At 34.6% G+C, this 71,745-nt stretch overlaps 5 protein-coding genes and 1 non-coding gene across 7 annotated transcripts; 3 read left to right on the plus strand and 3 right to left on the minus strand.

Moving 5' to 3' along the window:
* Positions 1-2,661: 2,661 nt before the first annotated feature.
* LOC131630507 (transcription factor ICE1-like) lies at positions 2,662-5,370 on the plus strand. Its single transcript, XM_058901287.1, has 4 exons — positions 2,662-3,904; positions 4,074-4,298; positions 4,820-4,990; positions 5,129-5,370. The coding sequence occupies exons 1-4, from the start codon at positions 2,891-2,893 to the stop codon at positions 5,210-5,212; spliced, it is 1,494 nt and encodes a 497-aa protein (XP_058757270.1). The 5' UTR covers positions 2,662-2,890; the 3' UTR covers positions 5,213-5,370.
* Positions 5,371-8,665: 3,295 nt separating this feature from the next.
* Positions 8,666-10,900, minus strand: LOC131630499 (uncharacterized). The gene is made up of 3 exons (XM_058901276.1): positions 10,763-10,900; positions 9,440-10,073; positions 8,666-9,147 (listed from the first exon to the last, which is right to left on the minus strand). Exons 1-3 carry the CDS (start codon positions 10,898-10,900, stop codon positions 8,666-8,668), a joined length of 1,254 nt encoding a protein of 417 aa, XP_058757259.1.
* Positions 10,901-16,530: 5,630 nt separating this feature from the next.
* Positions 16,531-22,732, minus strand: LOC131630487 (ADP-ribosylation factor GTPase-activating protein AGD3-like). Its single transcript, XM_058901259.1, has 20 exons — positions 22,574-22,732; positions 22,234-22,310; positions 22,027-22,127; positions 21,305-21,375; positions 20,979-21,041; positions 20,624-20,668; positions 20,415-20,480; positions 20,261-20,308; positions 20,060-20,155; positions 19,835-19,876; positions 19,364-19,585; positions 19,141-19,269; positions 18,830-19,054; positions 18,647-18,736; positions 18,221-18,547; positions 17,924-18,072; positions 17,759-17,852; positions 17,441-17,606; positions 17,097-17,346; positions 16,531-16,988 (listed from the first exon to the last, which is right to left on the minus strand). The coding sequence occupies exons 1-20, from the start codon at positions 22,616-22,618 to the stop codon at positions 16,877-16,879; spliced, it is 2,418 nt and encodes an 805-aa protein (XP_058757242.1). The 5' UTR covers positions 22,619-22,732; the 3' UTR covers positions 16,531-16,876.
* Positions 22,388-22,460, plus strand: TRNAK-UUU (transfer RNA lysine (anticodon UUU)). The gene has a single exon. It is a non-coding gene; the product is annotated as a tRNA-Lys (tRNA).
* Positions 22,733-23,232: 500 nt separating the features above from the next.
* Positions 23,233-30,066, minus strand: LOC131630486 (probable alpha-mannosidase At5g13980). Of its 2 annotated transcripts, none has more exons than XM_058901257.1 (28): positions 29,603-30,066; positions 28,985-29,068; positions 28,798-28,886; positions 28,383-28,677; positions 28,158-28,244; positions 27,996-28,067; positions 27,719-27,832; positions 27,512-27,612; positions 27,316-27,409; positions 27,010-27,177; positions 26,831-26,920; positions 26,537-26,602; positions 26,392-26,448; positions 26,089-26,308; positions 25,872-26,008; positions 25,700-25,771; positions 25,547-25,609; positions 25,387-25,458; positions 25,244-25,291; positions 25,017-25,136; positions 24,854-24,919; positions 24,646-24,758; positions 24,475-24,559; positions 24,275-24,382; positions 24,090-24,185; positions 23,856-23,903; positions 23,660-23,728; positions 23,233-23,574 (listed from the first exon to the last, which is right to left on the minus strand). In XM_058901257.1, the coding sequence occupies exons 1-28, from the start codon at positions 29,810-29,812 to the stop codon at positions 23,377-23,379; spliced, it is 3,042 nt and encodes a 1,013-aa protein (XP_058757240.1). In that variant the 5' UTR covers positions 29,813-30,066; the 3' UTR covers positions 23,233-23,376. The 2 variants fall into 2 exon arrangements, with proteins under 2 accessions (XP_058757240.1, XP_058757241.1); XM_058901258.1 differs by lacking the exon at positions 29,603-30,066 and adding an exon at positions 29,378-29,596.
* Positions 30,067-50,215: 20,149 nt separating this feature from the next.
* Positions 50,216-51,173, plus strand: LOC131630508 (protein MHF1 homolog). Its single transcript, XM_058901288.1, has 4 exons — positions 50,216-50,338; positions 50,407-50,478; positions 50,671-50,751; positions 50,872-51,173. The coding sequence occupies exons 1-4, from the start codon at positions 50,221-50,223 to the stop codon at positions 50,982-50,984; spliced, it is 384 nt and encodes a 127-aa protein (XP_058757271.1). The 5' UTR covers positions 50,216-50,220; the 3' UTR covers positions 50,985-51,173.
* Positions 51,174-71,745: the final 20,572 nt, after the last annotated feature.

Genomic DNA, 71,745 nt, shown 5'->3' on the forward strand with positions numbered 1-71,745 from the left:
GACTTTAAATCAAATTTTATTTTTGATAATTATTTATTGTAATCCTTGCAATTTTATTTTAACTTAGGGTCTATTTTTTTTATTTGTTCAAGGCCTCTAAAAAGTTGGGACCGGCCATAAATATCAAAAAATTATCGATATTTATAAATTACTAAGGGTCTGTTCGGTAAAAATAGCGGTTGACTGATAAGCTAGCTGATATCTTATAGCTTATGACTGATGACTTATAGCTTATAGCGGATGGTTGAGACTGATAGCTTATAAGCTAATAGAAGTGTTTGGTAAAATTAGCGGTTCAATTAACTTATAAATATAAAATGACATAAAAGATAATTAATATATAATTATTTTATTTTAAATTAAAATAAATTATAAGGGTTAAAAATGGATATTAATTAAAATAATAAAGATAAAAAAGGAAGAAAAAATAATAAGCTATAAGACATAAGCTAAAACGCTATTTGAAATAGTGTCTGGAAAATAAGCTATAAGCTCGTGATGAAAAGACTGTTACCAAACGGGTCTAAATTATCATATGAGCATAAGACATAAGCTAAAAGCTCGAAAACATGTTTTACCAAGCTCATATGATAATTTAGACCCGTTTGGTAACGGTTTTTTCATCACGAGCTTATAGCTTATTTTACTAACTTATAGCTTATTTTTCAGACGCTATTTTAAATAGTGTTTTAACTTATGTCTTATAGCTTATTACTTTTTCTTCCTTTTTTATCCTTATTATTTCGATTAAAATCCATTTTTTACCTTTATAATTAATTTTAATTTAAAATATAATAATTATATATTAAATATCTTTTATGTCATTTTACATTTATAAGTTAATTGAACCGCTAATTTTACCAAACACTTCAATGAGCTTATAAGCTATCAGTCTCAACCATCCGCTATAAGTTATAAGTCATCAGTCATCAATAATAAACTATAAACTATCAACTAACTTATCAGTCAACCGCTATTTTTACTAAACAGTCCAAAACTTAAAAAAAAATAGTTATGTAAATATAACGAGCTAACAAGTGAGTGATTGTACATAAAAATACTCATTAAGCAGTTAAGCTTAATTCACATAACTGATCTATAATCATACATAATTGAATTCTATTTTTGTAAACGGTTATAAATTAGTTATTAAATGATTATATTCATAACCATTTTTATAATGAATTTAAATTTTTTAAAATACAATTTATTTACAATTTTTTCATTTCAATTTTTTATTTTTAGAAAAAATATATTTTTTTCAAAAATTTTAAAAAAAAATCTTGTTTTTTGAATAAAATAAATTTTCTAAAAGTCAAAAAAAACTTTTTTTTTTCATTTTTTTATTTAAAGAAACTAATTTAAGATTTTTTTAATTTATAAAAATATATTAATTTAATTTTTATTTTAGATATAGATGTTAAAAATATAAGTTTCTTGGTCATGTATTGTTCGTCCAATAAAAAATCACTAATTTATCAAATCATCTAAATTATTTTAAAATATAATACGTTCATTGGATGAGGGTGTTGGATTTAGGGGTATGCATGATTGGTTATTTTCAAAAACCAAACCATAACCATTTTAAAACCATTTAAATGGTTTGAATTTATAACCATAACCACATTTTAATCAAAACTAGTTATAAAACCGGTTATAAATTTGATTATGATTATATAACCGGTTTTTTAAAAAAAATCCAATTTTGAAAATTATTTTTTCAGAAAATATTTTTTTTCGAAAAAAAAATTAATATTTTGAGAATTAAAATATTTGGATTTGAATAATAACCGGATTATAACCGAATCCAAAATAATTTAACCGGTTAATAATCATTTAATTATATCCGAATTATATGAATGGTTAACCAAATCATTAATAATAAAACCGGTTAATAAGCATTCAATTATATCCAAATATTTAAAAGTGATTTATGTTTGGTTATGGATTTAGACATCCCTAATTGAATTATTGGATGACGGTGTTGGATGACGTGTCATCCAATAAGAAACCACTAATTTATCAAATCATCTAAACTATTTTAAAATATAAGTACAACTATATTAATAGAGTTAAAAGGTAGTGCACTGACAATGTAAAACTATTTTACACTGTCATCCAATAGGGAATCATGAATGTGCCATGTCATTAAAGTTTTTTTTAAATAAAATAATGTTTTAATTGGATGCATGGTGGTGATTGGTTGACGAGAAATACTTGCATGGATACGAACCTAAATCCATATTTTTAGGCACAACCAATGAAAAGTGGGAGAATATAATTTTTTTAAATTTTAATTTCGTTTTTAATTGACATCATGGGGGTGGTTGAGATAAAAGAGGAGAGAGACAATTTTATTTTTAATTTTTAATTAATAAAAAAAATGTGATTGGTTGTGTGTAAGTACAAGTGTTATGGTTGTGTCCATGTAAGTATTTTCCTTGGTTGACAGTGTAAAAATAGTTTATACTGTCAGTGCATAACCCTTTTTTTCATATTAATAACATGTTTAACACATGAATTTGATTAAACCTACATTAATAATTATTGTGTTTGTTTTAATTTGAGCACCCCTTATTTAATGGTTAAGTAAACTTTAACTGTTTTGATTAGTTAGCCTGATTAAGTTAGTAGCGTATAACGTTCCAAAGTTGTGCTTGTCTCCAAAACCACATTCTCAAAATCCCCAAAACCAGCACTAGAAAACAATGGACAAATCAAAAGAAGAAAAACTGAGTAATCTAGAAAAACAGTTGTAAAGAAATGATTACGTTCGTTACTTATAAGAAGCGTTGCTTGGAATTCTTACTCTAACTTTCCAACCTCATTTTATGTTATGTTATGAGTTGTTGATTAGCATAAAGTTTCAAATTTTCATGTACAAATATTAATGCCCTTTTCCTTCTGCAACATCTTGTTACTTTTTCACCTTTTCTACTTTCTTCTTCTTCTTCCTTTTAACAACCTTTCTCTCTCTAGAATGAACAACAACAACATCATCAACACTGGTTGGATGGAAGAGAGAGAAAGTGGAAACACCACTCCTTCTTCATCTGCTTCTACTTTTCTCCAAAACAAACAACAGTTTGCTGCTTTCAAAACCATGCTTGAAATCGATGATGATGAATGGTACATGAAAGACATGGCTTTTCCACCTAACTTGGATACTGTTTTACTCAACAACACTGTTGATTCTGTTTCTTCTTCTTCGTGTTCACCTTCTTCATCTGTTTTCAATGCACTTGATCCTTCACTGTCGAATCTTCAGTGTTTTCTTCCTCAGAATCAGAAACCTGTTGATACTCTTTCTTCTCTTCTCAACAACCCTTTTGAGATTCCTTCTGAATTTGGTTATCTTGAACCTCAAGGTTCAGCATTACCTGCTTCTTCAAATATGGGTAGTTTGGTTGATTTCAATGCTACAGAGATGATGAGCTTGCCCCATTTGCCTCAAACTAGCAATGGCTTCATGGGGTTTCAGAACTCCGAAGAGGGTTCTGGAAAGTCGCTGTTTTTGAACAGGTCCAAGGTTTTGAAACCGCTTGATTCTTTGCCTCCTTCTGGAACACAACCTACTTTGTTTCAGAAGAGAGCGGCATTGAGAAAGAACATGGGGAAGGGTGAAGTTGGGGAAGAGAGTGATAAAAAAAGGAAGGTGAATGGTGGAGATGAAATTGAAGATTTGAGTTTTGATGGGTCTGGTTTGAACTATGATTCTGATGATTTGGCTGAGGGTAATGGCAAAAATGGTGGAAATGCTTCCAATGGGAACAGTACTGTCACTGATCAGAAAGGGAAGAAGAAAGGAATGCCTGCTAAGAATTTGATGGCCGAGCGTCGCCGCAGGAAGAAGCTCAATGATAGACTCTATATGCTGAGGTCTGTTGTTCCCAAGATTAGCAAAGTAAGTGTTTTTATCTTTTGCAGCTTCTTTAATTTCAAGTTTTCTAGTTCCTTGAGTGTTCATGATTTATGATTCTTAAAGAGTGTTAGGTAATTGAAAGCTTTAATTTTTGTTGCTGTGATTTGTGGTGGATCTATGGATTCTGTGAACATGATTTTTGCTTTGGTAGATGGATAGGGCTTCAATTCTTGGGGATGCAATTGAGTATCTGAAGGAACTTCTGCAAAGGATCAATGACCTTCATAATGAGTTGGAATCAACACCTGCTGGATCTTCACTGACACCTGCTTCAAGCTACCATCCGCTGACACCGACTGCATCTTCGTTGCCGAGCCATATCAAAGAAGAACTGTGTCCCAGCTCACTGCCAAGCCCCAATGGCCAACCTGCCAGGGTAATGTTGTTTGTTTGTTTGTCCAGTGCTGGAACTTGTCCTTTTGCTTTCTGACTTTTTATTCCTAAAACTAGAAATAGTGATGTGTATATTGACAGATAGCATATTTGTATGTGGATCTTGTGATTGCACCCAATTACTCACATCTTGATTGTACGATCAAGATCAAACGATCTAGATGCGACTGGTTGCCTGCAATCACAATGCGCGCAATTATTCACATCTTGATCGTACGATCAAGATCAAACGATCTAAATGTGTCTGGTTGCGTGCAATCACAATGCTCACTATCTAAATCCTTTGTTTGTGCTTTAAAGTGAAACTAGCTTCTGATTGTTTTTGAGTAGAAATGCAATCAGTAAAGTATCTTATTATTCTTATTTACCTTGTTTAGAGTTATCAATCTTGGTTTGATACTAGGTTCATATACACATTTGAACATTTTTGGTTGTCATTAGAATGATTTAATAAAAAGTGTTCTTGATACCATGTTGCAATTGTCATTTTCACTTTTTGTATAGGTTGAGGTTCGGTTGCGTGAAGGAAGAGCTGTAAATATCCACATGTTTTGTGCTCGCAAACCTGGTCTGTTACTCTCAACCATGAGGGCTTTGGATAGCCTTGGATTAGACATTCAGCAAGCTGTTATAAGCTGTTTCAATGGATTTGCTATGGACATCTTCAAAGCCGAGGTAAAAAAATTGTTCTATTTACTAATGGAAAGTATATATGCAATAATCAAAGTTATCAAAATCGCGGCCATTGTTTGAAGTTGTTTATTTTTTGTGATTGTGGCGTGAAAATGAAAGCTAACCTCTTTTCTCTTACAGCAATGCAAAGAAGATCAAGATGTTCATCCGGAGCAAATCAAAGCAGTACTGTTGGATTCAGCTGGTTTTAATGGCATGATCTAATTAGTTTAGGCAGCAAACAAACTAGTAATTTCTATTTCAGTTTATGAGTTTTTACATTTTAATATGATCACAGTTCAAGTGTGTGATACTGGCTCTGATGGATTCAGTTTAAGTTGAATAACTTGGATTACAAGGAATTTTCATATGAATGGATTTTATTTGGTACCTTCTAGAAGTTTTTATTGTGAAGATTGTTTTTTTCTTCAAGCAAACAATGAATGAATGAAAATCAAGGTTACTAATGCAGTGACCGTTGGTAATGGGTCCTTAATGATAGTACATCTGGTCCTATCCTTACAACAATGTTTTTGCGGATATTTGTGGTCCCAATAATAAATTGGAAATTTGAACTTGTATACGTAATATTTTATGTTTACTAAAAATGGTGGATGTAAAATATTTAATATCAAGATTATTTAAAGAATAAACTTTAAAAATTACCATATTAAATGAATCTAGTTGTAGTTGGGTTTAGACGTTTATTCTCCCCTAGAGGTGGCTTGTCACGAAAGCCATAAATATCCAAGGAAACTAGGACCACATTACCTTTAGAAATTTAGAATGTTTTGGATCGAGGGATTTTCTACAAGAGGAAATAATATTAAATTCTTTTTTTGCTATAATACTCTTAACCTTGTAGTAATTTATTTTACCCTTTTCTATCTCTATAATAAATAATTAGGGGTATTTTTGACAAAACTACTACTCCCTCTGGTCCCATTTATAAGAAAAGATTCTCTTTTTATATACATTGAATAAATAATGTATCTAGATAACATATTGTCCAGATACATTATTTATTCGATGTACCTAAAAAGTGAATCCTTTCTTATAAATGGGACCGGAGGTAGTATTATTACTACCTTGAACTTTGAAATAACATTTAAAAAGGAATATTTTTTTTATAAAATAATGACACTTATAAAGGAGCAGAGGGAGTAAGAATCAGGATTTTCGAGCGTGGTAGGTTATGCAGCTGGATTTGCAGTCAAATAGATTGCATACACTTTAATAAGATCGTTTAATGATTATTTTTTGTGAATAAGACTCTTATTTTGCAAAAAAAAAAAAAAAGCATTACAAATGGGAGGTGGAAAAACCCCGTCAAAAGAAATAAGAGAACCTAAAGAAAGGTATACCTAATTTATTCTTGACAAAATCTTTCCTAATCCAAGGGGATGGAATCAAAAAAACTAATGGGATGAGAAGACAGACCAATATTTACGAAAAAAGTCTGTACAACTAGTACCCTCCCGTAAATGTGAGTGATAAAAAAAATTAGAAATGTTAGATGGATCCATGTACAAAGTCCAACGGGCTCTAAACCTCCAAGACACCAAAGAATGGTTGGAGAAAGCTTTGACCACCAAAAGTGAATTCGACTCGATTCAAAGCTTGCTCCAACCATTGCTTTTTGCAACCTCAAGCGCCCTTAAGACCGCAAAGAACCCAGCATAAGAAGAGGAGCCAAAATTGACGCGCTCGACAAAAGCCAAGAGAAAATCACCCTTGTGATCACAAAAAATACCACCATAGCCCGAGGTAGAAGAAGAAGACAAGAAAACGCCACCACAATTACACTTAATCCAACCTTGAGAAAGAGGACTCCAAATCACCTCTTTAATAGAGGGATCTTTAGGGGGCGGACGGAAGGGCCGAAAGCTTTCAATAAAATAAAGTCATGCATCGAGCCCGAGGATGTGGACAAAGAGTTATTCGACAAAAGCTTCACTTGGAATAAAATGTTGATGGCCAAACGCAAACACGACTTAATGTTGTGATGTCTGAAATTGTTCCGCATGAACCAAATATGATTAAGCAAGTAGATAACTGCGACGGAAAGTACCAAGCAAGACTGCTTAGAACTCCCAGAATTACACTGCTACCACCAAGCAACAAGCGAATCTGGGCAGTAATTTAAATTCAAAATACGCACCAACCAAAGCCAAAGCTTTTTCATAAAACTGCACGTAAAAAACAAGTGAGCAGTGGACTCTAACTCACAAAAACAAAGGATGCATTTGAAAACCAAGTGAATACCTCTACGATGAACCTTCTCATTTGTTGGAACTTTATCTTGCATAAGCTTCCAAACAAAAAGAGATCTTGCAGGGGGAATGTTGGGGTGCGAAAAATTCTTTGCTCATTCCAGGTTTGGGGTCCGAGAGACTTTGAAAAGATAAGCCTCCTTGGAGCTGAGACTGCCCGATTTCGTATCAGAACAGTACCGAAAATCTAAACCAGAATGCAAAGGGAGAAATGGTAACTTGTGCAAGAGATTAGGAAACCACAAAGACCACATACTGGGCAGCACCCACTGCCCCTGTTAAATGAAATTAGAAACAGAGGCGAAAGGATCAATATTATGGGACAACAAAAAATCCTAACTAGTATCTTCAACAACAATACTATCACACCATAAATCCAACCAAAAAAGAATGAAAACCCTAGTACTAAGTGACAAAGTCGTGTGAGTCCCTAGAAGACTCCATTCCGATTTTATGCCAATCTAAAGAGAGGAAAAAAATATGATGCTTGATAATTTCGTGAGGCCGTAAAACCCACTTCTTCAACATTAACGCTCATTCCATAGTGCTATTAAAGAGATTCCAACCAAGCTTTAAATTGGTAGCTTCATTATACTTAATTAAGGACCGAATACCAAGACCGCCATGAGCAATGGGTTGACACAAATACTTCCACGACATAGTGACCAACTTCTTGTTATTAATATTTCAAGAAATAAAATTCTTTGAAGCCTTTTCAATCTTCCGCAACAAAGAAATAGGCCAAGAATAAAGGGAATAGGAATAAGTAAGCATACTTTAGATAGAAGCTTTGACCAAAGTAATTCTCCCTTCTATAGAGAACAAGGTCCCTTTCTAGGCAGCAAGCTTGGAAACAATCTTGTCAGCAATATCACGAAGATAAATAGCCTTTACCCTACCTTTGAAAATGGGGACACCTAGATAAATTAAAGGAAGAAAACCTTTGTTGAAACCAGTGATTCTGATGATTTTTTCCAGCCTTTTGTTCGAAATAGCCCCAGAGTATATGAAAGACTTCGAGATATTAAAAACCTGGCCAGAATCATAGGAATACTTTGTAAAAATATTTTTCAAATCATGAATGTTTGACATCCTACTACTACAGAAAACTAAAATGTCGTTAGTGTAGAGCACATGCGAGGGAGCGAAAGAGTCCTTAGAAGATCTTATTAAATCCAAAGCACCCTCAATAGCCAACCTATAAATTATCCTACTAAGAAACTCCTCAGTTAAACAGAAAAGCAAAGGCGACAAATGATCACCTTGCCTAACTCCCCTAGCGTACTTAAAATAACCATGACTAGATCCGTTGAAGGAAATTGAAAGGAAAGCAGAATCCATAATAGTGTGAATCCAGGAGCAGAAAGTGTTAAGGAAACCAAATTCCACCATGATTCTTATTCTCCTAAACATTCACTACCTTTGAAGTAAGACAAGTGCAATCTCTGATGCTACGCCCATGAGTAAAACCATGTTGCTCCTTAGAAATAAGAGAAGGCATGAGAGAGGAAAGTCTATCAGCTAGAATCTTGGAAATAATCTTAAACTTGAAATTCGCAAGAGCAATAGGCCAAAATTTATCTATGGAGTCTGCATCCTTGACTTTGGGAATGATAATAACCAAATTAGCATTGAAATTTGGCAGCAACCACCCATTTCTAAAAAATTGTAACACATCATTACAAACATTGACCTTAATAATACTCCAGTATGAATGAAAGAAGATTCCCCCAAAATCGTTAGGGCCCGACACGCTATATTTGTTGAGAGAGAAAACAACATTGATAATCTCCTCATAGGAAGGAAGAATGGTGAGGAGATTGTTCATACTCGAGTCAATTAAGGTGGGGATGACCTTGTCAACCATGATAAGCTTAAGAAATTGATCTGCAAAACAAAAAAGGTTAGAAAAATGATTTACCACATGATTAGCCACCACATCTGGATCTTGAATAAAAAAATTGTCATCTCTAAAAAATGGAAGAGAGTTCCTAGATCTTTTAATCTTTACCATCCTGTGAAAGAATGCAGTATTTATGTCCCTATTGAGATGCTAATTAAGCTTAGATTTTTCGAACCAAAAAAGCTATTCTTTAGCAAGAACACCTTCCAAAAGGATTTTGGGCAGCTTTCTCTCGATCTTTAAGGATGATAGAAGCGCCCTCTAAGTTTATTCGACCTTGGACGGAGGAAAGATCATCTGTAGCCTCAAGGACCAAAGAGTGAATGTTCCTAAAAACGTCTTTGTTCCATGCTTTAGAAGTCTTCAAGAGCTTAAGCTTTTTAGCAAGAATAAACATGGGACAACCAAAGATCGAAGAGGCCCAAACGGTGGAGATTAGAGTTTTACAACTATCATCAAGAGTCCACATTGCAAGAAACTTGAATTGAGAGGCCCTTCTTTGAGAAGAGAAAGAAGAATAAAGAAGAATATGGTGATGATTAGACCTGAGTTTAGGCAGATAAGATACCGACATAGTAATAGAAGAATTTATCCAATTGTTATTACAAAAAGCTCTATCAAGCTTCCTTTCCACCGAGTTAATCCCAAGACCATTGGACCAAGTGAAGAAAGCACCCTCAGTGAGAATCTCCAGTAAGTTGTTATGATCAACCCACAACTTAAAATCAATCATATGAGACTTGTTAGGACTATGTCTATCCCTATGCTCATGCGCTCCAAAAATGGAGTTGAAATCCCCGATAAATCTCCAAGGAACATCTAGATGATTCTTATGAATAAGAAAGAGATCACACCACAAAGAACGTCTAGCAATGTTGCAATTAGAAGCGTAAAAAGCAGAAAAACCAAGCTTCAAAGCATCAAAAGTAATGACAAAAGAAACATGGTATTAAACATCGACCAGAACAAGATCTAGCGAATTCCTACAGATGCACCATAAATTAGGTTCCAAACCTACTCTAGAATTAACTACAAAAACCTTGAGATCTAGACAGTTCCAAAATCTCTAGGGTAAATTTAACTGATACATCCACGGCTCTGCAATAATACAGTCTAGATTATAATTTTTAAGTAAATTTTCCAATGCCAACCTAGTGGGGGAGTTGGTAAGACCCCTGACGTTCCAGAAAAGACACTTCATAAGGAAAGTTTACAATGACCAGCTTTAGATCTAGTAGAGTAGCCCGCACTAGATTTGGATTTTTTCCTCATCTTCTTTTTCCGTGACTTACTGATAGCCTCTTGAAACTGCACCAAACAGTTCCATCATTCAAACCATTAATTAATTCTTGATTTTTCTCAAAGTCGCCCAGGATTCCATTAGAAATCTGGAATTTGGATCAAGAGTTTCAGGGACAAAATCATCAGAACCATAAGCCAACGATGCATCAACGAATTATGATTCATCAGTGGAGCTACCCTCTGAATTGTTGTTACCAAGAATCCCTCCCAGATCAGTAATATCTTTATCTCTTTTGGTAAGACCATTGGCGTTTACCTCAAGAGAATTCTGCAACGGGACCTAATCTTGATCAATACCATATAATCCCGATCAACCGGCACCTCATAAGTAATGTTAGAATTATTAGCCCCATTGGTTTCTCCAAGGAGAACAATGTTCCCTTGATTAACCACATTTTTAGTAACACTAGGACCCTTTGCTTTTCCTACTGCCATAAATTTCTTTTGAGGTTCTGAATTTTTGCTTCTCTGATTTTCTTTCTCTTGAACTACTTTTCTCCTACAACTGTTATCATCATGCCCAATAGCACTACAGTGGTGACAGAACTTGGGTAAATTCTCATACTCAATTTCAACGAAAAAAGCAAAACCAATACGTTTCGCTTGAATTTTATACCTCAATTACTTCAGAATATTAATATCAACAAGAACCCTAACAAAGTGCCTGAAAGCCCTATCAAAAGGAGATCTATTAGAAGTAGAATCAATACAAATGGGAGTTCTGATGCTACCTGCTTTAGTGGAAATAATCTTTGACCTCCAATATTCTTGTGAGAGCCCATGGATTCTAACCCAGACTTGTGTAGAAGATTGACTCACATTAGAGGGGATGAATTCTTGTGACCACATAAATAACTTCAGCAGACCAGGGTTTAGATTCCACGAACTAGAAGCCCTAACCCTTTGAACGTTTTCGAGAGATGAGAAAGAGAATTTAAAATCACCTTGCCTAAAGATGGGACTCCCCACTTCACTAGAGAGCTCCACAAATCAGTAAATTTGTTTATTTGATTCTGAATGGTGAGCAGCGAAGAACCCTTGGGCCAAAGAATTCGCCCATGTAGATTATGTTAGCAAGATTCAAGACCAAGCAGATATTCATCCTCCGGGATTGATATGGCAAGGCGATCTCCTTTGACGCAGGGCACCAGAAGCTAACTAGTTGGAATGTTACAAATGTTACCTAGAGCTTCAACAAAAGATTTCATAGGTTTAGAAGGAATGCAAGGCTCGACTCAAAGTTTCGAACCGGGATGGGATATACATAAGTTTCAGAAAAAAGATCTGAAGTGAGTCCATGGAACCAACGAAAAACGAAAAAACACCGTCGGCCACCGAGCTAGGACCACATAGGACGGCGACAACTAGGTTTTCAAAATTTCAGTCCACTCAGCTCCATAGTTAGGTATCATCCACCTCCAATCATGAATTTTTCATTTCATGATTTAACATTCATAAAAACATAATTATCTTTTTTAGATTTAATCAATATTATTGCTTTTTTTAAAACACAAAAATATGTTCAATTAAATCATTTTAAAATATTATTGATATTTTTTAATTTATTCTAAAGAATTAAAAGCTAATTGATTTACATTTAAAATAATATAAAGATTGAAATTGGTATTGTTATTGTTTTTTTAAAACATAAAATATGTTTAATTAAAATATTTTTAAGAAATATTGATATTTTTTAATTTCTTCTAAAGAATTAAAAACTAATTGTTTTACATTTAAAATAATATAAAGGTTGAAATTGGCATTGTTTTTATTTTTTAAAACATAAATTTAATTAAAATATTTTCAAATAATATTGATATTTTTTAATTTATTCCAAAGAATAAAAACTAATTGATTTGTATTTAAAATAATATAAAGATTGAAATTGGAATTGTTATATTTTTAAAAACATAAAGGTTTGGTTAATTAAAATATTTTAAAAATAAATATTTTTATTCATTTTAAAGAGTTAAAAGATTAATTTATTTAAAAGTAAAATTTATATAAAAATTGATATATTTATCAACTAACTAATTATTTTGCTTTGTCTTTCCATTCTAATAAATTTAATAGAAAAGTATTTATTTATTTTAAAAAAAGTTAACGATGTTATATAAAGATCTAAAAACTAATTGATTTTTTATTGGAATGAAAAGACATAGTATTTATTAAAAAGGTTAACATACTATATTGAAAAAATATGTTAACTTTACGAGTATCTAAAAAGTACGTAGTAAGGAATATTTTAAAATGAAAAAACAATAAAAAATTGAATAGTTTACAAATTTGTCTTTTAAAAAGAAATTAATATGTGTAATAAGAAAGAAAAAAAATATTTTTCTATCTTATAATAATTGTTATATTTGATAATTTCACATAATTTATTTTAACTTATAATTAAAAAAAAGAATAATGATTTTACTAATACACTATTCTATATTATGTAATTGGTTATGGACCTTTGTGATTCACACAAAATGAGAGAACTGAGATTTGAAAATGAAATTGATTGAAAATTCTAGAACGATTAAAATATTTGCAAACACTTCGACGTTAAATGAACTACAGTCGTAAGTGAGAGGTTTTAAAATTAAAATAATATATACATAAAATTGATGTGTAATTCTTCTTTTAGAGCGAGCTTTTATGATTTTCAGGGTTCTAAAATTTTAAAACCTTATATATATATATATATATATATATATATATATATATATATATATATATATATATATATATATATATATATATATATATATAGACACACGAGGGCATGTATCAGAATATCTCTAAAAGTACAATTTGACAGTCCTTTGTCTTCCGACTACTCTGATCTGATTAGGTGTTATTTTAGCACATACCCATCTTAAGTTCTACAGTACTAGGCCTGTTAGTAGTCAGGATTGAACCTCAAACTTCCTACATAATTTTTTTCCGATATCCCAACTTAAATCACTAAACAGCTCCATCATATACTAAAAAAAAATCTTAGAATCTTGTATTTTATTATGAAAATGTATTGTTAACTTTATCAACAATTGTCACTACTTTGGCAAAGGTCAATCATAACACCCTAGATGTCAAGCGTGGAAGATTTGCATGGGTTTATGTCAATATTGATATGAATAAATCAGTCATTGGTAAGGTTTGGATCAAAGGTCATTGGTATAAAGTGTATGGCCGTCTTTGAAGGTGTGCAAGGTGACGTACAACACAAGGCCTCACACTTTTTCATGTTTAAGTTATGACAAAAAGGGCATCCAATTATATATTCTATTGCTAATTTAAGCTTAAATAGGGCCCCTTAAAAATTTTTTCCAGGATTCAACTGAATATAACTTCAACTTCTTACACAGGGACTCTCAAAAGTTTGAGACCACTCATTAAAGTGGATTATGAAGAATTGCATTGGATTTGCACCAATTGTTGGTGTTATGGACATCTCCTAATGCATCAAATACCATTTTTTCCTAAATTTAGTTCCGAGATGCATCTCCGAATAAATCCAAGGTTAATTCGCAGATACATATCTGAAGTCACCTTTTGTCCTTAGTAAATCAAGCAGCCGCCATATTTCTTAAGAAAATAGTTCGGAGATGTATCTGCAAACTATGTGTGGAGTAAATTCGGAAATACATATTCGAAATATTGCTTGCATGTTTCTTATGCAGAAACAGTGTACTGAGATTGTAATTTTTCATTCCAAAGTAATTTTAATTCAATTAAAATTGGCATTATTTGTTTCAAAGATTAATAAACACGAATATCATATAAGAGATTATTACAAAAATTATTCTCAAAGTATGGAAAAATATACAAATAATCAAATACATAATCTATTGAGTATGTCTAATCCTAACACTCCGACTCCTCCTCTGCCTACAGTAACCCAAAGTATTCAGTGTCTTGGTAAAATGGAATGTGCTAGGGAAACCGCTTCATTGCCACTTCTCTCAAACAACCCAGACTCGATGTCTGCTCTTATCATCCGTATAATGTTCTGACAGATCGACAACACATCAACGACATGATTATCTCTGGCCTACTCATTCTCCAGGATCTCCTCATGAGCAGGCCTAGGTGGACGTCCAGGAGCGTCTGACGTCATGTAAGAACATGACACGGAAAAGAACCAAGTCATATAACCCTGAACATAATGCCACTCAGATGTGACTTCCTGAACATGATACTCCTTACTCTCAAAATCTGCCAAAATGTCATCCAATTCTCTGCAGATAATACTCTCGGGAGCAGCCTAGAATAGGGACCTCAGAATGATCTGCACGTACCCAAAGTGTTGAATGCACTGCAGTGGCAGATTCCTGCACATGATATTAGTCCCACATGCAAGCCATCAAAATATAATGAAATATGGTCGAATGAAATTCTATCTCGGTGAGTATTATATGACATCCAGACATCCTCATGTTGAGTCCGATTAATATACACACAAAACAACACCACAACATCAATCCCTCTGCACGGGAGATACATGCAATCATGTGGGTAATCTTCAGTATACGATGGGACATACCCAAACACGTGTAAGAGATGATGGTGGGCAAGAATCCATCTCTAAAAATGAATAAGAAAAAAAATATTAGTAACAAATATGAAAAAATGTTGTTTTTAACTTATTAGTGGGATTTATAAATTACCGTAAGTAGGATATATGAGCATGTCATTTGCTTTGTCATCCAATGAGAACCTTCGCTCGGTTTGTAGTACATGTATGCCAAGCATGTGACCTCAATTCCACTTGTGAATGACCTCCAAGTCGATGAAATACTTGAGGTATGTCACATCCACGTAGGTTGTACTTTTTTCCATGGACGTGCCAACCAAAAATAGGAAGAAACACCTCAATGTACACTTCCTGTGGAAGCCAATTTGTAGATCATCGGGGTCTGGGTCTTCGGCTATCTCTAAGTAGTCATTATACAATGTCTTCAACCAAGAAAACTTGGCATGTGCACCCCTGGTGCTGATACACTGACTCATGGCTGCCTCAGGGTCAGCTCTCAAATAAACCATCATCATCTCCACTACATTAGTCTTGGAGATCTTAGAATGATCAAGCAACCTTCCTATGATGGGAAGGTGTAGGAGGCAAGCGACGTCATCTAATGTAATTGTCATCTCGCTAATAGGGAGGTGGAAAGATGATGTTTCACTATGCCATCTCTCAGCAAATGTCGCCTGCATGCCATGGCTGATGATAGAGTATCTAGAAGCACAAAGACCTACAAGACCGGAGGCCCAGGGTATACTAAGAAACCATTCTTTCTTAGGCTGAGCAAACCTATGTGTGAATCTTTTTGGAATGGTTAATTGATTTCAAACGCTCTCGTTCTTGTTGGAAATAAAATATAATATTCTCAGTCGAATTGAATTTGGTTAAAATATTTATAAAAAAAATAGAACCGTTAAGAAATATATCTCTTCGTCCCAAATATGCGGGTCTACATGATCTCCAAAGTATATCAGTAATTAAGTGTCTAATGTTGGTGTAAAGTGTTGAATACATTAGTTAAAAGGAGTTGGGGATGACAAGATAAAATACAACCAAAGGATCTGAAGTTGCTTCAAAAGTTGAGGGAGAGTGTGAACTGAAAATGGGTAGAGGGAGGGAGAGAAAAAGTTTCTAAACTGAAAATGAAGGAGAAAAGAGGGAGTCTGACGCGCATTTAAATACGTTTATCTAGTTTAGAGATGCATCTCTGAATCAATTTTTTGAATTAAAAAAAAAAGTTAATTCGGAGATGTATCTCCGAATAAACCTTTAGATAAAATGAATAATTGATGTGTTCGGAGATATATCTCCGAAAATATGAGACATTTTAGAAATTATGTACGGAGTCTAGAGTCTGAGAGAAGAGATAAGGGTGCAATGAGAAATTCCCTAAAACATAATTGTATTCAATATTGTCAATATGCCCAATAAAAATTAAAACCTTTTGGTTTGTGTTTAGAAAAAGAAAAAAAAAAACTAGGGGGGAAAGATTTGCTTGTATCTCGCGTATTTTTTCCCAACAAAAAACAATTCTCTTTCAATAGCAAGTAGCTAGCAGCATCCACAAGGACCAAAACGAAACTCACTACAAACGAACTTAAACTTTGATGAATAATAACTCATGTAACTTATATACAACCCCTGTACTGTATCACTCCCAAAATTTTGGAATGTTACAAAACTCATTCTAGTTGAAAATTGAAAATGGATGTGAAGAACCATTAAACAGTCTATCATATCTTACAACAAAAGATGATAATTACAAACATGTGGCCCAGCAAAATCAACCTAACAGTTCCTGACTCGCAACAAAAAGTGTGTATTCGGGATGTGTCGGAATGACTTGTTGGTTGGTTCTCAATTTTCTCTAGAAATGAGGCATGAATTTTGTGGGATTGTTATCTGCTTGTTGTTAAGAGTGCGAGAATGTCTTTTCCAATAGCGCCGGATTCTGGTGCAAGCTTAAGAGGAGTGTTGCCTTCTTTATCTAAGGTAAGTGGATTGGCACCCCTGAAAATAATTGCACTTGATCAAACATAGCTTTGTATGTGCAAATATTTAGAGGTGTAAGGTAAGAAAAAATTGGAATATCTAGAAACCTTCCAAAATAATAACTACCTTGTAATAAGCAATTTTGCAGCTGCGTTCTTCCCCCGCAAAATGCAGTAATGTAGCGGTGTCCTACCTCTTGAATCAATAGCATTTATATCCGCTCCATACTGTAGTAGCAGCTCTATCATTCCAGTATCACTTGTTAGACAGGCCAAGTGAATCACACTAGAACCCTCTTGTATGTCCTCCATTAGCTGAACTTTATTTGTAGACGTCGTGTTCGAATCAATTGATGAAGACATATTAGAAAAAAGGCCTGCGCAACAATTGATTATTCTTTATTGTTCTTTTTCAAATTTCAACGGTAAAACTTTCCTGAAGTCTGGATTTTATGCGATTAGAAGACTTACTGGATAACGCTTCTCCACTAGCAGAATTGATGTCCACGTCTGATTTGACAATATGCCGGTACACTGCTTTCTTGTCGTTGGCATAGATGCATTCCAGAATTTGTTGTGCCACTGAAAGAAGATGGTGGCTTTTTGGCATCCGTCGAACAAAGACTTTCTCCGAATACTGCGATGACAAGAGAAACAATCAAGTAATCGTTCAATAATCAAGGAAAAAACGAAAACTATCAAGAAATGAACGTAGAAAATATTTTCACATAAACCGGCCCTAATATTGCTTTCTACGTAAGAAATAACTAGAAATAAGCATTAGACTACCTTTGCATGAATGAATTTCTCCTTAAGTGAAATAGGATCATCATGTTCTGGTTTTTTTATATGACATAACTTGTTTTTAGCAGCTCTGGGTGAACTGCAATGCAAATTGCGAGAATGTTAGTGAAAGTTTAGACAGTTAGTCCTATCAATCTCTGCAATACTTACCACCCATATGGAGTGTCATCAGTTTGTGGATTACTTGTTGTATGCAAAAGCTCCTCCCAAACCGAGTTTGCAAAGAGATTTCCCAGTGACTGAAACATAGTTAAGACAGACGAATCCCACACTTTGACATCAAGTTTCAGTGATCTTACCTACAAAAAATGTTATCCCACCTTAGTAGCTCGATGAGGACTGAACACAGAAAGCCTTAAAATGATAAAACCAATAAAACATAAAATTTGAATAATAAGATTTGGATAAGACATGAAACATATATATAGATATAAATATGCAACTTACTTTTGATTTATGTACACCAAGATTACGGTGAACACCCGAACATTCAATGCATACAAGAATGCCAAGGTTTAAGGATGCCCAGTCTGGTTCAGGTTTACCACAATCAGCACATTTGTCATTGCCGCTAACCTTTCTTAGAATATCAATTGGCTGTTCAACTTTTACATTCGACCTATTCTTCTGTACGTCTTCAGATGATTTATTAGTGGCGGAGTTTTTGGATGCAAACTCCTCACTCACTAATCGATCGTAATCTTGTATACTTTGTAGTGAGTCGACATAACTGGAAGAGTCACTTTCACCGCTTTCTGACTCAGCTGAGATAGCCTGTCAAATAATTGTTTTTTATGGTTATGGTAACCATAATTAAAGCATGCATCAAAGGATGTGCTAATTAACAAAAGGAAAAGAAAAACCAGTGTGTACCTTTCCACCTAGTGTCTGTACAGACAACAGGGAGGCAATTACTCCATTTATCTTTTCCATCCAATCCATCTGGTCAAGGGCATTTTCTGCCTGCAATTTTTGTCCGAAGCACAGTGAAGAGCAACGAAAAATGCCAAACTATAAGTTAATAAATCCAATTTATTGAATCTGTATACAGCATACCTGTAAAGTATACATTTTTGAGGGTGAAACAATCCTGAAGCAGAACCTTAAATCTGATTGCTCAGCATCGATCTTGATTGTTGATGTTAGCAGGTTCACTGTGTGGCGTGCTACCGATTTTTCATCTGGAACAACTCCATGGTACTGTGAAGAAAGCAACTTACTCAAAATGCCAGCACTGTTTTCACTGACACAATTCCTCTGTGAAGATTGCTGATTGGTACTCTGAAATGATTAATACATGCTAAACATTCATTAACAAGATAAGGTGATAAGTAGTATTTGACTTTTAGTTTTATTTGGATATTTACATTTCCTTGTAATGATTTACGATAGTAGTAAAGCATTCCACGAGTATCAAGAACAAAAAACCTTCTCTTCCAGTCACCCCTCAAATTGGAGGAACGCTTTGAAAGATACCCTTGTCGAATGACTAGAACCTACACATATATATAGTGCTCAACTTACGTTACTCGGGAATGAAAACTAAGTAAAATGAAATGAAGTAAAGGGAAACATCATATGCTCAAATACCTTTCCACTTGCCGCTGATTCAGCTACTACATCTACAACACTGTTTGATATCCTAGAAAAAGGATGCATATGCGCACCTTCTCCACTGGGAGAACCATATGGGCCATTTAAGGAGAACCTACTTTCTTGATAACTTAGTTTTTTGTACTCTACCATTCGTTCACAAAGAGAAATCTGCTCCTCGTTGTAACTTTCTCTTGCTTTTTGTGCATAAGCCAAAACCTACAACATAGCAGATACAATACAAGGAACTCTTCCATTCAGTCGATATCAATAATATATTCAAACCAACAGGTTTGCTTGATAAATGACAGTGCCATTTTTGTGCTGCAATGAATTTCACTGCTTTCACATCTCACGTCATCATAGATTTTGAGGAAGTATATGCATTATGAATGCAATATTTTAACTTCAAACATCTAATTAAAAGAAAACTAGATGAGTATACGTGGAAGTGAAGTGTTTCCTAACCTCAATAATGAAAGGCTCCAGCTCCTGCAACTGCTGATATCCCTACAAGAGAAAGAATTTTCGAAATTGGCTTAAGTGCAAAATTGTATTCCTCCTCGTCATGAATATAAGTAAAAAGGTACTTATATTTGATCTAAGATTGACCAATTACAAGTATCTTTATGCTTATATTTAAGATCAAAGGGAGTATATGGATAATCTCATATATGCATATGCCATATATACCTGTTGAAAGTATCGAAGATGAGCGTCCATAACTCCAGTGACAGCCTCCAAAAATTCAAATCTCTTCTTGGCCTCAATGTTATGAAGAGCACCAACCTAGAATAGAGTATGGAATAAGTTATGTCGTTAAGAGCTGAACACATTCATTTTATATGCTCTAATTCTTAGTCAAAGCAGCATATCTTGTTCCACTAACATTACCAGATTGAAACGAGCTTCCTCAAACATCGTTCTTGCATTGTGCAATTCCTGGAATGTCTCTCTAACAAATTAGATTAACAAAGACCACGGTAACCCATGACAACATATTAAAATGTTGGTCAATACAATGTCAAAAATGAGCAACTCAATGTACCTCTTCTATGACTGCGGCAACATCAAACTTGGTGCTTTTTCTTAATGACATAAACTTCTCACGAGCCTGTAGCATGAAATCCATGTTGTATTTGTGTTATGATTGAGAGGAAGGCAAATAAACTTCCAATATATCTAATTTATTCTAAAATGTCCTAAATTAACTGAATTCACACATGCATCATTATATTATACAACTTTCATAAGCACCTGATCATATACAAGGGAAGCTTTATCAAAACGCCTCCGAGCTTCCTGCAAGCATACTAGAAGCGTTAAAATAAAAATTTCACAAGTCATATTTAATGCAGAAATTATGAATATTTTACATTGCAGAATACAAATAAAAGCCCTGTCACAATCAAAGAGCTGCACATTAGCATAGGAAGGACTGCATCATATCATACTATATATATAATCTATATAGGTCATTTACAGAAACTAGAGGAGCTACTAGTCATATAATCAGGTATAATGACTTAGCATACCACATTTTTAGCATAAAATAATCAACACTGTTAATTATGTATGGACATCTTAAAAATTTATGCTACTCACTATATACCTTAACATCAATGATTTCGACATTTAGGATGTTCAGTAACCGGTCATTCAGCATATGCTCCACCTATGAAGCCACATCAAGTATAGTCAGGTAATGAGGTTAGCAATATTAACTAGATCAAAGGTTTCTATGTGAGTTACTCTACGAAACAAATGAACGAGTTGATCCAATTCAGAAGAATCATAAATAGACAAGTTCAAGTTTTATAAGTTTACAATCAAGGTTTAGCGAAGCCGTACTGTTCATCATTGGTCTATTCTTACTAAAAGCATAAATTGCCGAAAATAAGAAAGGCGATGACTATATAGGTTCGCATATATTGTTACCTGTGAGCGAAGAAGTTCCTTGTGTGTACTGATTTCTCTCAAAGCAATAGAGAATTTGGTCATTACAGGTCCTGATCAAACCGGTTTTTTAAATCAAAATTCATAGTTAAAAAGGATAACTTTTTCAATAGAATGAATGAAGTACAATGGTTCAGACTAAATAAACCTAGCATGATATAGAGTATAGACTAAAGTATCTGGAGCACCTTTAGAAACTTAAACATATCATGCATACAACTGAAGTATGCATTTAGTAACAATACTATGTACATGCTTGGATTCATGATGAGTTTGACAAAATCTCGGTAAGCCAATGTGATTGATTCCAACAAACCCGGTGTGAATTCAAACATGCACAATGCTAAACCTAAATTTTCATGTTGGGCCAGGGAAAATATATGATCCAAGATATTATATTACCTCCAAAGTACACATATGTCATGTCAATGCCTCTCATTAAGCAACAAGCATACAACAAAGAATCATTTAGGTTTATTTCATAAGAAAAGACAAGAGAACAACTAAATGAACAGAGAGAAGCAGAATGTAGCTGAATGGAGCGGAGCGGAATGAAGATTCTATTCCATTGTTTAGAAATTTTAGGACGGCACAAGGCAAATTATGGAATCCATACCGCTCCATCTGATTTTAAATGATTCAAACAATGGAATATCACTCTGTTCAATCTCATACCGCTCCATCAATCCAAACAAAGTATTTACCTCCTAAAGTTACAAAAAGAGGATCACTCTGGCCTCCTCCAAAACTTTCAAGAGCAGTTGCAAATGCAATGTCTCCATCATACGCCTCTCCAAGCCCTTCCCTAAAAAAAATTGAAGGAACTATTATGGCATTAGAAACTTAACAACATAACAACTGTGGCTCAACTTCTATATTTCATCACCCATTTTCAACAATGCTAAACTCACGTGTATTTTCGACATCCTTTGAAAAACTTCCAGCATCTTGAGCGTAACGATTCTGCATTTTCTTCCAAGCCCTGAAGCTGCATTTCAAACACATACATAATTATTACTTAATAAAATTGAATAATTACAAACAGATCAAACTGAAACACAACTTGCCGTCTTAGCTCAGCTGGTAGAGCGCACGGCTTTTAACCGTGTGGTCGTGGGTTCGATTCCCACAGACGGCGATTTCAATTTTTTTTGCATTTTTGATTTATTTGTTTTCCTATTTAAATAATTAAAACACTACAAACAATACACATGAAAAGAGAAGAAGAAGAAGAAGCAGCATGAACAGAACCTGTTGACGAAACATAGGCGAGTCGTTGAGTTTTGTAAAATTCATTAACCAAAAACTATGTTTATGAATATTCTTCTGTTTGTTGTTGTTGTCACGTTCTTCCTTTTTCTTTTTCTTGTTTGCTGAAAAAAAAAGTCTAAGATTCTATGGTTAGAAAAAACAAAAGGAAAAAAAGAGAGGTATTTAGTTGTTTTGTTTAATTATATTTTCGTTCAAGTTATTTAGAGCATATTTGAAGTAATATTTGCGATATTTCATGTCTGTCACTAGAAATCTAATCTAATTAAAATCCCACTTTTAATATCTCTCTCTTTCTTTATATATAGCGCGTGTCACAAAATCAACTTAAGTAAAAACATGCTTTGAATTGTGCTTTGACCATTATCAATATATTTTCCTAACCTTGTAAGTAATTCAGTGCTTTTTTGTTCGGTAGCATGTAGTACATTTTAATGCACACTTAGCTTATGTGTTTTTAATGCACATTTTGAAGCATGCTATCATTAGCATCATGATTCAACTAAAATACGAATAGACAAATATGCCGATATTATTAGGTTGGACTCTAAAACCAGAGTCCGAACCCTGCTTCTCACCGGTGTGTGTGCGTTTCTAGTGGTTATTACCATTTTGTCTACTTACAAAAAAAATACGAACAATGATTCTCAAGCTCGGTAGATTACACTGAGAGAGGCTATGTTTTTTATTAGATGAAAATTTGTGCTTGATGATTCTCATCACGATTCTTAAACAAGTGCTTAAAATTTTACATGCTAAAAGATACATTCCCTCCTAATGCAACTTTAGTGCTTAAAATTGATGATAAAGGTTCTTATTTCCATTGGAGAAAGTTCTACTATTAGCTTTTCTGGATCGACTGGCCCTCCCCTTGACACCTTCGGTTCGAGAGATGTTCCTTTAACTTGCCACACTAATCTCTTCTTCTCCATTTCTGCTCTTCCTTGGTTTGCTGATAAGCTCGCCTCGGTTACTTTGTTTATCTGAAACACAACAGAATTATATATCAAACTCCATATGAATGATATAATTAGTTATACAAGTCTCATCATACGTCATGCTTTCTACCTGTCTATTGCCGAACACTTTTTTGAGTTCTACGCTTGACTTAACCGAAAGATTCGCGTCCTCACCAATCTTGCATTGTCAAGAAGAAAAATCATTGCATACATATTTCAAGCTGAACAAGAACAATTCCCCTCTTGAAAATGAAAATGGTAAGAATGAAATATAAACAAGTAGATGAAAGCTAAAGAATATGTACCTCAAATAAGTGCGCTAGCCGAAGAAGAACTTCTCCGTTACCAAGATCCTACAGATTACAATAAGATGACTTAACATAAAATCATATAAATCATCAAAAGTTTCTGTTTGAAAACTCAGCATATTTTGGATTTCATGTTCTTTTAGGTAATTCTTCGATGAGATAGTACTATATATATTCATTAACTATAGAAGGCGGAAGTTATAAATGAGTGCTAAGTTACACCAGCCCCACCTGGAGAGTTATTATTGCAACATTTTCCGGTAGACGGTATGACGAATCTATTCCCGAGAAAGTTGTGACATGAGAATCTCCCCAGTTACCTTCGCTCTATAAGATAGAAACAAAACGCGTTATTTTAACTATAAATCTAGCTCAATGAGAAATGCAGTTACTTTTAACAACCATTTCTTAACCACCTCTGTGAAGGCTAAAAGCAAAGGTGAGTATATTTCTTGACCAAATGTTCGACGCCATCTAGCTCCCTCTCCAACAGGATCAATTCGGAAATAGTACTTCCCTAAAACCTGCAAAAATTATTGTATATGATGAATAACCCAGAAGCAAAAACTATGATCTTTGCTGCGCATTAACTCACTCAGTAGTTAGATTTTCTTACTGTTAACCCCGCACACTTATCAGATACGCAAACTGTTTCATTTAGGGCCTCTGCAACACCTCTAGAATCGTCAACAAGTAACCTCCTAAATAAAAGGGTCAAAAAATATAATAAGTCATTTGATTGGAAGAATATAGAATGACACATAAAGAGGATAGCTGCATAACAAACCTATGAACCATTAGCTCAACATGTCCATCTTGGATGCTGGAACCGCCCACAGACCTATCTACCAATACCGAAAACTCGCTTTGTTTATCTTTTAGGTAAATTCCAAGATTGATCTGGAACAAGAATATAGATTTTAGTATTTCATCAATGCACATGGTTCCACATAACATGTAAGATCTTGTAATACACACGGTTCAACATAACATACAGGGTAATAATTTCCTGCAACAGGTTGATTTACTTCTAAGTTCCAGTCTTTTCTATAGTCTCGAACCTGTAAAAGATCATTGTACCAGTTAAATATTCATTGTATTTGGCATTGACATCGGAAAACTATATCTACAAAAAATCATGAAAACTGTTTGACATACACGTTCAATGAAATCACGTCCATTAGAATCAGTATAGAAGGTTTTGCTGCTTTCTAGATTTGTTTTAATCTCGGTTGCAATTTCTTTGCCAATTCCGTTGTCAACCGGTATAGGCCCAACCTGACGTCAACAAATTTGTCATGATTGTTAGAACTTAGAAAATAAAGTATCGACTATTGAGTACTCACAGTAGAAAAATAGGAAGAAAATAGAATAAAAAGACTTACAATAAACTCAACTTCAGCATGTTCTTTTCCTTTGAATAATCTGGTGGTCTGTTCAATTAAGCTAATAGTCATATATTGATATAACTAAAGAATAAGCCTACTGAATTCCTCTAACATATTCCGAGTTTTATCTGTTTTCTTACCTGGTATATCCATGAATTGATCTTCTGATGCACTTCATGCACGATTGGTCCCCGCAAAACTGTGAGAGGAGACTGAATATTTTAAAAATGAAAACTCGTTAAACTCTTGTTACTAGTGAACACTGGTAATTGAACACAAGTATCTCAGATATGATTTCACCTTCTTGTTGGGATTGATGGGAATTGATGAACCGTTGGGGCGAAAAATATATGCTCCAGATGCCTTTATAAATTGAGAACATTTAAACCTATAGCTTGATATAAACAATCACGATCAAACTAATAAAAAGATGTATTAGAGAAACACTATCACCTGAGCAGTATCTGTAAAATCATCTCCATACGAGGCGTAAAACTTGTATGTCTGATCTATAGATTCTTTGACCTTTCATTATGAACAGAAACATAAAACTCATCATACAAAAATAAAACTTATAGTTTACATCTTTAGCTGTTTAGCAGCACTAACAACGTTTCATATATACCTTCCTTTTTGTGTTAATATATTGAGTAAGTTTCGCTTCCTTCGCAGAGTAAATAAGTTTCAAGTTTCCTAGGCCTACTTCAAACGTATCACTCTGACTCCCTGATCTATACTCTCTATGGCTATCTGAAATAGTAGCTGCAAACACAAGGTATTTGGATAAGTGATAACAATTAACAACACAACTCTCGGGATGGAAATCGATGACGAGAACTAACCAGCTTGTTTAACTTTGGACACATAGTAAGTGCTGAAACCAAGTGGGGGAACAATGGCTGAAAAAGCAAGCCAATATTTAGGGCTTACACTTGGAGAAACTCCTAGGTATGCTTTCGTGTAGTAGTTTCTTAAACCACGAAAAGCATCATGTATTGGCAGAAGCTGGGATTGGATTTCTTTCCCACTCGAATCCCGAACAACAACATTTTCATTGGCAACCTGTGACAAATAGAATGTTTCGTGATTAGACCAGAAAATATAAGAACGGAGATACTAAAAGGTGATTGAAAGAAGAAACTCACAGGAATCCTTATAACATCCTCTCTTTTTCGTCCAAGAGGATTGTAAACGACGACGACCTACAGGAAACAATATGTTTCATGAAAACCTTAATAGATAATAGTTTGCATTCTGATAAGCAACAGATTAGATATCATTTCTCCTCACCAGGTCTTTCCCATCTGAGAAGCCTGCTTCTGATGCAGGACAGTAACTTATGTTAAGAAGTGGACACTGTAATGAAACAAAGGAAGAGAGAAAATAGTATTAGTACAATAAAAAGGCGTGCGGTCAATAGCTCAATCTCAGTATCAAGTCATCAGAATTTTAAATCTCAAAGTATGTTGTTATGACTCATGAATGACAATAATCTAACTGGTGAAATATATGTAATCAATTTTCAGAAAAGACTAAAGAGGTGTGGGACTTACAATAGTTGAGCAAAAGAACATCACTACTTACCTGTTGAAATTTAATTTGTGGAGTCCTACCATCAGTTTTGTTTGCTGCTTCTGTCAAGAAAGAAAGTGATGCAGCAACAGCTTTCTCAGCCTGAATAAGGCACCAAAATGAAAAACATTTTTTAGTTTTATTGGAAGAAAATAAACTTCAAAATGAATATATATAAAGAAAAGTATCACCTCTGTGTAACCTATTGAAAGCCGCTTCGCATAATCATTAGCCACATGCTGCTTTTCTGTGCCAGATACCGCATCATGGTGTTGCGCAATAGCCAAAGCATCAGCCAAAGAGTCAGTATTAGGACTCGAGGCACTCTTCCCTTTGAAATACTCCAACTGCCTTGCTGCCTATTACAAGATTGAAGAGTAGTAAGAGCCAAGTTGTGGAATTCTGACAACACTCTAAAGCATATGCGTGTTTTTCAAAGATAATCATCAAATACGAATTACTTCAACTAACATAGTGACAATAATCAGAAGGCTTACCAAGTAGTAGCCACTCAAAAATCTAACATAACCTTTGAGTGCTGGCCTACTTGTAAAATACCCCGTCCAGTAACCATTCACACGATCTGCATACCTAACAAATGCATGGTTCAAATATGAAATATCAAGTTAGAAGAATGCTAATATGCAGCTAAACATGAAGTAACAGCTTGTGCATTTTGCATATGGAACTCACGGAAAGAAGTCATCGGTCTTGATTGGCCAGGCTTCATTTGCAGCATGTTTTTCATCAGTATATATTGACGGGGTAGAGTATAATGCGTGAACCCGTCCATCCTAAACAAACATTAGCCAGCCAGCCCATTAGAATCTCAAAGCACACTTGGCCAGATAAGCTTAATTTAGAAATATTGTATTAAGGAAAGAGTTAATGATAAGCAACCTGATTAACATAGTGAATAAACTTGTCTAGTTGCCTAAACCAGGTTTCTGCATATTGGTACTTGAAATCTGTCCCCATTGTCCACATTATATGATTTGTGCGCGTTATATTGGCCTGAGACAGGATTAGGCATTGGAGTTATTGACTCAAATCCTTTTCAATAGTGACTGATAAATCTTGATCATTTGAATGATACTAAATATGAATAAAAAGTAATATTTTGCCGATGATATTTATTCTATAATGCGTGTCTGGCGGGGTAGAGTATAACACATACCTGTGATATTGCAGCTGCGACAAAATCATTTACTCGATCAGCGACATTGTAATCGAACAAATCGATATCGTCCTTCAAGTTAAAAAAACACCAAGTTTACTTAACACGTAATTTCAGTCAGTAGCTAATTAGCCCTACAACAATATTTGACTCAGATATTACCTGAACAATTGGAGATTCGGAATTTACTTCAAAGTAGAAATTACTTGTTGGAGGTTCATAATTCTCAGGGAACGCGCCAGAAAATATCTATATCAATGGACAATTTGAATGATCTGTAAGGATACTAGGATAAGGAAATAAGACAAACCGAGTCCAGGATAATAGAAAATGATATAATTTCATACGAAGCGTCAACATAGACGCAAACCACTTTGAGTCAATCACCTGTGCAGATGAACCGAAGCTCTTAGAGCCCTGCCACACAACCTCAAGACTTTTTTCACCTTTTCTCTTTGCTCGATCTTGGTAGTCAATCCGTCCAAAGAATAAAGAATCAAATCCAACCTCTGCTCCCAACAAGTAGGCCTGCACAGCAGAATGTCCAAACGGATCAATTTGCCATCCAATTCTCGGAGTTATACCGAATTCTTGTTTGATGAATCGATGTCCAAGGGTTGTCTGATCAATCATGTCAATGTAATGTGTAGCAGCCTCATCATGCATACACATGCCACCATTTCTACAAACAAAACAAAAAAATTAAGAATCATTTCATTTCATTACAACCTAATCCTATTAATTTATACTACTATACTATCAAGCATATGAATAATGGAAAATCAGATGTATGAACGAATACATGAACTCCAATTGACCAGAGTTGACCAGCTGCTTGACTGTTTTCTGAACAACTTCACTTTGTTCTCTCCACCAACGCTGGAAGAATGCCTGCAATATAGCAAACAATGAACATATTTAACTTCATATCATTCATGATCGTAAAAGAAAACGCAATCAGGTAAGTAAGAAATAGTTGTGAGTGTTGCCTGTTCAACATAGATGAATTTACGATTCTTGTCTGCCAACAAAGCCGGTATAAGGGAATCAAGCACATTTTGAACGCAAGCCACCTGCATTTACAACAAGAATGAAACAAGATCAAAATCTTTGCAAATTTTTTTTTTTTTAAATCTTGGTATCCGGCCTTGCGACCGACTAATCCAAGAGAGACCAATCCTGTTAGGACAACAATCGGGGGAATGTCGAGTCTGGAGCATTGTTAATTTCCAGGACATTCCACTTGAGCAACACACCTTCGTGGGAGACACACCACTTCTCCACCTAAAACCTTAAAGCGATAGGTGAGTGGGTTCTCCCAATTATATATATGCTCAAGTCACCACATGCATTTCTAATGTGGAACTATTATCCACACTCACACTTGCATTATTCTCAACAAATCCCACCGTCCACTGGCGGCGGTCCCGTTTAAAGCCAGAACAAAGTTTTGTATGGACTGGTCCAACACAAGGATTGATAGCACCTAGAAGAATTCGAACTCAAGACCTTGAAAGGAGTACACTCTCAAGACCCAAGCCTCCACCGTATACCAACCATTGAGGGTTAAAATTGAGTTGGTTAGAGAGAGAATATGAATGAATGACCTGAATGGAGTTGTTGGAACCAACATAGTACTGATCAACGGTTTTCAACCAACCAACATCATCGTGAGTGTGAGGAACCAAGTGAACATTGAGCTTCCCAGGAAGAATGGTTGTATTAGTATTGTATCTGATGAATTTGGGTTCAGAGGAATGGATAGAGAGAAAAAAGAAAAGTAGTGAAAACCATAGTACAGATACACCAGTATCCATTGATTCAAGAATAAACAAGCAAGCAATAGCACAGCACTCCAAGTGGTACTGGATGATTGAGTGTGTGCAATAGTTATTGTATTTGTTTGTAGCTTAGTTATGAAACGTGGAAATTAATGTTAGTTGTGACAAAAAGTAGCTGTCAGTTTATGTTTTCCATGAGAGTGCTAAATTATTGAATAGAAAAAGTGTAAGGATAAGGTTTTGAATTGTCTTAACTCGTGGAACAGGAGGGACAATATCAAAAAGATTTAAGATTTGGTTGTTTGTGTCATGTGAGTGTTGATTTGATCATTTAATTGTTTTGTTATTTACGAGCGGGATGGGTGGGTACAGTAGACGCTCTTCCATTTTTGTATACCGTGGGTAAGTAGACGCTCTTCCATTTTTGTAGAGAATTTCTTTTCTAACCCCTACTTTTTTGTCACCTATGGCGAAAATCTCAAAATGTCCCTAAACTTTGAAAATGCGTTTTCGAAGTTATTTTTTTTAAAATTTTTTTCAAAATTCAGAAATGTACTTTCGAAAATATCAAATGAGGGTATTTTTGGAAATGCATCTCCGAAAACACCTCTTTTTAGAATTTCGAAAACATACTTCCGAAAAAAACTCTTGCTTTTCCCTCCTTAAACACTCGCATGATGTCTGTGCCCCAATTTTTAAAATATGCATATTGTTTTGTCATGTGTACTACGATTTATTTTGAGAGAATAGTTTCCTTTAATTTATATTTGTGCCCATTTAATCTTTTTAGTATCTCTCTCAAGCCAGTGAAAAAATCATTGAATGTGTTACAATAGTTGATAATAAGTATTAAAGATGATGTACCATTTTTTCTTCTTGTTTTGTTTCTTGTTTCCATTAGTTATGTATTCTTACTCATGACTATTTATTTATTTTTTCCCTCTCCAGTAGACAGTTTCTCATAGCAACCGGTGAAAAAGAATTTTATTAAGAAGATTAGATAGATTTTACTTTTTGGACATGGAAGTATATATAGCCCCCTTTTTACTTTATGAAAAAATAATTTAAGAAAGGTATTTCATAGTGAGGTTCAGGTTTGGTGAGGAAGAGGAGTTTGTTATTTTTGTTTTCTTCGGAAGTATACTTCCGAAACCCCTAAAAATGGATGTTTTCGGAAATACATCTTCGAAAACACCCCTCATTTGATGTTTTTGGAAGTACATTTCTGAATTCTGAAAAAATTTTGAAAAAAAATTATTTCGAAAATGCATTGTCGAAGTAGGGGTATTTTTAGTTTTCCGCGGGAGGTGACCCCCATAGGGAGGTGAATAAAGAAATTCTCTTTTTGTATACCCAAAACATTAAATATTCATCCTAAGACTATCAATAATGGTTTCTCAATTCAACACTCTATTTTTTCATTTTTTACACTCCACATTATCATCTCTCTTCTACCTAATAATTCAATACCCACCACTTTTATTTCATATTATTATTTTTTTTGTGTTTTTATTTTTGTGATTATATATTAATAACAATTATCGATTGAAATTAAATTAAAATAATTAAGAGTTAAATAATTTATTTTAATTTTTTCTAATTTAATAACTTATTTTAATTTTATTTTTCTAATGTTATATTTTTAATTAAGTTAATGTTAAGAGCTACAAACAAGAGAGTTAAATAGAAAAATTAGATAGAAGAAAGTTTTTTCTCTGTGACCAAATCTAATGAAACTAGTCTCTATTTATAGAGAAAAAATGATGAATTTTGGTAAAAATAAAAATAAATAAAAAATAATCTACTATGAAATAATTGACCCCAAATGATTATGATAAAATAAAAATATAAAAAATTACAACAACCAATAATATTTTGCCAAGTTTTTTTGTAGCCCCCACTCTCTCTTATTCAACATGTTGAATTTATTCAACACAATTTAATTCATCTCATTTTCAACACCCCATTCAACACCCCCATTACACTCATTCAACTACTTAATAAATTATTCAACATGCCCATTGTAAATGGTCTAAATATATTGAAACACCACTTTAAATACTCCTAATTGTAGGGGCCAATTGGGCAGGTGTTGTTCTAAGTCTGTTTTTGATTAAAAAAATAAAGATTGACTGATAAGTTAGTTGATAGCTTATAGTTTATGGTTGATGGCTCCTAACGGATATATTATAACTTACACCCTCTGGTCACATTTATAAGCAATATCTCTTGGAAGTACAAGGGGACTGGACTACTCCTGATTTATGGGAGGAACCAGGATATATCGTTTGTGTTATTCTTCTTTACCTCTGAACTATTTTTATCTGTTGCTAAACACTTAGCTCTGATTCAGATTCTCTATCTTATGCTCAGAGTCTGATAAGAGACTTTCAGAAAAGTAAGAAAAAGTTAACACAATTCAACTTCATTTCTTGTGTTTTTCTCATCTTCATCCAAAAGCTCCAAAATCACTTCTCTCTCTCAAGAATCGATCCCCTCGTTTTTCCTTTCCCTTTTCTTATGAAGCAGTTAGAAAACGTGTCTGCTAAATCAGAATTGTGGGTGCATTGGCTTCTAACGCGGGCGCGTTGCATAATCATTAGGTCAATGCGGATGCTATAGCTCAAAGTGGGCGCGTAAATTCTAGAGAAAAAACAATAAATTTTTTATCATTTTGTTCGCTAGCTTTTCAAATAAGTGCTTTTCTTTACCCAAAAGTTCTTTTAAAAGCTCTTTTTACTTGTTTGCTTCTAACTTGCTCATTTCTTGTCGAATTTGGTCGATTTTTCTTGCTAACTGGCGTGCAATGACAACATGTCACCACAACCCCAAACTTGAAACGTTACTTGTCCTCAAGTAACCAATCAACACATTGAAATTTTGTTAACATCTCTTAAGGCAACCTTAGTGCCCAGGATCGAAGAAGTACCCACTACCTTTGCGTCTACCCAATTATACGTTGGTGCAACTGTCCGACGTTGGAGGGTTATATGCTTCAACACCTCAACATTGCTAGGCCTATGGCTTTCGACCCTCAAATGAACCTGAAGAAAATCTTTGGCAACTTCCCCCTATGAAAGTTAGCCCTCGTTTCTTCCTCTAACAAGACGCGAAGGAGTAATGGGACCTCAATGTGATTTTTTCTTATGCAAAAATTTGATATAAGGGCGTCCAACGACCCTGAGAAAAAGTTTCTCCCTCCAAGGAAAGATATAACATTCCTACTGACCCAGGGTCGTCATATATTGTTGTAATCTAGGTTGTCAATAGTGCACTATAACGGCGCTATAGAGGTGTAACGTAACGGTAGAGGCCCTCCCCGCGACGCTCTTGATCTGTTAACCACTATTTGAAATAGTAGAAATAGCAGTCGCGATTTGAATGAGGCATAGCAGTGGAATAGCGACGCAATAGGGGTATGTAGCGCTTTACAGACCGCTATTGTGAAGATGAGGTCCCAATTGTAACTTTGAATTTTTTTAAGTGCAAATTTGTATTTTTCTCTTTTATTTAATTATTATAAAAACTAAAAGTAAGACATTAGGTCATAAATCTCTCTCTTCACTGGAAACAGCAGTCGTTCCATTATGCCCTAGTTTTAATTCACGTTCCATTTTTTTTCTTCACAGAACTTCTCCTTCTCCTACCCACTCTTCCAATTTGTTTTCTTCACATAATTTTTCCTTCTCTTCTCTTCACAACAAACATCAATCTTTCTCAACCTTATTTCCACTTTCCTCTTCACCTATTCATCTTTTTCTCATTCATTCACATCTACTTAGAAACCATGGCATCATCATCTTCTCCAAGTTTAAGTTTAACACAAACTTCCAACAACAAAGGTTTTTTTAAACCTATTGGTGACAATATTGACATAGCTTGGCAGTGGAACTCCTATAAAGATCAAAGAAAAAAACTATTGTTTGTGATTTTTTGTTAGCATCCTTCAACAAGAGGAATAACACGAGCTAAGAAGCATCAATTGAGGATAAGGGGAGAGGTTAGAGCTTGCAGAAAAATTCCAGCTGACATTAAGAAAATTCTGCAGGACAGTTATGATAAAAAAAACTAGCTGCAAGTGATGCATATATGGTAGACGTTAATGTTAATGAAGAGGATGAAGATGTTGTCCAAGAAGTATCAAACCTAAGAACGGGAAAAGACGTTCAACCGCTGCTTCCAGAACCAAGAATAATGCTAAAGGCCCTATGGATACGATATTGTTTCAAAATCCAGAAGTATCACAAAAGAAGACACTGTCACTAGCTAAAATGTAAACATCCATTAAAGATTCTTGTGTGGAAAATGCAAGGGCGTTAACTAACCAATACATTGCTCGTTTCTTATATCAAAATGGCTAAATTTTAATGTTGTGAAATCCAAAAGCTTTAAATTGGTGATTGAAGCTGTTGGAAACTATGGGCGGCACTTGATGCCTCCCAATTACCATGAACTTAGAGTTCCCTTGCTCAAAAAGGAACTATAGTTCACAAAGACAAAGGTACAAAGGTTGGTGATAGAGCGAACTCAATTTGGATACTCTATCATGTCGGATGCATGGACAGATTGTAAGTCTAGGACATTGATCAATTTTATGGTTAATACTCTAAGTGGGAGTATGTTTGTGAGCAATATTGATGGTTCGAGCTACATGAAAACCAGATTGAAGACATTTGAGTTGTTGGACTCATTTGTTCAATAGATTGGAGAAGCAAATGTCATGCAAGTTTTGAGTGACAATGGTAGCAACTATGTCTTGGCAGGTAATAATGTTCTCCTTTGATGATTTCTACTAATGTGATAAAGTTTATTGGTTACTAATTTCTACTAATCTGATGTAAATTGGTTACTTATTTAGCTCATTTGTTTTGGTCTTAAGAAAATATTTAGAAGATAAATATCCTAGACTTTATTGGACTCCGTGTGCTGCACATTGCTTGGATTTAATGTTAGAAGGCATAGTAAAGTTGTCTACTGTTAAGAGGGCCATAACAAGAGGACAATTTCGTGTTGGATTCATCTACAACCATACCATAACCCTTATATTAATGAGGACGTTCACTGGAGGAGCTGAATTGATTAGAAGTGGAGTTACTAGGTTTGCAACAACATTCCTCACGCTTCAAAGATTGTATAAACTAAAGAATAATCTTAGAATAATATTTGTATCACAAGCATGGTTGGACACAAAGACATCAAAAGAGTGTTGGAAGAGTATTGTGGTGTACTTTTCGTTATTATCGTATCCACAGGGATTATTGCGATATCACCGCCGTTCTATAGCCTATTTTGTCTTGAGTTAATGTTACTTTAAATTTGGGTTTGCAAAAGGTCATTCAATTCTTTTAGTAACAAAGAGTAAATTAATGAAAGTTCTAAGTTAAAGAAAATGTATCAAGATTCGATTTCATCGACCTAAATTTGTATGTCTCCTTATAAATATACGTATATGAACATGGTAACGATCAACATAATTACGTATCGACGCCTATATCGTCCGTGTCCGCAACGATATAGTTAGATTTACCGTATTGTTTAACCGACGATTTCTCCACCGTTTAAACAATACAAATAACGTTTTAAAACCGATACTAAGTAAACATCAAACGCTAAATCCATGTCTGCAATTTATAGTTTGATAGATGATAAAGTTAGATCTAGATACAAATATTGATGTCTCAAACACTTATACCAAAGAAAAAGCTTTAATAAATAAACTAAACCATCTATATTGATCATCACTTGTTCATACACATATATTCACAAGAAAAACCTACAAAAGGCTAGGAAGATTACATCTTATCTTGATACAAAAGAGATTTAGCTATCCATGAGAATGGTAGCTTGCTCAAGAAGTAAAGGATGAAGATCAACAAGCATCAAAGGCGATTAATCGACGATCACAGCTTCCAATCTTCAATTCTTTGTTTGCTACAGTGCACAAGTGTTCTTTAGCTCTCAAGATCAACCAACCAACACAAAATATCTGAAAACCCCTTTATATAGCATTTCTGAATTCTGTCCAGGGCGCGTCGCGCCCTCCAGCGCGCTACGCGCCATTACACTTAAAATTATAAACCGCCCATGCGCGCGACGCGCGCAACTCTCTGTCTGGAAGCTCCAAAATATCTTGCCCAGGGCGCGACGCGCCCACATCCCAGCGCGACGCGCGCATACTTCTGCCAGTGAATCTCTTGTCAAGATCAAGACAAGCTCCAAACATCCCAAAATTGGCCAAAACCTACACAATCATAACTAAAACACATATTAACATAAAATGAAAGCTTAATATTATAAACTATAAATAATTATCTAAAACTTCAGGGAATTGCACGAATATCCGATAAAAACGGTCGAAAGGTATTGTTAATTAAACTAAATATAAACACAATTTGGCACCTAACAACTCTCCCCAACTTAAACTCTTGTTTGTCCTCAAACAAAACAATGATAAATTACCGGGAACACAAAATATCACAAATGAAACAACAAGGTAGAAACAAGAACAATTGAATGGTTCAAATTCCAAAAGTACACAAAGATCAATCCTTACCAGTTTTCATCAAAATACCATGATAGCAATGCTAATCCTATATACAAATTCTATGTCAGAAATTCCACAAAGCAAAAGAAGTTCAAGAATGAATCACACCTACGTATTTCTCTATTGAGAGAACAAAAATGGAGGATCCTAACACTCACCAGACAATGACGCAAACATACCGAATTAATTATAAACTCATCTAAGCATAAGATATATAAAAAAAGTGTATAAGCATGAATCACTAAGGACTTTCGGGTTGTAGCTTGGCTTGGTTAACAAGGAAGTGTCTCATATCTCACGGCCATTGAATCGAAAATGTCAAAACCTAAGAGAGCATTCAAATTCAATTATCACAACCTAAACAACCAAGTTTACCACATTATTCATTACTTGCTCAAGGGTCACAGAATTCTTTTCTTTCTTTCTCCTTTTTTTTTTTTATTATTATTATTTTTTTTTATTATTATTATTTTAAATATATATACCCCTTGAGCACTATCTTTTGATATATCCTCACCAATGTACACCTTTATTTCATTCTCCCCAACTTGTATATTACCAAGACATCACTAAGAATGCTCCCTATTCTAAGGCAAAAAGGGATCAATCCTTACCATATCAAATGGCAACAGTTCAAGGTAGAAAGAAAAGAAAGTCATCAAGATTCTATCAAAAATCGGTATAGAGATCTATATACAACATAAGCTTAACCGATAAGAATCTTGGAAAACGGCTCAAAGTGGTTAGCAAATACTCACACACTCACCGGGTAGGTTATATTTGGATTGGAAGTTTTTCTCATAGTGCAGAACAAAACGCCTTGATCACTTTCATGCTTAACACAATTTAATAACAATGCAAGATTAATCATAATAAAAACGAGTTAAAACGCACATTGCTGGTATCCAGCACAATTTATATATATACACAGTGGAAAGTCTCCTCACAACTACAGCTAGGCTAAAGTGATTCACAATTGAACTAATTTTATCCACAGAAATTAATGACAACTAATTTGTACAATTAAAAGCATCAGAATCGAAGGTACTTGATAAAAAAAATGATAAAGGATGTACCTTGCGCGTACAGTTTTCAACTTATATCATCACCACTCAAATTGTGTTGCATCATCCAAATTCATCGTGGCAACAAAAATTCGTGTTCCAGCTAATTAATCATCAGGACAACTTATCAAACCATTATTTCTAAAATATAAACACTAAACTAAAATAAACTACTTAAAAATAAATAAATGCAAAAATAAAATAAACTGAACTTATATAAAATAAAAACCACACCAAACAGGTGTTAACTATCCAAACTATCCAAAGGCGTAAACTTAGTCTTTCAAAGTACCTCATCCAAAAGGATGGAACAAAACTATAAACATTAAAAACAAAGTAACTAAAATTTTTTCTAACATAAAACTAAAAACAATAAAACATAAAACAGTAAAACAAAACTACTCCTCATCGGAAGTCTCCGGATCATCCTGCTCCATCCCCTCCTCAGGATCTGGCCTGCCCTCAGGCCATGAAGCATAGGCAGATAAATCATCCCTGGAACCAACAGGCTGCTGCAGAGAAAGCTGCCGGATAGAATCCTGCAAAAACAAAAACGCTCTCTGATGCGCCATATGCATCTGATAGTTCCAATCACTTGCATCACCATACTGTGGACCAGCAGGCGGTGCAGCAGCAACCGGAACAGCTTGAGAAGCATCGGGAAGGTCAGATGCACCAGCAGCAACACCAAAAGGACGACCTCCAGGCAAACAGTACCTGTTAGCAAAAATATCATCTATAACACCATCCATGGGGATCATCCCACCAGTTGGGAACCGGACACCAGCCTTCCTGCACAAACCCATTATTAAACCAGGAAAAATCAACCTACATTTCACCCCATCTCCATGAAGAGTCCCATTCAGGGCGACTCTTTTCAGCTCATTCGCCACAATCCTGGACACATCAATGTTATCACTATTCAGAATACCCTGAACCAAACCTGCCGTATCAATGGTGAGGGAAGAAGTGTGACTCCGTGGCCTAATGTTGTAAAGGACCACCGAAGTCACCAACTGAGCCTCCTCCGTCAACTGACTACGAGTAAAAGTCTTTGGCAGCCCAGCTTTAGTCAGAGTATAGGTGAAACCAGTCCTGCAAATCCTGTCCCTAATGCTGTCTGCATCCCAATTTCCTCTATTCAACCTGGGATGGTACTCACACTCTTCTACCAAAGCAAGAGGGTTATCCAGAAAATCAAAAATAGCCTCTTTGCTAAAATCAATGGCCTTACCTCTCACCCATGTTTTAAACGGGTAAGCTTCAGTACCTGACCAACTGCTCGGAGGCAAGGCATTTGCATAAAACTCTCTGACAATCTCCACCTGATAGAATTGTGGTGGAGTGAACAACTTGTCCCAGCATGTTTCAGACAAAGCAGTCCACGCCCTTTGGAAGAGGCCGTGGTCAATAGGAACCACAGTTCGTTCACTCCACACAACGCGGCTTTCAAGCTCATGGTACCTCGCCTCTTGCTCCGGACCTAGAAACTTCGTCCGATCAAACCTGCCAGCTTGTGAGGAAGATCCCTCACCAGAACCAGTCTTCTTTCTCTTTAAAAAGGGTGCCATTCCTGCACAATTGCAATTCAAACAAAACACACAACAATTGAAATAAAGCTAGCACATGCTCAAAATTAACAGCACAATTCAAGCCACAGTCATCATCAATCATCAAACAGACCTATACAACAGCACAGACAACATAAAAAAAATTTCAAAATTGAACCCAGGGCGCGGCGCGCGCTGAACAGGGCGCGACGCGCGCTCTGCGAAACCCAGAAAAAAAGCTTCATTTTTCTGCAAAACAGAAGAGAAGAACTTGCTTCTCCTCCCTTCTAAGGGTTCCAGCAGGCAAAAGATGCAGCAAAAGATGTCTTCTACCCTAGTTTTTTTTCAAAATTCCTAAATCTAAAAACCTAAACTTCTAAAACTTAAACTAATGGAAATAGAAGGGAAGAGAGAACATACCTTTGATGATGATGACAATAGAGAGACGAGAATAGTGAGGAAAATGCAAGAGATTAAGAACCAGAGTGTGTGAGTTGTTTTTCTTTTCTTTGAACAAAGAGGAGAAAGGGAAGAATGGAGGCAAAACCTCCAACAACCCTAAGAACCTCTTCAGCCACGAAACCGGGTCGGGCCCAGCATGGGTAGGCCCAAACCAAAATTATTATTTTTTTTTTTCAAAAATATGTACAGCGCGCGACGCGCGGAGAACCGGCGCGACGCGCCCTCATCTCTGCCAGGAAGGGGTCTTAGAACTCACAAAGCGCGCGACGCGCGCAAATGGGTGCGACGCGCGCTACACCAGAAACAGCAGAAAAACTGCATTGTTTCAGCACGCCCAAAAATACCGGTAGATCGCTTCTGGCTCGACGACAACCTAAAAATCCCACCTGCATAAATAACACAAATACAAGTGAATATATACAACTTGGGGTGCCTCCCAAGAGCGCTTTGTTTAACGTCGGTCAGCTCGACGGTCAAAGGCAATCAAGGATCGCCAAACGATAAAACGCAAGTTTCACGATTAAAATCGCTTCCCCGATACACCTTCAACCTCTGACCATTTACTACCCACTCTTGGTTTGATTTTTGGTCCTCTATCACAATAGCCCCTTGGCTTCTCACTTCTTTGACCAAAAACGGTCCGGACCATTTAGACTTCAACTTTCCCGGGAAAAGTCTTAACCGAGAATTGAAGAGTAAAACTAATTGCCCTACCTTAAAGTCCTTCATTCTAACCTTACTATCATGATAGAATTTGGTCTTTTCCTTGTAAATTGAATTGGACTTATAGGCATGCAATCTCATCTCTTCCAACTCATTAAGTTGGATTTTTCTTCTCTCTCCACACAACTTGTGGTCAAAATTCAAAAGCTTCAAGGCCCAATATGCCTTATGCTCTAGTTCTACGGGAAGGTGGCAACTTTTACCATACACCATTTGGAATGGTGTAAGACCGATCGGTGCTTTGAAAGCGGTCCGATACGCCCACAAGGTTTCATCTAACTTCATTGACCAATCCTTCCTAGAGCTAGACACAGTTTTCTCAAGAATTCTCTTAATCTCTCTATTGGTCCTCTCAACTTGCCCATTAGTTTGTGGATGATATGGAGTAGCTACCTTGTGCTTTACTCCATATTGCTCCAACACTTTTTCAAGCGGAGCATTACAAAAATGAGATCCACCATCACTAATTAATACTCTTGGCGAGCCAAACCGCGAAAATATATTTTTCTTCAAAAACTTTATCACGGTCTTACCATCTGCTTTGGGTGAAGCAATCGCTTCCACCCACTTAGACACATAATCAACAGCTACCAAGATGTATTCATTTGACATTGAGGAAGGGAATGGTCCAACAAAATCAATGCCCCAACAATCGAACACCTCAACTTCTACAATACTTTGGAGGGGCATTTCCTCTCTTTTCCCTATTCCACCAGTTCTTTGACAACTGTCGCATGAGGCAACATGGTGGTAAGCATCTTTGAACAAAGTAGGCCACCAAAATCCCGATTGAAGGACTTTTGTGGCCGTACGCAAACCATTAAAATGACCACCATAAGGCGAATTGTGGCAATGCCACAAAATGCTTTTTGCCTCCTCATCCGCGACACATCTTCTCAAAAGATTGTCACTACTCAACTTAAACAAGTGAGGATCGTCCCAAACATAAAAATTAGCATCGTTTAAAAACTTTTTTCTTTGATTCCAAGTTAGATCCTCCGGTATCCAGCCAGATGCTTTGTGATTAGCCATATCTGCGAACCAGGGTCTAACTTCTTGTACCATGTACAGTTTTTCATCGGGGAATTCTTCCCTCACCTCTTTTTCATTGTTTGTCACCTCGGTATTCACTAACCGAGACAAATGATCCGCAATCAAATTTTCTGTACCTTTCTTATCTTTCACTTCAAGATCGAATTCTTGAAGCAAAAGAATCCACCGAATAAGCCTCTGTTTTGAATCAGGCTTGGTGAGAAGATATTTGATTGCGGCATGATCAGTATAACACACAACTTTAGAACCAATGAGGTAAGGACGAAACTTTTCCAATGCAAATACAATTGCGAGCAATTCTTTTTCTGTGGTGGCATAGTTAACCTGTGCCTCATTTAAAACTTTGCTCGCATAATGTATAGCATGGAATTGTTTGTTCTTCCTTTGGCCTAAGACCGCACCAACCGCATAGTCACTCGCATCGCACATGAGTTCAAACTCAAGCGACCAATTAGGAGCGACAATTATGGGTGTGGTGGTCAAATTTGCTTTAAGTTCTAGGAAAGCTTTTAGACATGATTCATCAAAATTAAATTCCATACCTTTGTTGAGAAAATTACTCAAAGGCTTTGCAACCTTGGAGAAATCCTTGATGAATCTTCTATAGAACCCAGCATGTCCCAAGAAGCTCCTTATGCCTTTCACATTCACCGGAGGGGGAAGTTTTTCAATAACTTCAATTTTTGCCGGATCGACCTCAAGACCCTTTGAAGAAACCTTGTGGCCAAGAACAATCCCATCCGTCACCATGAAAGTGCATTTCTCCCAGTTGAGAACCAAATTTGTTTCAATGCATCTCTCCATTACCACATCAAGGTTCTTTAAGCACAAGTCAAATGACGACCCGTACACAGAAAAATCATCCATGAACACCTCAATGCTTTTCTCAATCAAATCAGAGAAGATAGCTTGCATGCACCTTTGAAATGTTGCAGGAGCATTACATAGTCCAAATGGCATTCTTCGGTAAGCGAAAACGCCAAAAGGACATGTAAAAGCAGTTTTCTCGTGGTCCGCCGGATTCACTGATATTTGATTGTATCCCGAATAACCATCCAAGAAACAATAGAAATTTCTTCCGGCTAACCTCTCTAACATTTGATCCATAAAAGGTAATGGAAAGTGATCTTTTCTTGTTGCTTGGTTCAACCTCCTATAATCAATACACATACGCCACCCGGTCACCGCTCTCGAAGGAATCAACTCGTTCTTCTCATTTCTCACAACTGTCAATCCACCCTTCTTAGGAACCACATGCACCGGGCTCACCCATTCGCTATCGGAGATGGGATAAATCATCCCCGCCTCTAATAACTTCACAACCTCATTTCTAACAACTTCTTTCATGGTTGGATTCAATCGCCTTTGAGGTTGTGCCACGGGCCGAAAATCATCTTCTAACATAATCTTATGCATACAATAGGCCGGACTAATACCCTTTAAGTCGGATAAAACCCATCCTATTGCTTCTTGATTCTTCGTCAACACTTCCTTCAATCGATGCTCTTCCTTGTTAGACAAACCACTATTAATGATAACCGGCTTAGTAGAATTGTCACCGAGAAACACGTATTTCAAGTGAGATGGTAACACATTCAACTCCACCTTTTGCTCTTCAACTTTAGGTTCATCCTTCAACTCTTCAATTTGAGTTTCAAATGGATTCATCTCCTCACAAGCCTCTAAATTTCTCAAGCAATCTTCAATTTCCTTCTCTTGATCTTTGGTGAGAACTTCGAGAGCTTCCATTAAAGTCTTCTCAAGAGGATTCGACAAGTGCATTTGATTCTCCACTTTCATAATAGCCCTTTCGGTAGCATCGATTCTAAAACAATCATCCTCATCATTAGGATGCTTGATGGCTTCAAAGAGATCAAGACATAATTCTTCATCTTGGTACCTTAATTTCATTAAGCCATCATCAATATCAATCATCATTCGGGCCGTCTTCATAAAAGGCCTTCCTAAGATCAATGGAATCTCAGGATCTTCTTCCATGTCTATGACAATAAAATCAACAGGATACCAAAATTTGTCAACCTTGACAAGCAAGTCTTCCGCAACTCCATGAGGATGAGCTGTGGATTTATCTGCTAATGATAACGTCATTCTTGTCGGCTTCAAATCGTTGATTCCTAATCTTCTCACCATAGACAATGGGATCAAATTAATGCTAGAACCGGTATCTACCAAACCTTTGCCTATGTGAACATTTCCAATAGACACCGGTAAGGTTACCCGCCCAGGATCATTTGATTTTATCGGAGTAGTGCGTTGAATTAACGCATTACAACAAGAGCTCACCGTTACTACCTCCGGATCCAAGAATCTTCTCTTCTTAGTGATGATGTCTTTGATGAATTTTGCATACATCGGCATTTGCTCTAATGCTTCGGAAAAAGGGACATTGATTTGCAACTTGCTAAAAATGTCCAAGAACCGAGCATAGTGCTTTGCATCTTCTTTCTTTGACGGACCGGGAGGGTAAGGTAATTTCTTCACTTGTATAGAATCATCCACCTTCTTCTTTCCCTTTTCACTCACACTCAATTTTTTTCTCTCTTTTTCTACAACTTTCTCAAGAGTTTCTTTTTCCACTAATTCTTTCTCTTTCTCATTTTCAACTAAATCACCCTCAACATTTTTTTCTACTTCAATCACCCTATCTTTTTCTTTCTCAACAATTTCCTCCTCAACTATTTCTCCTACACCCATATCAATTTTTCTACCGCTACGAGTTAGAATTGACTTACAATGCTCACGAGGATTTTCTTGTGTAGTAGCCGGAAAAGGACCTTTGTTTTGATCGGCAAGTTGCTTTGACAATTGCCCGACTTGAGTTTCAAGGTTCTTAATTGCGGCATCCGTACTCTTTTGGCTTGCAATTTGCAATTGCATGAATTGACTAAGAGTGTCCTCGATAGAAAGCTTTGTCTGTTGAGGTTGTTGATTGTAACCGCCTTGATAAGGATTTTGACGATTCGATGGGCCCGCTTCCGGCCTCCATCCTTGTTGATAACCTTGATTACCTCTTTGTTGGTAACCTTGGTTATTGTTGTAAGGTTGTTGTTGTTGTCTTCCACCATATCCTTGATTAGGATTAGACACATAATTCACCTCTTCACCCGGTGGAGGACAAAAACCTGTTTGATGGTCACCCCTACACAATTCACAACACATCACATGTTGATTTTTAGAAGGGCTCCCATTTATCTCTTTGATTTGTTGAGGGAGTTTTGACATTTGTTGAGTGAGCAATTCTACTTGTTGTGTCAATAACTTGTTTTGAGCAAGTATTGCATCACTAGTATTCAATTCAAGAACTCCCGGTTTTCTTTGCAATGCACTACGGTTGTGTTGCCCTTGATGATCATTCAAAGCCATTCTATCAATGATAGCAATCGCTTCTGCAGCAGTTTTTGACATCAACGAACCACCCGCGGTAGCATCTAAAAGAGTTTTTGGTTGAGGTTGGAGTCCATTTCTAAAGATATGGATTTGAGACAACTCATCAAACCCATGACCTTTGCACTTTCTAACCATGGACTTGAACCTCTCCCATGCTTCATTGAGAGATTCATTCGAACCTTGAGAGAACACCGCAATAGAAGTTTTCGCTTCCATGAACCTATTGTGAGGAAAGAACCGATCCAAGAACTTCTCTTCTAACTCGTTCCTGTAACAGCCCGAGCCTTCGGCGTTCCCGGCACTATTACCTCACGATCTTCTTTACTCCCCTCTCTAGTAAAGTTTTTGCCTTCCGTGGGAATCGAACCCTGTACCCTGGGGTTCAAGTACATGTTCAATCCATTCCCACTACCAATTGAGCTACTAGCTCAAGTGGTAGTGGGAATGGATTGAACATGTACTTGAACCCCAGGGTACAGGGTTCGATTCCCACGGAAGGCAAAAACTTTACTAGAGAGGGGAGTAAAGAAGATCGTGAGGTAATAGTGCCGGGAACGCCGAAGGCTCGGGCTGTTACATAAAAAGGCGCCTTTTTAATGTAACACCCTGGATTTCCGCTTACCCCGCAGGGCTTCCGGCCTACCAAGCATGTCACCAGCTTAATCAATAATCCCCCCTAGGTCCGCTTATCGGCTGCCCAGGAAATATTGTTTTTGCCTCCCGCAGGAATCGAACCATGTACCTAGGGGTTAAGTACATATTCATAGCAATTCCTGCTACCACTTGAGCTACTAGCTCAATTGGTAGCAGGAATTGCTATGAATATGTACTTAACCCCTAGGTACATGGTTCGATTCCTGCGGGAGGCAAAAACAATATTTCCTGGGCAGCCGATAAGCGGACCTAGGGGGGATTATTGATTAAGCTGGTGACATGCTTGGTAGGCCGGAAGCCCTGCGGGGTAAGCGGAAATCCAGGGTGTTACAGTTCCAATTTGTCATGACATTATTAGGTTGATCAAGGTACCATTCCTTAGCTTTTCCAATTAAGGAATGAGGAAAAAGTCTCCTGAACACCTGCTCTTCTTGGTCTTCCGGAGCACCAATTGTTCCGGCAATCTCGTAGAACTTTGTTAGATGAGTAAATGGATCCTCGTGATCTGCCCCTGTGAACGGATTTTGGTATAATAATTGAAGTAACCCCGTCTTCATTTCGGAGTTTCTTCCATTGGCCTGATCACGAGCAAATTGTGCATTGAGACGAGGGCTGTTAACACATGGCCCTCGAGCTGGAGGATCCGCAGCCATTTCTTCCTCAACCAAGTTTTCGACAGGAGTTGAAGAAGAAGATGCCTCTTGTTGCTGTCTTCTTTCCCTAGCTAGTTGTCTCCTCCTACGAGTTTTGCTATTCTCTCTACGAGCAGTCCTCTCAATCTCAGGATCAAAAAGGAGTTGATCTGCAGGTACACGTCCTCGCATAAACTGTAATCTGAAAAACTAACCAAGCAAATTAACAAACACAAGGAAAATAAATTTAGAAACAAGATATTAATTATAAGACTCAATACAAAACAAACTATTGCAATGCTTGCAATATCTAAACAACAATCCCCGGCAACGGCGCCATTTTGTTGGAAGAGTATTGTGGTGTACTTTTCGTTATTATCGTATCCACAGGGATTATTGCGATATCACCGCCGTTCTATAGCCTATTTTGTCTTGAGTTAATGTTACTTTAAATTTGGGTTTGCAAAAGGTCATTCAATTCTTTTAGTAGCAAAGAGTAAATTAATGAAAGTTCTAAGTTAAAGAAAATGTATCAAGATTCGATTTCATCGACCTAAATTTGTATGTCTCCTTATAAATATACGTATATGAACATGGTAACGATCAACATAATTACGTATCGACGCCTATATCGTCCGTGTCCGCAACGATATAGTTAGATTTACCGTATTGTTTAACCGACGATTTCTCCACCGTTTAAACAATACAAATAACGTTTTAAAACCGATACTAAGTAAACATCAAACGCTAAATCCATGTCTGCAATTTATAGTTTGATAGATGATAAAGTTAGATCTAGATACAAATATTGATGTCTCAAACACTTATACCAAAGAAAAAGCTTTAATAAATAAACTAAACCATCTATATTGATCATCACTTGTTCATACACATATATTCACAAGAAAAACCTACAAAAGGCTAGGAAGATTACATCTTATCTTGATACAAAAGAGATTTAGCTATCCATGAGAATGGTAGCTTGCTCAAGAAGTAAAGGATGAAGATCAACAAGCATCAAAGGCGATTAATCGACGATCACAGCTTCCAATCTTCAATTCTTTGTTTGCTACAGTGCACAAGTGTTCTTTAGCTCTCAAGATCAACCAACCAACACAAAATATCTGAAAACCCCTTTATATAGCATTTCTGAATTCTGTCCAGGGCGCGTCGCGCCCTCCAGCGCGCTACGCGCCATTACACTTAAAATTATAAACCGCCCATGCGCGCGACGCGCGCAACTCTCTGTCTGGAAGCTCCAAAATATCTTGCCCAGGGCGCGACGCGCGCATACTTCTGCCAGTGAATCTCTTGTCAAGATCAAGACAAGCTCCAAACATCCCAAAATTGGCCAAAACCTACACAATCATAACTAAAACACATATTAACATAAAATGAAAGCTTAATATTATAAACTATAAATAATTATCTAAAACTTCAGAGAATTGCACGAATATCCGATAAAAACGGTCGAAAGGTATTGTTAATTAAACTAAATATAAACACAATTTGGCACCTAACAAAGAGGTTAAGGGGAAAAGGGCATGTGCTGTTGTTCTCACGACATCGTTTTACAATTATGTTTTATACTCTCTTAAGGCAATGAGGGTTATAGTGACAGTTTTAAGATTAGTTGATGATGAGAAAAAGTCGGCAATGGGGTACATATATGAGGCAATGGATAGGGTAGAGGAAAGTATAGCAAAATCTTTCAATGGAATTGAGAGTAAGTATTCTGATATTTTTAAAATCATAGATAGTAGATGGGAGTGTCAACTACATCGTCCATTGTATGCAGTTGGGCATTTCCTTAACCCATAACACTTTTATAACGATCCAAACATCGACAAAGACACGGAAGTGACAGATGGGCTATTTGATTGTATTCAAAGGCTTTCAATAGATGAAATAGAGAATGACAAAAGTCTATCTTAGATTGCTTTTTATCGGAAGGCGAGTGGGACATTTGGCATGCCTTATGCAGTTAGAATTAAGGAAACCATGTCCCCTGGTAAGTTAAAGTCCATTCTTTTGTTAATTTAAAATGGCATACTCAATACTAATTTATTATTGCATTATAATTTACAGCTAAGTGGTGTACCATGTATGGAACCATTGTCCTCATTTGCAAGCAATTGTAATAAAAGTGTTGAGCCTAGCATGCAGCTCATCATGATGTGAGCGTAATTGGAGTACTTTTGAGCAAGTAAGTTAAAAATTAATAGTTTTTTTGTGTAGTTAGATTGGAGTTGTGAGATTTAAAATTAATTATCTATACAAATTATAATATAGATTCATTCTAAGAAAAGAAGCAAGCTAGAGCATCAAAAGCTACAAGACTTGGATTTTGTGAAGTACAATCAAGCTCTTCTAGAACGTTTCAATAGCAATGATTTAATTGATCTTATTCTCCTTAACAATATTGATGAATGTTATGAATGGTTGCAAAAAAATGAGGATGAAAATGGAATACTGGAAGATGGTTTGGTTTTAGGAGAAGAGGGTTTGACTTGGGAAATTGTTGATAATGTCGTTGGCGCTAATGAACCAACAAGATTTAATAGGCATAGACTTGCTACATTAGTGTCTAACGGAGATGACGAGTTGGAGGTAGAAGAAGAAGAAGTGTTTGAAATTGAATCAAGTGATGAGCAAGATGATATTAATGTGGTGGAACTTAGAAATGAAGATGAGGCGGATGTGATTTATTCATTTTGTTTACGTTTAGAATTTGATTTAGACATTTTGAGTACATTACTAATTTGAGTCATTATGTTTAGTTTATGTATGTTGCAACTTTTGGTTTATGTATGTTGCAACTTTTGTTTTCAAGTCATTATGAATGTTGTTGGAACCTATTTTTAGTATTTATGTATGTTGTTGGAACCTATTTTAGTATTTATGTTTTTATATTAAGTATTTACCTTGGTTTTTAAAAGCTCATAATAGCGGTCATTCCGCTATGCCACTATAGCATTTAGGAGGTTCGGTGCTACGCACCTCTATCTAAGATTAACAACCTAGGTTATAACCTCTGGTTCTACATGACCGTTGCTAAAAGAGGAGCAAAGGGAATTAGAAGATGACCCTGATGAAGTTTTCACTTCAAAATCTCTCACTGAATCGGCGTTATTACCGCTCATTTTGGTAAGATAAAACGGAGGATGCTGAAAAACTTGAATGATAAAGATACCTTGTTAAAGAAGGTTAATGAAACATGAAAAATTAAAAATGCGAAAAACTTTACGAAAAGCTCTAAGTCACTTTTAGTAGTGCTCTTAGGGGAAAGGAACGAAAATGTTTCTTTGGAAATGTAACCGAAAGCTTAAAAGCTAAAAGTTACGAAAACTATAAACTTTTTAACTCATCGTATTTATAAGCAATGAGTCTTGAAGCATCAAGACCAATTGTGAACATGGATCATTAGATCAATGAATATATTTCCACTTATTGATACACACCAACTCGAGTTCACTTAAGTATTCTCTAAACCGCGCCATACTCTAACTGGTCACGTTATCACACATGTTAGGAATGGTTGATGAAGGTATCAGTGTTAAAACCGATTTAAATGTGCTTGTCCCCATTACTTTTCAAAAAATTGATCCCTAAGCAATTCAGTTATGCTCCACGCCGGACTACAATATAAATGTCGATCAATAATACTTAAGACTTACCCCATCTATTTCAGTGCTTGATCAAGCATTGGGGGAAACTATTCTGGATCGACCAAAGGCCTAATCGACCAAGGCCTACTCCAAATAAGACCCACTCTACTCGACCCAACATATGAAACAGTTTCCATGCTATGAGATGGTACACAATCTATGATCTTCAATTTCACCATACTCTTCTTTAATCTTGAAGTAACTTGGGCGTTGGAGTGCTAACCATGCAGATCCACCCTACGCCACCGTAAAGGAGGTCGAAGCCATCGTTCAAGACCATCATCATCATTTCATCATTTATGGTTCTTCCGTGGAATTAAATCATCTATTTCTGCCTCCCGAATTAAACATATATTACTTCATTTATCTCATAAAAACCGTCACATTTATAATAATAATAATAATAATAATAATAATAATAATAATAATAATAGTAATAATAATAATAATAATAATAATAATAATAATATCATTTATTTTTCAAAGTAAATTTTTTTTAGTCTTTTTCAAAGTAAAATTAATTTCGTTTAGTTGAAAGAAAAAAAAGGAGGTGCTAATATTAGCGCCACTCAGAAAAGCCCGTATATTGATTGGACCAGTCACATAAGAAACTGAGCCCATATCGATAACACTTATCTAGCCAGATTTGATTTTCCCTCCATTGAATCTCATCTCAAAACAGAGGAATGGCAACGGAAGGAGTAGGTGGAAGCGGTAGCAGCAGCGAAGTGGAAAACGACTTGGAAATGAAGCTCTTACGCGACAGATTCAGACTCTCCGCAATCTCAATCGCCGAGTCTCAAGGTTCAATTCTTCTCACACTCTCTTCTCGTTTACGATTCGAGATCCTAATTCTCATTCACGATTCACAGCAAACAAAAGCGGCATGGAAGTTTCGAACGTCGTCGTCGCTTGCGTCGCTGATTTGGCCTTCAAATACACCGGTAATGTACAGTTATTGTTCTTCGTGTTCTTCGAATTAAAAAACCTATGATTACAACGTGTATGAAGTAATTTCTATTACAATGATAATTTTACATGTTGATGGATTAATTAGGTATAGTTTCCATTTGTATGTTGATTATTGAGTAATTGAGTTCATAATGTTGAGATTAAAGTAACTGTTATGTGAGCAGAGCGGTTAGCTAAGGATCTTCAACTATTCTCACAGCATGCAAATCGTAAATCTGTAAATATAGAAGATGTCATACTCTCTGGTTAGTTTTGAAATGTTTTGGCATTGGCTTTTTTGTTGATTATATTGTTTGTGTATATTTTGTTTTTAAGAATCTGAATGAATTATCGAAAAAGTAATTGTAGTGTGTGTTTTGGTTCAGCGCATCGAAATGAACATCTATCTGGCTTGTTGAGGACTTTCTCCAATGATTTAAAAGCCAAAGATCGTCAATTTGAGCGGAAGCGAAAGAAGAATGACAAAACAACTGTTTAGTGCGGATATTGCTATGATTTTAAATTGGCCTCTATTCTTGGACTTGTTACCTGTTTTGGTATATCGATTGGTATTATTCCATCTTTATGGTCTTATGCATCCTTTGGAGCTTAATAGTTAATATCAGCCAATGCTAAAGAGTTAGTCTATGTAAGGCAAAGAAATGTGCTTTATATACTTGTATAAATATTCTAGGTCAAACAGACTTATTTTTGCAATGCCTATTTTTTGGTGCTTGTAAGTATTAATCTAGCTAGTTGACTCTGTTGGAAAAATGAGAACCACTTGACTCAGGTCTAAATGAGAGTGTGGACTGGCCATATTAACAGGTGTACATTATGTCTCCTAGCAAATCCTGAAATTGGATCACGTTATTATGATCTATGTCCAATAATAATCTATGTTGAATACAAAACTAATCACCCAAAATTAGAAGGAATTCAAAATCCTGGAAATCTTTTAGAGAGCATAGAAAGTAGAAACAGAAGCATAATTGTCATTATGATCTTGTTTCTGTTACGACAAACCCAAAAAACATATTCTACAGGTTGAGTCTAATAGACTAATATATTAAAATTTGTGGAGTGGCAGAAAAACTGCTTGTTTGAATTGCTCATCTTCTTCGCCAGGTTTGCTTGGTAAATTCTTTGAGCCACCACATAATGCCTTATTATCTACCTTTGACCATATGGTATGAAGGTTGGTAGAGGAAAGAACCTCAATTAGACCAGGGTTGTTGTTTCAAAGAAGCTTTCTTGGAATGTAATAGTACATTCTAATAATTAGTAATTGTTACATTCTAATAATTAGTAATTGTTTTGTCTTTCATGGAGAGTGACGGACTAAACTAAGTGGTAGAAAAATGAGTAAAAAACTGGAGGCTTAGATGGAGGATGATGTATTAAATTTGGAAGTGTGCGATTTTTACAGAGTAGCATAAAAAAACTATGGTCTCTACGGGATCAATCAGCTCTTAGAATTTGAATTGAATATAATTTAACTTTACAAATTCTGATTGTACGATATGAAGTACCACCGGAGCAACATCACTCTCGATGTGGGACTAAGTGTCCAATTTCATAAACACCATCTAAGCTCAATATAAGTTAGTAATGTGGGATTAAAGTACCGGCTTACTCAGTGTCTGGAAATTTCCTTCTGAAATGTGTATTTATAGTCTAAAAGCGCCATTCTATAACATAATAAAAGAAATTGTAAGTAAATTTACAGGCAAAACAAAACCACATATCAAAACAATGCAATAAAAAAAAAAAAAGAAATTTCAAGTAAATCTACGGTAATAACTTTGAACTTTTAAAATAAATTATTAAAAAATATTATATATATATATATATATATATATATATATATATATATATATATATATATATATATAAATTATTATAATATTAAAGATTAAAATTATTATAATATAAAAAACCTAATAAAGTATAGATAATAATTTATTAATATTATAATGTATATTAAAATTAATATATTTTTCAAATAATATATTTTTATATATTTAATAAATAAACTAAATGAATTAATAATTTCTTTTAATATTTCAAAAATATTAACCGTGAATTGTTTATGATTTATTTTATTTAGTACGTTTATATTTGTGATTTTTAAAAAATAAATTTTTAGATAAAATTACCAAAATGAACAAAATGGATTTTTTTTATAGGATATATGAAAAATATGAGGTGAATAGAAATTTTTTTTCTCTTTTAAAAAAACAAAAAAACTTAACTAAGGCGACTAAAGATGAATCATATTACAGCATGAAAAAAAAAAAGAAGATGAATCATATTACGCACATGATTTAATACACCCCCCAAACCCACGGGATCTATTCACACCCAAATCCAACGGACCAAGATTGGAACGATGCAACTAACACAACCATTGTTTTGAGGATTCCTTTTTCAACTCTGTGTGTTGTTCACCAACTGAGATGAAAAATCAAGAGAAATTATCAATTGCACTTGCATTCATATACCTCCTCACAAATTTGCGGTGAAAATTCCAAAATATCCTTATGATTTGGATATGAATATATGAAGACACATTTAAAAAAAAAGAAGGTGAATTCGCATATGCACATCCGAAGTCACCATTTAAAAAAAAATATTTTCCGATATCCATGCCCGAAATAATTTGGGGTATTTCATAAAACGCAAACAACCACCCTCACTATTTGCGTTCTCTTCAAACACCAAATTTTTACTTCTAGTTCATTTTTACAGTCTCATTCAAGCATTCCTACTCTACAAGTTCCATTCAAGCATTCCTAAAAGCTCGAAGCTCATTTCAAGTTCTACTCAAAATTCCAAAAATTTGTAAGTTTCCTCTACTTTCTACCTCTAGCTAAAAGTTGTTATTATGGTTGTTAGAATTTAGGATAATGTGTAGGTTAAAGTTATTGTACTTTAATGATAGTGTTTAGATGGAAAAAATAGGATTTTGGATGACTTAGGGCAAGAAAAGGAAGTTCGTAAAAAATAGTTGTTCGCAGGTTATTTCAGAAGTGCATATCCGTAATAACCTCTAACCAGTTTCGGATATGCACTTCTGAAAATTTCTCTGAGTTTTTTTTTTTTCAAATATGTTTCATATTCTTACCTGTGACATTTTTTCAGGAAAATGACTGACAACCAGGCACCGACCGATCGACTTAGACATGGGAGGCCAACCCAAACGTCCTCAACTCGGCGCGAGAGAGCCGCACAACAAGGAGTGACTCGGGAACAGGGTCGAGTCCAAGTCCAAATGAAAGAAACGCCTACAGGATCCTCATCAGCACCGAGGAGTCGGGTGTCTCGGCCATCTTCCTCTCGTGAGGTTAGTCAGGAGGAGGAGGAGGAGGAGGAGGAGGTACCTGAGGTTCACCCAGAGCACGACAATGATGCTCAAGACGCACAGGAGGGCGGCTATCCGGGAGTGTCTTCAGACACGTCTGTCTTAATATACTATCATGACCATGCCGCTCGACATATTAGGGACGACGAGGTTGTTTTTTATTACACTTTTTAATTTAAACGGTTTACTTACAAATAGTTGAAATGAATTTAAAAGGCTTATCTAGGATCCAATAACTAACATTCTTTTTTGGGTTAATGAACTTTTTGGTCCCTCTAAATATTGCAGATTTCGTTTTTAGTCCCTTCAAAATTTTCCTTTAAGAAATCGTCCCTTCAAAATTTTTCATCTAAACTATTGGTCCCTAATGTCAAATTTGCTAGAGATTAGCTACGACTTTAGCTACTAATTAGCTACGAAATTCGACGTTAGGGACCAATAGTTCAGAAGAAAAATTTTGAAGGGACGATTTCTTAAAGGAAAATTTTGGAGGGACTAAAAATGAAATCTGTAATATTTAAAGGGACGAAAAAGTTCATTAACCCTTCTTTTTTTTCTTTTCTGTGACAGGAATGGATGCCCATAAAACCCGTGAGTCATTCACGAAAAATATTTGATCTATTTAAACCATAGGTTGAGTGGGTTAATGTTGTTGTTGCTGGATCCGGACTTGGCGGGTTATGCTGTACCAAATGTATTACCATAAGCCACGGCATGCAGGGGGCATTTTTCGAAAGGTGTGACATGGAGACGTTGTCTTTCCACTTTCCTATTGGGGAGTTGACGACCACATTGCATGATGTGGCCTTTCTGCTCCACTTGCCTATCAGAGGGAGGTTACTGAACCATTTATAGATACAGAGGGTTGAGGCCATCGAGTGGATGGTGGATTATCTGGGTATGAACCTATATATGGCCGATTTTGAGTGTAGGTTAACGAATGGGGCGCATGTTCGATTCTCCACCCTAAAGGAGATTTATGAGCACCACTTGGTAGTGGCAGCTGGGGCCGAGGATGAGGAGGATGAGGGTTTTGTTGAGTACCACCGAGCCTGTGCTCTGCGGTGTTGGTTCATGTTCTTGGTTAACACATCCCTCTTTGTGGACAAAAATGCAACCTACATGGACATGACATACCTCCAGTACTTTATGGATTTGAGTGCAGTTCATAAGTGGAATTGAGGGGCCGCCATTCTGGTATACCTATATCCGAAGCTGAATGAAGCATGCAACTGGAGGACCAAACAGTTGATTGGGTCTTGCACACTCCTTACGGTACATTTATTTTTAATTATATAACTTTTAATATGTTATTTGTTAAGTTGTACTAACATATTTTCATATTTGTGTTTCAGAGCTGGATCATCTTTTACTTCCACTGCATTCATGGCTACGATCTCGATTGTACCGCTCACGATGACATCAATTGGAAGCCTTTTCCTGATTACCTTCGGGTGTTCCCCTTCGACTGCATCTTGTTATATTTCAGATTGTTGGCATGTGGGACCAACACCATGGTCAGATATCTGCCAGAGTGATGAATCAGACAGTTTGGGCGGTGCAGATGATACCTAGGTCTCCATTTGAGGCAGCTCCCGACACCGTTACCCGCCGAGATCTCATTGCTATCTTTCAGGATTGGGAGCATCATTTGGTGCCAAAAGAGTATCGGCGTATACGAGTCATCGAGAGCTGACACTGTGTAAATAAATATGTGATATGGTTTTATCAAGTGTCACATCATATCATGACACCTGATGCTCTTGGACGTCCACCTAAGCCAACGCACGAGGAGCTCTTGGAGAACCAGCAGGCCGAGGATGACCATGCCACTGATCTCCTGTCGATATACTAGCAGATACAGTTGATTGAGCAGGAAGCATTGGACAAAAGGATCATTCAGGAGGGTGGTGCAGAGGCGGTTGCCATAATGTGGAGAATGGTCAGTGAGGCGTCTAGTGCGACGGCGTATAGGAGGCAGAGGAGGTCGCAAGGAGTTAGGATTATGCATACTCAGTAGTAGTAGTTGTAGTAGCCTATGTTTTATTTATGAGTTTTTTTGGTTTTGTAATATTACTACATTTTGCATTTATTCGAGCAACGATTAATATATTTTGATATTTTATTTTAGTCTACTTATTTTTTATTTTGATTACATTTTATCGGATAAAAGGGGGTATTAAATTTAGTTGTTCCGGTTATAACAATGTAATTTTGTAGTTGTTTTAAAATGAAAGACTCAGAGCACATTTCGGATGTGCATATCCGGAACCAGTTTATGGTAATTTCAGATATGCATATCCGAAATATTTTAAAAATGTGAAAAGGGTGTCTTCGGATATGCATATCCGAAGGGCATTTTAGGATTTTCAGGGGTGTTTTTCACTCTATATGGGTGCAATGAGAAATTCCCAAAATTAATAATCCCTATAAAATTTAAAATAAGAAAAAAACACGCTAAATGGAAATGTAAAGGTTAAAAAATCCCCTCACCGCTCCACACTCATATCTTAGAGCTTGATTAAAACGATGTTGAAATAATTCGGATTTTAATTTCTATAATTTTTACACTTTCCAATCTTCATATGTGTTTGATTTATATGCTCACGTCAGACTTTTCTCTCTTCTTTTTTTATTTTAGAAAATCTCATAATTCAAATTAGAGTTCATGAGCAAACTTCATTTTCATCATTTTTCAAGCTTACTCATTTACTTCCACTACATTCCATTCAAGTCTAAGATAATTTGGGTATATGTTGTTGGTGATTTTAGTATCATCAATGTATTTTGGTAGTAATGTGATTTACTATAGGCCAATGCAATTATGCGTTAAGTTTGAAACGAGTTAGGGTAGTGCGGAGTGCACGCTCGTCGAGCCAAACGTGTAACTGAATACGAATAATAGAAACGGGGTTCCAAGGGGCGTAGCACCTGGCGGGGTTCGAGGCAGCGCCCCGTCGGGGTCCAAGGGGCAGAGCCCCTAGCGGGGTGCGGGCCAGCGCCCCTGGCTGGGGTCCCGCTGCCAGGTCAGCGGGCGGGGTGCGGGGCAACGCCCCGTTTGAATAGTTGTACCCTTTCCCAACAAACATGACCGTTTTTTCCGAAAAGGTGTGTCTGTTCGTTTTCTGTTATTGGTCTCCTATATAAGGAGTCATTTGGCCTCGATTTTGGTACACGAAATATACTTCCTCTCTACATTCTGATCTGTTCTCTATTGTCAGAAAACAGATTGCTCTTCGAGAACTATCCCCGCAAAGATTTCGTGAACCCAGACAAGAATAGGGTCGAAATACTTTGTTCGGAAAGTGAACGAACACGATTCTTCGAAGATATCCAGGATTATCATACCGAATTTCTAACATTATTCATATTAGAGTTCGCGAGCAAACTTCATTTTCCTCATTTTTCAAGCTTACTCATTTACTTCCACTACATTCCATTCAAGTCTAAGATAATTTGGGTATATGTAATGTATTCATAGAGCCTAAAATGTGTCTGTTCATTACATTGTCATTCGCAGAAATGTTGATAATATATTTAAGGTGTTTTATGATCATTTGGTTTCAACTGATGTACCCTCTAGTTGACTTTTCTTTTATATTTTGATCATAATATTTTGATAATTTGTATTATAGTTTATATTTTGTGAATATTTATTTTTGATTATTTAATAATAAATGATGTATGATGGCAACATCCTTACCATCCTTTTGTCAAACTCACAAAATCATCATGTAAAATAAAAGAATATTAAAATTTTATAAGCATGACTTTTGTTGTATTTTTAGACAAAGTCTTCAATTTGTACTTTGCCTAAAAAGACACAAAACTGATGTTTATATTTGAAAGAAGGTAACCCAATTTTTGCAATTAGGCGATTTTAAGCCACTGCAATTAGGATTTAGTTTTGAACATTAGAAAACGGATCTAGATCTTCTCCAATTTAATCTCTACTTCCCTATGAGCAGCACTAAATGTGACCTTTAGATTACTTTTTGATTTTATCTTTCTTTTAAATCATCAATATTTCATTATTTATTGATCATTGGATATGGAGCAGCAGAGGAAGCTGGAGACAAGGGCAGCAGAAAATCCAAAGACTTATAGCGTGTTTGGTATCATGTTTTCTCAACAAAAATCACGGTGGAATTGATTTTCACCGTAGAAATGGAGAAGCTGCTAGTTCAAGCTTCTATTAGCCGTGATTTTTTTTTGCCGTGATTTTGTTATTTCCAAACACAAACTTAGTAAACATCAATACGTACGACTTAGTCACAGTAGAGGGGCATTATATGTGTGTACATGAGAAAAGTATACTCCTTTTGTCTCATTTTATTAACTATCAAAATGTGTTTGTGAAAAAGTATACTCATTTTGTGTCATTTTATCTATCATAGCACATTCTTTCAAATAATTTGTAATTAAAAATAATTGATTTTAAATTTTGTAGCATATAAACTGTCATTACTTAGCTCCTTATTCATAATAAAGATATGGTATTTTTTTATTATCAAGAAGAACAAACTGTTATTTAGATCTATGAAGCATAGACACCTCAAATTTGATTCCAACACTGACACGGCGACACTTGTAATAATTTAAAAATAATAATAAATTAAACGTAATCACAAGTGTCAGTACAAGTGTCTGATACTGACACGGACACGCCGTTTTTCCAGAAGCGTCGGTGCTACATAAATTTAGATACATGTAAATTTTAAATAAGTGACTTAATTATAAATGAACAATGATCTTATAAATTCAATTTTATTAAATAATCATATAAAAATTGTGAGATGAAATTTTTTTTAACATTTGAAAATAAAAATTATCTCTAAAATAAATATAATTTTTAATTAAAATAAAATAGATACTGTGCTAATAATGACCCGTGAGAAAAAAATTGATGCAATGTATAATGTATTTAGATACAAATGCAAAATTTGAAATTACTTATTTAATTGCAAAATAAATAATAATTATATAAATTTAATTGTATTAAATAATCATATAAAACGAGAAGAAAAAAACGTGAGATGGAGAAAGAAAAATACTACTATTTAAAAATAAGGATTTTGTCTTTTAAATTAAGATAATGGTTGATTAAAATAAAATAGATATTGTATTGGTAATGACCCGTGAGATAAATAAATTTTTAATTTTATTTAAATAAAAAAATAGATTATTAGTATTTTTAGTGATAATACACAAATAGAAGAAAAAATGAAAATGAAAATGAGAAAGTGTAGGAAAAAAATATAAGAGATTTTAAATATTAATGAAGAGAGAGAGTGAGTGTGTAATAGTGTGATTTTAATTTGAAAGAGTGCAATTTTAACTTTCAATGTCCACACATATGATTGATAAAAAAATATAGTATTATTTTGGCTATTTGTCAAAATACATATTGGCCATTTTACAAGTGTAAAATTTGAATGAAAATGACAAGTTTAAAAATGTCTGCAATTAATTTGTTAATGTTAGATAATAGATGAATTATTTATTTCTAAAAGAAAATAGTTTTAAAATGAATGGAATTTTAAAATTTGAACTCAATTTTATTTATCATCTTTCAAACGTACGTTATATTTAATTGTTAGTATTAGTTGTATCTTGACAACAACAAAAAATATAGTTGTATCACTTTTAAGTCAACAATTTTTTTTTTTGGGAAAAAAATATACTAGCATATTTGATATACACTCTCCCTTTAGAGGCAAAGCACAAATAATTTTGAATAATTTTGAACTTGATGTAATTTTTTTTTCATATCATTGCAAAAATAAATGAATAAACTGCAGACTTATTGCAACAGAAAGTCTTGGAAGCAAGACTTGGCGAGAGATAGCATGGATTAACAACAATTTATTTTTATTTTTATTTTTTGGTAAGCAACAAGAATTTGTTAATTGGAGGGTTTGAATCTCGTTTAACATGTGGTGGAAGTGTTTCTCTTCTGACTCCAATTCGCGGGAAAATTTTACTTTTGTCGTGGCATTGCACGCAGCTCAAGGTGTTGTAAAGAATCTTGAAATTTGAAATAGAGACTGCACTTCACTCAGTATGATGATTCTATATAGACTCACACACTCAACCTCAGAAGGAACAGAAAAACAGACACATGGAAAAGGCATGTTGGGAGTACTCAATGACACTGATGATAGAGTACTAATACCACTGACCATTTTTGGCACCTTCTTCTTTATTGTTTTATACTGTATATATTTTTTCTCTGTTTCACAATGGAGGGATTCATTTGAAAAAAATGATGTCTTAAAATGAATGATTTATTTTAATTTTCAATACAAAATTTCTAATTTTACCCTTTAGTTGATAAAAATTTCACCATTCTCAATACATGATAGTGTACTATACTATAGTAAAAATGTCATTTTCTCTTATTTTTATATATATTTTTTTAATCTCTATAAAATGATGAGCTGAGTCACTCATTGTCAACGCAACAATTATTTTAACAATGTTAATGATTTTGAAGATTCCCAAGGAAAAAGATAAATAAAAAAATGGTAAAGAGAGAGGAGTAGATCAGTTTGGATTTTTCCAAAAAGAAAAAGGTAAAAAAAAGCTTAAAAGACTACAAAGTACAAAAGTGTAGGGTAGTCAAAATGTCAATTATCTCCCCCACACTAACCAGATCAGGAAAGAGCCAAAAAGATTGCAGATTAGTTTCAATTTCAAAAGCATTTCCCACTTTCTCATCAACACTCAAAACGTTTTTTATTTTTTATGATAATAATACCATTAAGTCGAGGTCTAGGGTTTATTATGAGTTGGTTTGAAATTCATATTCTACCAACTCATTTTACCTAAACATTGAAACAGGAATTTAGGTAAATTAATTTGGAGACAAACAGGTCACATAATGTGTTGTTGAGCTTGAGCATGGTATGTGGCATTGTGGCGCCGGTTCACTCACGTTAACGCAACAATCCAAAGAGTCAACATGTAATAATTATTAGTTGAACTGTTACACACACCTCCTCCTTTGTGGGGCCCACTACAAACTGATTGATTGATTTATTAGTTTCATTTCATTATCCAGTTTCTGTTCACGTGGGTTGCTCTCTCTATCTCGCTGAGCAAAATGGAAGAGTCAGAGTGTCCTTTTGTTTTGATCTTGTGGGGTTGCATGTGCAGTTTCCAGGATTGTGACTCTGGGGTTGGTTTCAAATTAGTAAAATTAGATTGCTTATACTTTTTTTGATACACCTAATTTCATATGATGCAGTGTACTTAGGCTGAAGATAATTGTGTTATTAATTATTTAATGTGGATACTAAATATGTACTCGTATTGAATAAATTTATCTAACAAATTGTTAATTTAATGGCTAATCTTCTCTACAAAAACCTAATGGATAGTCTTGAATTTTTTGACGTATGAATTTAGGTTTTTTGTATGAAGAAGAACCGATCACCAGCCAAAAAGTTAAAGGGACAGTATAGTAGATGTGTGAACCGTTTAATATAGGGGGAGAGTTTCTTTATATCATTAGATCTAGTAGTTCCACAGCGGATTTGCGAATCTAAATCCCACCAGCCATTAGATGTTGCATAACATTGTAGATGGGTAATGCCAAAAACAACACTCGTGAAGATACATTCAATGTCTTTCTAAAACAATTTGCTTTGGACTGATCATTACCATCCAATAAAACCGACCAAATATCGAAAGACTCAATCCATAAGTTCTCATTGAGGTCAGACGAACGAGTGGGCTCTAACCATGAGGTTGCACACCGTAGGAGGTAGTAGGTAACAAGCTCATCCTAAGATGTCTGATTTAATTCAACGGTCTTTTAATCCACGCCGCACCTATTGAGAGAGAGGTTTCAACCATCGACCATATATAACTTCAAGTTCTGTGTCATAACACTTACAATTTCATTCACAAGTTATAAACATTTAATTTTAGATTCGGTCGTGAGAGTGATAAGTTTGCAGGTTCACACTCTTTATACCATATTTAAGGCTTACACCTTTGTATCGAATAGCCTTTACATCAACTTTCATGAGCATATCACAAATCTTCAATTCTATAGTGGAATAGTTACGTTGTCTGGGAGATTATTTTTTTATTCTCATGAAATTCTACATGAATTCATCAAATCCTTTTCGTTGCTCCGTCACTACTGTTCTTAATAACCGATCAAATCGTTAGTAATTTTCTCAACTGATAATGATAGCTTCCAAATCAACTTAGTTAATCATTCGTTGACCATTCACTTAGTTTTATGAAGGAAGAGAGAGTCCAATTCAAGTTCTTCGTTCCAAATTGTACCAATTATAAGTATTTTAAACTTGTATTTGACTTTTAATATTTTCTCTTATACTTTTTCTTTTAGAGTGTTGTGAGGGGAAGTTAAATATTTGCTTCGGAGAGTGTGAGTGTATTTGGGGTCTTGGGTGGTTGAAGGTAGTTTATGTGTTTACATAGTGTTATTCTCTGATTGTCATTTAACAACGGTCGTGGTTTTTCTCTAATTTTGGAGTTTCCACGTTAATCTCTTCTGTTGTTATTGTGTTCTTTTTTTTTCTTCTGTGTGATTTGTTTTTTTCCAACAAGTAGTATCAGAGTCTTAGTTTGGCGGGGTATAAATTTTAGTCATCCCAGGCACCTGAGCCGGCTCATGAGGCGACACCTTAAGCTGCACATGCATAGACTCCACCTACGGTGCCTCATGCTTTTGAAGGAGGACCGTCTGTTTTATCCCTTCTTCCTCTTTACCCTGACCCCGTTGCTAAATATATTTGGGACATACAGGTATAAATTTTGAATTTTTATTTCTATTACATTTTTGTTATGAATTTTATTATGAATTATGAATTTTGGTTTGTTAATTAAATCCGTCAAAGTATTTATGCAGTAACGTGATACACTCAAGCTCATTAACCATGGACGGAAGATCAGTAGACTCGTACTCCCTGTTGAGCCATGGTTTGATGAGCTTTTATAGCTTATAGGGTTGAAAGAAATGCCCCAGTGTGGATACACCATGGTTAACTAGGGTATGATTAACACTTTCGTTGAGAGGTGCGACCATGAGACGTCGTCGTTTCATCTACCACATAGTGAGATGACGATCACACTCGATGATGTCGCGTGTCTGCTGCATCTTCTGATTAGAGGAACATTCTTGGATCATGAGAGGATTGATAAAGATGAGGCGTTTGATATGTTGGTTGAGAAGTTGGGAGTTACCCCTCAGAGTGCCTTGGGAGAGATTGATAAAATCTGTGGTTTCCACGTCAAGTATAGTTATTTGGGTCAGGTGTTCACGAATGAGATAAAGTGTGCACGAGAGGCTGATGGTGATCCCGAGCATGTTACCTGCATTTTACAGGAGGTTTACTATGAGAGCATACCTTTTGTATCTTGTTGGTACACAAATTTTTGTGGACAATAGTTCCACTTACATTGGTATTTTGATGATTTTGGGGGCTGCTTGCCTGGTTTACTTGTATACGAAGTTGGATGAAGGAATTAGGTGGAAGACGAAGCAGATGATCGACAGTATGTCACTTATGAGAGTATAACTTCTTTGTCTTTGTGGCCTTTGTTAATTATTTTGATTCCGAAACTAATTATTTAATTTTCCTATTACAGGAATGGATCCTATAACACTTCCCCCGCGTCTCGGATTGGTCACTTGCTACGGGTTATATATTGGGCTGTGGTTGTCTGTTTAAAGCTTGCAACCATTTGTTTGAAATCTAAGAAGCATACCTACACATCTTATGTTGGACTCTCGAAGCTCAATTCATACTCTATGGGAGTCAAAAATGCATATAATTGTAGCCAAAATATCGATGGGGAATTTTTACAGCATGACTTAATGGTTAATCTTGTAATGAGACGTTTAACACCTAATGGTCCTAACTCTTATTTAGAATTAAGAATCCTAGTGAACCTTAAATTAAACTATTTTGTATGCAAGGCTAAAAGCCTTAAATCGACTAAGTGTTTATAGTTAGTTTATTGGAATACAAAGATTTGATTTTGAATGTTAATTTAGTTTGATGATTCTATTTATTTCCTTTCAGGCCCTTTGTCTTTCACCTTCGATTTTGGTTGTTGATTAATAATTGAAACTTCTGTTTGTTCTTAGTCTGAATTGAAGTAATCGATCGATGATTTAGCTCAGAATAAGAGTATTCGATTTAATGCAAACAATTGTAAATTTTAATTTGAATAATGTTTGTTAGAATCTGTAATGGTGATCGTAGATTTGAGACGGTTATGTTTTCTTTGTAATGGTTGTGCCTTGAAGCATTATTAGTCTGTAACGATTGTTTAGTGTAACTTTGTGCAAGAACAATCATATTGGTGGATTGAATTGACTTCACACTAAAAAATCAATAGGATCAAAGAATCTACTATCTCCCAAAATGTATGATATATCTCATGACAATCGTCAATGATTTTATTGTCTTATTTCAATTATTTTTCTTCAATAACTTATAAACTATTTTTCTCAATTAACTTTGTTATTTGTGCAATTTTTCTTGCATTTGTTATTTATCAAATCATGAGTCCTTGAGACAACCAAGATTTAACATCTCTCTCTTTTTTTAAAAAACATTTTCTATAGATCTTTCTTGTTTAAATACTGAGTGGCTAAACTCCTAGTTCTTATGGATGAAAAACTGATTTAGGTGTACCTTGTAACCTTAATGTTGTAAAAATAAGTATAAATGATATTTGAATACACCAATACTTTGATATATGTGAACAAAGAATAATAGCAACCTTAGATTATGTTTGGATACAACAAAAGAATGGAGCAGGATAGAATGGAGAATAGAATAAATACGCTATTATATTGTTTGGGTACTTCATGATAGAATAGAGTAATTTTTTTATTCCGCCCAAATCGGAAGGTACAAAAAATAGTGGAAATTGATGGAATGGGATGGAATGCATTCCATCCAATACCACTTCATTCCATCCGTTTTTAATCAATCCAAATGATGGAACATAAACTTATTCTATTTCATTCCGCTCCATTTCATCCTATTTCATCAATCCAAACATACTTTAAATAAATAATCTAAAGCAAAACAATAACATGCAAGAATTAAAGGAAAATATACAACAAAGAAGAACAAGATAAAAGAGAAGAACTTTAAAAATTGTTTATCCATTTCAATCAAATCAATCTCCTATGGGGAAGAGAGCATTATTAAATTCACTATACTTTAAAAAATTATTACAAATGGATTACAAAATAGTTATAACAAAAGAATAACCCAACTTATCAATAAAAACTCTATTTTTTATCCAAGTATTTATCGATTTCTCAAACTCTGTATATGAATCACAGAAGTCCAATATGATTATATGTGCTCCCCAATGCCTTAAGATATCTCTAAACATTTTCAAAATTTTAAGAACTCAAAGGAATTTCTATCTTTGTATCTTTAAGTTTCTCACTAGGTATTCTAACTCTTCTTTTTATCTTCAGCTCTAAAATTTTTAAGGTTGTGAATACAAGAATGATAGGGATACACATTTATACATAAATGTTGAAACCCTATAGATCTTTATAGATCTCAAAACATAATAACTCATTGACTAATAAATTCACAAACCAATACTACCAAGTCTGATACACGTGAACCGCCTGAACCAAATCTGATGTTAGACAGACCTAACCTTCTGCCCCCGCTGCTTTGAGAGATTTGCCTTCATCATCTTTCGGATTCTGCATGTTGGACACCCCCACGACTCTGACGCCTTAGGTAGACTGTTCTTTTACTTTTCAACTTTCTAATGACATTCTTAAAATATGTTATCTTTTTCTTCATCATTTAAGATTTTAATGATTACTTCTAAAGTTGAATGAATTTTCCATTTAAATTATTACTATTATGTAATTTAACTAATATCCGTTCGTAATGATTTTTTTTGAACGATCACCTATAAATTGATTTATGTGTTGCAATGTAAAACGAGAGTGGAATTGAAAAGCATTTTGAACTAAATATTTTTGCGTACCACGCCTAGCGATAGGGGTGGATTTTAAAAACCCAAATATTTATGTTAACTTTAAATATTTGACCTTAAATATGCAATTAAAAAAAGTAGGGATTAGTTTAAGTGGTTAAATATTTAATTTTCAAGAGAATAAGATTATATAAACTTGAAAATGTTAAGAAATTAACAAAAACAATATAGAGATGAAGTAGAGAAAGTAAGAGAGAAAGTGTTATTCTATCATCTTCTTCAAGAAAAATTATTTACATTGCAAAGGGGACCTTATTTATAAGACATTAGGAAGGTGAAAAATCATAACCTTACTATACCACTTAATAGGGAATATGAAGATGAAAGATTAGAATACATATGGACATCCACAATAATATTTATTCATAACACTCCCCCTTGGATGTCCATTGAGGATATGCCTCGTTAAAACCTTACTAAAAAAAACCCAGTGGGAAAAATTCTAGTGAAGGAAAAAGAGTACAATATCCTTTGAATATGAATTGCCTCGTTAAAAACCTTACCAGGAAAACTCAGTGGGACAAAACCATGGTGAAGGGAAAAAGAGTGCAAAACATATGTTTTTCTCCCCCTCATGCATACATTTATATGTGAGACGATATTCTTTATAGTCGTTGCTTAAAATGTCTTCTTCAAAGTGACTTCATGTAGTGTTAATAATTATGCAGGATTTTATGAAGTTGTTGCCATGATTTGTTTTATAGATCTCCATGAAGGTTGTACTATCACATGTAAACAAATAACTTGTTTCTGATCTACCATTGTGAGGATCTGACAAGTAACCTGCATCTCTAAGATAGCGAAGTATATGTTTGACTCTGTTTCAATAACTTCGTGTAGGTGAATAACTGTATCTTGCTAATATATTAACTGCAAATGATATATCAAGACGTGTATAATTAACAAGGTGCATTAGTGCTCCAATTGCACTGAGATATGGTACTTCAAGACCAAGTAATTTTTCATCCTTTTCTCGAGGCCTAAAAAGATCTTTTTCCACATATAATGATTTATAACCATATTAGAGTAGGCTATATGTGACATTTGTCCATATAGAATCATTTCGGCACTTTTCTATATAGCCTTATTGATGTACAAATATTCTTTTGTCTACATGCTCAATTTACAAACATATACATATTTTATATTTTCTAGGTCCTTCATCTCAAACTCTTTATTTAAGCAATTTATAGCTTTTTGAAGCTCTTCAGGAGTTCCAATAATATGTATGTCATGCACATAGATAACTATTATTGCAAATTATTTTCCACATCATTTTATGAAAATACAAGTACAAATTGAGTTATTTGTATATTCATCATTTAATAGATATTCACTGAGGCGATTATACCACATGCATCCATATTCTTTCAGCCCATAGAGAGACTTGTTCAATTTGATGTAGTAATTTTATCGAGATCCACAATTACGTGCCTCTGGTATATTGAACCCTTCAGGGAGTTTCATGTAAATGTCACTATTAAGTGAACCATATAAATAAGACGTCATTACATCCATCATGTTCAGATTAAGCCCTTCATGTGTTACAAGGCTAATTAATTATCAAAAATCGATTGAATCCACTACAGGTGAATATGTTTTTATCAAAATCAATATGAAGTCTTTGTGAAAATCATTGAGCAATAAATCAAACTTTATATCATTCTTATTTTTCTTTTTCACAAAAACTCATTTATATCCAATTAGTTTCACACCTTGAGGTGGTCGGACTACAGGTCCAATAGTGAGTCACTTGTAAAGTGAGTTTAATTCTTCTTCAATTGAATATATTTATTTTGCCCAATTCTCACTTAGTCTACAATTTTTAATAGTCTTTGACTCATGATCCTCGTTATCATTGATTACTTTTAGCGCTATATTGTATACAAAGACATTGTCAATATTGACTTTATTTGGTTATCTCAATTTCGGTTCCATTCCATTTCATCCATGACATAATTTATCGAGATCTCTTTATTTCATATTTCAAGTACTTGATTTGTTCTTCTGGAACTGGAAATTAAATTAGATCAAAGTGCTCTTAGCATTTTCATATCCTCACTTGGGTCATCTTTAGTTTCTTTTCTTAGTAGAGGACTTTTAACTTTGGAACCGACTTTCATACCACGCTTCAGGCGCATCAACAACTCATTTGCAATATTATATTATCCAATAGGAGATCCCACTCTGACTGGAGTATTACCAGTTGATAATTTATTTCATAAACTTTGCAAATGAATAATATTTTGAACTTTTGGTTCATATTGATTTGTACGAGAATCAAGACAATTATTTATTTTAAATTGTTCATTTGAACTTCTTATTCATGATTTCAGCTGTTCATTTCTCTCCCCCTAATATTGGGAAAATTAATTTATCGAGTGATAATCAGCCTACTGGGCTGCAATCAAGTATTTGATTATTTTCTCAAATTATATCCTCAAAATTGAGAGTCATATTAATTATATTTTTCCAATATTCTATCATGACTCATCTTAATGTATTATATTGGAGCAACTGGAATATACACAACACATCCAAATATTCACTAAGATGAGAAGTATTAGAATAAATTAGGGAGGACTAAGATATAGTATCTTGTTGGCTTAATACGAATAAATATATTAATATCATACTTTGGGTGTTTCAAATATATAATTTAGAATTGATGATCTCATAAGTATCAACCATATAATTAATTTTAGACGTCTAAAGACTGGATCTTCGGGTCCATTTTCTTTTTATGAACATATATTCAATATCAATTTTAATAATATATGTGATACTTATACATGAATTTCTAAAAAATCCAGAAAACAAAATCTTAGTCTAATTAGTTGAGAAAATAATTTCACAAACTTCTAGTTGTGAGTAGAGACATATGCATGATATTTTAGTCGATGCAACAATTAATGTCATAAAATCGCAATTTCTCAAATTTTTATTTTCCTTTAGAAACACACAAAAATTGACTGGATTGAAGAAACTTCTGGTTCTTCAATACAAATTATTCGCATCATATTATATCCGAGATGACCCAATCGGTTTTACCAACGACACATTTAAGTCTAATTTGTAAACTACTGGTTTACAATGACATGTGTTTCAATTGTACTAATATAAGTGTAGTACAAGCCCGGGGAAAAAGACGGTAGCTTTTCTATTACACATTTTATGTCCAAATTGTGTTGTGTAATACAAAGATATTCGATACCTCCAATATAAGTCAAAACCAATATAATATTATTTCATTATTAAACACTTTAATCAAATACATTCATATGAACATATGATCATATAATTATCAAACAATTACCCCTTATAAAATTAAACATATTTAATCAAACAATATTATATCACTAAAATTATATCGTCATATAATTAATTTGATTTACTATCCTTCAGGGATGGATAAGTTCTTCAGGAACTATAAAAATAATTTATTTTTCTATCCTTCAGGGATGCTCGATAAGTTCTTCAGGAACTATATAAATAATTTGTTATAAACAATAATCTAAAAAATATATATAATCATCCTTCTAGGATGCGTTAAAATCATTTGTGCCATTTTTTTGGAATGACAATCTTTTAATGAACATATTACAAATTCTGAATTTTTAGATCGATACAACAACAAAAATTTATGAAATCCTTCTGGGATTCAATAATATTATAGATGCGACCTTTTAAAGGTGATTGAACGTTGAATTCTTCTGGAATTCATCAATTATTGATAAAAACAATACTCAATTAAACTCAATCTTTGAACAATAATTTGGAGTTAGTTTAATAATAATCTTTAGTTTTACAAATATCACATCACAAACTATTTCCATAAACAACGGTCAAGAAAAGTTATTCTTTGTGCAATCCTTCAGGGATGCTTGAATATTAAATTAACATTTTTATGTGTTAAAATTCAATTCCGGACAAACATATAAAAATGCTTTAATGTTAAATTCTTCCGGAATTTAACAAGAATGATCAGAGAAATCTAATATTATTGTACAAGGAAAATCAATTTCTGTACAAAATATATAAAAAATAAACATATTTATATGAAGAAAAAAATAGTAACAAAATCACGAATTGTATTATATTGGTTCAAATATATTAAGATTAGGAAAATAACGTAGAACCTGGCTATATCATTACTCGCGTTATCGAGTATCGTGCTGATAACGTGTTAAGAAATTAACAAAAACAATATAGAGATGAAGTAGAGAAAGTAAGAGAGAAAGTGTTATTCTATTATCTTCTTCAATATATTGCAAAGTGGACCTTATTTATAGGACATTAGGAAGGTGAAAAATCATAACCTTACTATACCACTTAATAGGAAATATGAAGATGGAAAATTAGAATACATATGGACATCCACAATAATATTTATTCATGAGTAGTAGCATATAATAATAATTTTGAATTGCAAAGTCAAGTAAGAATTGCAATGAAAATCCTAAGTTTGTCTCATCCATGATCATTTAGTCATATATTTTATGATCATTATTCTTTCAAATAATTTACTATTAATTGCAACCATTGTGTTTGATACTTAATTTTTTTTACCATCTTATCACTTGAAACTATTTGGTATTTTTGCCGAAATATTATTGAGTTTTTGGCGCGGTCAGATATTAGCTAAATTTTATTGTATTGATTTTTCATTTTTCTAGTTAAATTATTTTTCTTTACAATAAAACTATTGTTTAGTTGTTTTTATCTTATTTATCTCATCTTCCTCTTATATCAAATAATATCTTGAATGTAATCTATAGTTCATACATTTCTCTCTTCTCCTATTCTCTTTTACCTATTTTTCTCTTTTCACTTTCACTCCTCAATCAATTACACCCAAAATAAAGTCAACTACATGGATTAAATTACAACATAATATTCTATGTAAAATATGTTTCTATCTTATTTGTTAATTTTGAGATCATTATAATAATTTCTCTTATACTAGTAATCTTTATAGATTTTACTATATTTTTAGTTGTTTAACTCTTCTCCGTCTGATTTATTATCTTTACATGTCATCTCTCTACATGCTTAAATAATCTAAATCTTTTTAAAATAAATAAATTAATCGAAATAATAAAATTTAGGCTAAATTATAGTTTTTGGTCCTCCTATTTAGTCCGATTCACGAAATTAACCCCCTATTTTAAATTCAAACATTTTTTATCCCCTATTTTAAATTTAAACAATTTTAGTCCTCCTATTTTAAATTCAAACACTTTTGGCCCCCTATTTTAAATTTAAACAATTTTAGTCCCCCTATCATATTTTTAACTTATATTTTCATCTAAAAAATTCAATAATTAACTTATTTACAATGATTTATCATGTTTTACAAGTAATTTGTCATTTAAAAAGTGAAAATATCATTAATTTAAAATTTTAAACCTAGAATTAAGCCTAAAATTATAAAGGGAGAATTGAAAGAACAGTCTCATGCTTCGAAAGAAAAGCCAAAAAAAAAAGAAGGATTTGTTTAAATGAGTTTTAATTTAGTTTTTTAAAACTATTTTGTAAATCTATTTCTAAAAATAGTTTTGTAGAAAAAAATTATCATATTTTTAAAAACTATTTTAAAGTTGCAAAATATTATAAATTTCTTATTAATGAAAAGTGTATCAATTTTTTTTTGTTTGTTCTCTTTTAAATTTTCTAAACTACAATCCAAAACATTTAAAATCTATTTTAATTTTTTAGCTTTTAAAACTCTTAAATAGATAATAGTTTTTAAAAAATAATTTTGTAAAAATCTACTACCAAAATTTTAAAAATTAAAAAACAATTTTATAATTTTTTATTAAATGTAATTTTTATTTATTTTTAGTAAAAACAATTTTTTAAATATATT

This window comes from Vicia villosa, unplaced genomic scaffold, assembly GCF_029867415.1.
Source record: "Vicia villosa cultivar HV-30 ecotype Madison, WI unplaced genomic scaffold, Vvil1.0 ctg.000685F_1_1, whole genome shotgun sequence".
NCBI classification, from domain to species: Eukaryota; Viridiplantae; Streptophyta; class Magnoliopsida; order Fabales; family Fabaceae; genus Vicia; species Vicia villosa.

Excerpts from the sequence above, each read along its gene's own strand:
- LOC131630507 (XM_058901287.1), top strand. The coding sequence starts at position 2,891 with ATGCCCTTTTCCTTCTGCAACATCTTGTTACTTTTTCACCTTTTCTAC. Across the intron at positions 4,299-4,819 it reads CCAATGGCCAACCTGCCAGG|GTTGAGGTTCGGTTGCGTGA; the intron begins GTAATGTTGTTT and ends CTTTTTGTATAG. Across the intron at positions 4,991-5,128 it reads TGGACATCTTCAAAGCCGAG|CAATGCAAAGAAGATCAAGA; the intron begins GTAAAAAAATTG and ends TTTCTCTTACAG.
- LOC131630499 (XM_058901276.1), bottom strand. The coding sequence starts at position 10,900 with ATGGCAGTAGGAAAAGCAAAGGGTCCTAGTGTTACTAAAAATGTGGTT. Across the intron at positions 10,074-10,762 it reads CGGTTGATCGGGATTATATG|CTTGGTTTTTCTGCTTTTTA; the intron begins GTATTGATCAAG and ends GATGCTTTGAAG. Across the intron at positions 9,148-9,439 it reads TGATCTTTCCTCCGTCCAAG|ATCAATTTCTTAAGCTTATC; the intron begins GTCGAATAAACT and ends TTTGTTTTGCAG.
- LOC131630487 (XM_058901259.1), bottom strand. The coding sequence starts at position 22,618 with ATGAATTTTACAAAACTCAACGACTCGCCTATGTTTCGTCAACAG. Across the intron at positions 20,309-20,414 it reads TTGCCGCAGTCATAGAAGAG|GAATTGCACAATGCAAGAAC; the intron begins GTACATTGAGTT and ends GAGACATTCCAG. Across the intron at positions 20,156-20,260 it reads AGGAAGCTCGTTTCAATCTG|GTTGGTGCTCTTCATAACAT; the intron begins GTAATGTTAGTG and ends ACTCTATTCTAG.
- LOC131630486 (XM_058901257.1), bottom strand. The coding sequence starts at position 29,812 with ATGGATACTGGTGTATCTGTACTATGGTTTTCACTACTTTTCTTTTTT. Across the intron at positions 28,068-28,157 it reads CCGAATCTCCAATTGTTCAG|GACGATATCGATTTGTTCGA; the intron begins GTAATATCTGAG and ends TTTAACTTGAAG. Across the intron at positions 24,560-24,645 it reads GTTGAGCTAATGGTTCATAG|GAGGTTACTTGTTGACGATT; the intron begins GTTTGTTATGCA and ends CCTTTTATTTAG.
- LOC131630508 (XM_058901288.1), top strand. The coding sequence starts at position 50,221 with ATGGCAACGGAAGGAGTAGGTGGAAGCGGTAGCAGCAGCGAAGTGGAA. Across the intron at positions 50,339-50,406 it reads CTCAATCGCCGAGTCTCAAG|CAAACAAAAGCGGCATGGAA; the intron begins GTTCAATTCTTC and ends CACGATTCACAG. Across the intron at positions 50,752-50,871 it reads AGAAGATGTCATACTCTCTG|CGCATCGAAATGAACATCTA; the intron begins GTTAGTTTTGAA and ends GTTTTGGTTCAG.